Raw genomic sequence first — 72,089 nt, 5'->3', positions numbered from 1 at the left:
CCACACATCTCTCAGGGCATCAGCTTGCGACACCATCTTCCCCCCGCTGGGGGATGGATAGCTTTTGGGGACTTTGTCTGCTTGGAAAAGGTCCCCTACTCTTTGAATAGGCCTCTTTTTCTAATCCTTCTTCCTGAAAGAGCATCTGTATTCTAACTTGTACAGACACCGTAGAACCACACACTGTGAATTATGAGCATAATTTCTTGCCAAACAGGTTTCAATTTCCTTCCCCTTTCTGAACTTTCTCTCCCATTATTATCAAGTAAGAGGATGGATAGTTTGGGTGGCGGGGGCATAAAGAAGCTCCAGTCCTTGCTCTCAGAGACACAGTGCCTCTCTGCAGTATTCTTCCTATTTACAGTCTGCCATCGAGAAAATAATGGCTCCCCCAAGATGCCCGTTTCTAATTTCTGGAACCTTTGAATTTGGGATGGTACACGACAGAGGGGAATTACTGTTGCAGATGGAATTAGTGTTGCTAATTGGCTGACCTTAAAATAAAGTATCCTGAGATGTCCAGGTGAATCCCATGTAATCACAAGTTTGTTTGTTTTTTGTTTTTGTTTTTTTGGTTTTGTTTTGTTTGTTTTTAAGTGGAAGAAGGAAGCAGGAGAGGAGATCAGACTGATGTGATGTGAGAAGGACTACATGACATGCCTTTGCTGGAGGAGGGGGCCCAAGCCAAGGACTGTAGGCAGCTTCTAGAAGCTAGAAAGGATAGGCAGCTAATTCTCCCCCAGAGCCTGCCAGTACCTTGGCTGTAGCCAGTGAGACTCATCAAACTTCTTCAAAATTCATCAAAAGAATTGTAAAATAATAATTTTGTATTAAGCACAAAGACTATAGTATTTTATAACAGCAGCAGTGGAAATGAATACACCCTTTCTCTGGTCCAGAGACCCTTCTCTTTTTTTTTGCCTCTTTTTGTTTCCAGGACAGTACCCTTTCCTGGTTTTATATCTTTTATCTCTCCTTCCCAATCTTTTTTTGTTAAGTTCTCCTTATTATCTCTAAAAATTCATTCTTCTCCAAGTAACACAGTTAGCCCTCTTTTCTCACTCCACAGGACTCAGATTTGCTGAGCATGGCCCAGATTCAGCTTGCAGATATGTTTTCTTTGGTCTACACAGTGTTTTTCTCAAGCCGAATTGAAATGTATTTCGGCGACATGTGTGTCCTCTGGTTTTCCATAACTCACACTGTTCCATACTGCACTTCACCTGAACTACTTCCCTGCTTTACAGTATTTGGTTAGTCCTTAAAGGTTTTGAGTTGAAGACCCCACTTTTATTGTTTTTATTTAATTTTATTTTTTCAGTGTTCCAAGATGCATTGTTTATGCAGCACACCCAGTGCTCCATGCAATCCATGCCCTCCTTAATACCCACCACCGGGCTCACCCAACCCCCACGCCCTCCTCTCTGTTTCTCAGAGCCCACAGTCTCTCATGCTTTGTCTCCCCCTCCGATTTACCCTAATTCAGTTTCCAACCCTAAATGTGCATTAAGATGTTAAGATGTCACATTAAAAAGGATTCTTGGGTCAAATAGGTTTAGGAAATGCCAAGTTAGACAAAGTAAGGCGAGTTGTTAATATGTCAGGAATTGACAGCCTTGATTATGGTAATTACCACATATCTTTATACGTATATCTATGCCCATCAATATATATCTATATAGCCGTATACGCCAGATAGCTATCTATCATGCAGCATCTCTCAAATTTATGTCCCCATGGAACTAGTGGAGCATCTTATAGGTGAAATATTCCAGGTATACACATTGAGATTTATTGTTCAATATACTCTTCTCATCTCTTCCCATTACTGTAGCCATGGCTCATCTCTTGATGACTTGCCCAACCTATAAATATAATAAATCAAACACTTATAGAGTGTGTACTGTGTGACATGCTATTCTAAGCACTTTCACACCTACCAGATGATTCACAACACAGATATGATAATAGGCATTATTCCCAACTTTATTTTATAGGTGAAAAAACTGAGACCTAGGGAGCTTGTCATGTGTCCTGTGTCACAGCTAGAAGGTTGCAGAGCTGAAATGTGAACTCAACTTACTCTGAGTTTGTGCACTGAACCTGCACATCCAGGTCCCACTCACACTGCTCTTGAGCTGAAACTGTGGGTCCAAAGTAAGAAAACACTTTCTACCAGAGGTGGTTGAAAATACTGCAAGCCATCTCAGATCAGGTTGAATTCATTGCCTCTAGGGATATCCAGGAAGAGGCTGGAGGGAAAGTAGGGGTTTGATAATCCTTTAACTGATAGGGAGCCCTCAAAAGTACCTCATCAGGAAAGTGAAAGGTATTTTTTATATTCTAAGTGATTTGAAGGAAATGAATCAGGTGATAGTTTTGATCTACTGTGACTCAGTCAAGCCTCTATTGCATCGTCTCTTCCTCCTCCGTTCCACTAGGTGGCACCAGAACTCAAAATCAGGCCCCTGGAAAAGGCTATCTATTCTAAGCCTTTATTGTAGAATGGATGATTTGTATAAAAATATTTGATGGAAAAAAAAAAAATATTTGATGGGATGTGAACATATCAGAAACTGTTTTTTTGCCAGTTCCTAATATGCCTCTTCATTCATCCTGGGGTATTTTCCCAGTAGTTAATAATTTTCAGCTTAATTGGCTGAAATGTTCTGAGGAAGAGTTTCTGGGGACCATGCCAGTTTAGAGTACTGTTGTAGACCAACCTGGTAATGTTGTCCTGCAGAAATAGCTAACAGTCAGCTGGAAATTGAGACAGTGGAATTATTCAATTCTTGATGGCTTCAGTAAGGGTGGAACTGTTCTAATTCACAAAACAGGGAGGATTTTCAGGTGACCAGTTGAATCAGCTCGTAGACACTTAACTCTAGTTAGAATGGAAAGAGGTAAAAGCCTGCACTAACTTACTACCTAATTCTTCAGGAAAGAAATAGGAGAGCCCAGCACGTGGTCCCCTCCTCGCTTCCGGAATGCCTTTCTCAGTATAAACTGGTTTACATGGAAGTGGGTGCCTCCTTTATACATTTCTTAACTGAAACTTCTTTCTTAGTGCTAAAGTTCTGCTTTTATTTTGTCTTTTGAAAGGATGTGGGAAAGTAGACTTTCAATTTGTTGACAAGTTAGTGTTCTCACAAATTTATATAAAAAGCAGTCATTTCTGGTCACTTGTAAATATGTATATAGTGACAAAAATACCCGTAAATTGAGATTCCCATTTTACACATCTAAGACTGGTTCATATGATTCAAAGAATCAAAAAGCAAATGGTATATCTCCCACATCACAGGTAAGTGGGCACATGGCATTTTTCCCTAATCCTTCAAACTGAAATTTGAGGAGGAAACACAAATTTAGTGAACATGTCACAAAGGAGGTCTTGTTTAAAGATAAATAGGCTATTGTCTAAATACCATAGTTTCAATTTTTCCCTGATTCTAAAGAAAAGGAAAAAAGATGTATATATTCTACTTAATGTTGCTTACTTAAAATTTTTATGCTTTAATTTCCCCAAACCTGCTTCTTCCAAGATGAGCAATAGAAAAGAGAGGCTAAAATAGATGATAGAATTATGGACTTAGATAAATAATTAATGACCTGGAGTAATTAGCTGGAAGATATTTAATCATTAATCTGTCTGAGTCATCACAGGCATTTGAGCCTACCCACAAAATATTGCACTAATTATGAGTGTATATATTTTATCAAATGGAAATTAATATATGATGAGAAATAGCACTTTGAAAAATTAAAATATGGAGCAAGTCTGTTTAGTGTACTCTTTGTTAAACAGAATTTTGCTTTTCTTTATTTTACCTAATAAGAAAAGTTGTGTAAACTCCACTTGTATGGATAACCAAGAAGTTTGACTTCTTGGTTAGGGAGGCAAAGTAGTTGGCTAGTTTTGTCTTTCTTTAGGGACTTCTCCCAGGGGAAAAAAAAAAAAAAAGCAAAAACAAAAAACACCTCATTATTAAAGTATCTGGTGAACAATTAGGGTTCTTTCAGAGGACTTGAAGAAAAAAAAAATGTCCTTTAACATAATGCTAAGTTTTGCAATTTATGGCTGTGTTCTTCAATGTGGTGTTTTCCAATACAATTTTATTACAGGCTCTAAATTATACTTTCACAGGAAAGGTCTGTCTTTAAACTTTTAGGTCAGAATTGTTCAGATCTTTTCACACTGAATCAATCAGGTTTAAAGCTGGCAAAATCCTTGGCAGCCTTGTAAATCTTTCAAAAGATGTTATCCAATTACCCTTCATGGGCCGCAGGATTCTACAGCGTGACTATTTCCTTCTCTATGAGGAATTAAGTGCTCATGAGAGGTTAGAAACCAATGTAGTTGAAAAGTAAAGTTCTGCATTTTTCCTCCAGTTCACATGGTTTAGATATAACAGCAGCTACTAATACATCCTGAGATCTGCCAGACATTCTGACCTAAACAGTGGCCCTGGCATCACTGATGTTTTATATTTGTTTCAAATTAGAAAAAAATAAAAATAAAAAACCACATTATGATCATTCCAGAATGGTTCCTGTTATAAAACCTTATTCTGAACCTGTATTAAGAACTTAGCTTTGAAGATATATCCCCAGTAGAAAGCATAAGAGATCATGATTGCTTTTAGTTGTTCTTTCAGGGAAAACAAATTTTTAGGTATATTCAGTAAGTACACATGGGATTGAAAAAGAAAATAACAAAAAGATAAATGTACCCTTTCGGTTTGGGTTTTGAACTTTCAAAAAATGTGCTTATTTTCCTTTTAAAAAACACGTATTAATCTCTGTTAGTTCCTCCTCCTCTAGGTTGCCAATATAGAATACAAATAAAAAGCTAAGGAGACATTCAATTTATATAAAAGCCTATTTCATGCCACTTGGTTTCAAGGGGGAAAATAATCACGGGCAGAATCATTTTGGAATAATTTTTCAAGGAAAACTGTGAACACTGGTGTAGATTCCTTCACAGAAGTTAGGAAAGCATGGGTCTCTTTGTGATGTAAAAAGCCAGAGTGGCTGTTATGGGATTCCATTTGCCCTTTGACCTCAAAGCCTCTGGAGCCAGTCACTTGTCATGACCTTTGACCTTTGGCAAATCGCGACCCTGACACTCTGTTTTGCTTGATTTTTACTACCTATCACAAAAGGTCTTCCCCCCTCTGCAATACAGAAACAGAAGCCATGCAAATGTTTGAAAATAGTTTTATCAGCCAACAATCTGGCAAAGAAAAGACAGGTATCAAAAACCAAAAAAAAAAAAAAAGAAAGAAAGAAAGAGAAAGAAAACACAAAGCTTGAAGGCAAAAGCTCTAACATTTAAAGTGTCCTCCAGTGGAGTAGATTGATTTTCAGGGACTGTGATGCGAACAGCTGGCCACATGTTTCCTCTTTCAGAATCTTTGTTTTCTTTGATGGAAAATGTGATGTGGCAAGAGGTAGGGAGGTCAGTGTTTTTATAAATTGTGATTCTGATATTTTGCAGGACGGTCGTTAAATACCGTGGACCGCACCCCTGCAGCTGCTTGTTCATCAACACTTCCTTTTAGCCACTCTCTAGATGGCTTCCATCCTCAAAGAAATGCAATTCCTGTGATCAGGAGTGTGGAGTGTGAGTGAAAGGTGAGTATGTGTCTACATTGGGAGTATTTAGTATTGGAGCCAGTTCAGGTACAGATGAGGAAGGCAGGCTGTTGTAGTTTTCATTTTTTCCTTATTTATTGATTGATTTAAATTCAATTAGCCCGCATACAGTACATCTAGTTTCAGATGTAGTTTCAATGATTCATCAGTTGCCTATTTAGTTACTATATCGTGTATTACTCATTTCAGGGGTAGAATTTAGTGATTCATCGGTTGCACAGAACACCCAGCGCTCATCACATCACATGCCCGTCCCCCTGTCCCCCTCCTCTCTAGTAATCCTCAGTTTGTTTCCCATAGTTAAGAGTCTCTCGTGGTCTGTCTCCCTCTCTGTTTTTATCTTATTTTATTTTTCCTGCCCTTCCCCTATGTTCATCTGTTTTGTTTCTTAAATTCCACATGAGAGTGAAATCATATGGTATTTGTCTTTCTCTGACTTATTTCCCTCAGCATAATACCCTCTTGTTCCAAACATGTTGGCAGTTCAGCTTTAAAAATGTATGTAGGAGCCATCTAGATTGAATATTCAATTACTTAATATAGACAGTTCTGAATCCTAAATATACCTTAGCCTTTGTGGTATCTACTGTTAAGAATCTATTCATAGCGGCACCTGGGTGGCTCAATGGATTAAGCCTCTGCCTTCAGCTCTGTTCATTATCTCAGGGTCCTGGGATCAAAACCCACATCGGGCTCTCTGCTCAGTGGGGAGCCTGCTTCCCCCTCTCTCTCTACTGCCTCTCTGCCTACTTGTGATCTTTCTCTCTCTCAGGCAAATAAATAAATAAAATCTTAAAAAATAATAATAATCTATTTAATGCACACTCCTGATTGGTAACAAACAAATGATTTCAGTTTTCAGAAGTCTTCCTTTCTAATCCTCTATCTTCTTTGTTTGGTTGCTTTTGTTTTAAGCAAATAATAGGGTAGGAAAGCTTGAAGGCGTAAACTAATAAAAACATCAAAAGGGCTCGACACAACAAAAAGTGATGTGTATTTTTTTTCATCTAGAGGAAAACAAATGGGATCTCTTGAATTATAATATTCTAGGATTTAGCACTTAGGAAATACTTTTATGGTTATTTTATTTCCTAGGTAACATGGAGATTCTTATTTTTTCTTTTCATATTAAAATTGAAGTTTTTTCCTTTTTATTTGGGGCACAGTCTTATTTTTAGCTATTTTCACTGGCTTTTAGCTTTCATCCATAATCCATCTTTTTGCTTGTCCTGACAGTTTCTCTTTGTCTAAGGATCAAAGGAGGTGTTTGATAATTTGAAAATACAGTGAGAAATAGTACTTTAATGAAGTTAGGTCTGGGTGAACCAATATACCTAGTTCAATCAGAATTTAGAAGGAAAAGTAAGTTTGCAAAAAAAAAAAAAAAGAGTTTACCAAATACGCAAGAAAATCTAGTTAAAACCTTTACAACAAAGATTTTCAATATTCATAATTCATTTAAAAGAGAGTTGAGGGACCTGGCTGGCTCAGTTGGTAAGAGCATGTGACTCTTAGCCTCAGCGTCATGAGTTCAAGCCCCACACTGAGTCGTAGGACCGACTTAAAGTAAAAAAATAATAATAATAAATAATATTTTAAAGATTTATGGAAGTTGAAATCAAAATCTCTCCTAAAAATCTTAGCACAATGCTGTTTATAGAAGTCTATCTGCAATCTATACCTTTCATGATCTCTAGACAGAGGGATTGGACAAAAAAGGTGTCCAAATGTTAAAATATCACCCTTTCTGAGTTAAAGGTAGAGTAAATTGGAGGGGCTACAAACTGTCCATTGGTATGTTATCTGAATGTATTGTGACATAGCATGCTTTCTGAATCTACATTTTCCTAATTTTCACATCTATCGCTGCAGTACCAAGAAGTTCCTCCAGTGATCAGGATCCCTTCCCCTGGGCTCTCAGCTAAGAGTCCTATGGCTGCAAATTAGAAATCTCAGAATTTAATCTTCATTATCTTTCCACTGGACTATTTATGATTTCCTGTGCAGCTAGTCTTCGGTAACACTTAGCCATGTGGAAATGTGGGTAGTTATTGCATACTTACCTGAAAATGTTTTGGGGTCTGAAAGTTGAGTTGATAGAAAATAAGTCAACTAGTTAATTTCGCAGAAATCTGTCACACATGTTACTTGAATAAGGTAACTAAAGGAAGAGCATTATCCATGTTTTGTTTCCCCCTATGTTAAACCATTTGAATAATGCTGTCACTCACTTTCTCCTTTTTCCTGAGGAATGGGGTCCAGAATTTTTAGAGCTATGATTTAAAAATAATAATAATACTATGAAAGATTATGAACAGATGAATTTTACTTAAGGTTTGTTTAAGGCTACCAATAACAGCAGCATTTCTTAAGACCCCTTTGATCTTACATAGTAGATACAATATGTATCTACTATGGACTTTCTCCAGACCAAGACATTTTGAAATGCAAAAGATCAGCCTCGCTGGTCTTCCCTCCTAACCATCCCACTCCAGCCCCCCACCCTAGTCCTGCTTAAAAGATTTCTGTGGCTATCCATTCAGATAGAGTAGGATCTTTCAACATTTGCTACAGTTGGATTGATTGTAATTCTTTGGATAATTTTTGTTCTTCCGGGGGAACTGTTAATTCATTTTAGAAAGCTTAACCTGATCTCTACTCCCTAGATGCCAGTATCACCTTCCCCAAGTGTTGGCAACTAAAAATAGCTCCAGACATTGCTAAATGTCCCCTAAATTGCCCCCATTTGAGAATCATTGACACAGTGATTAAATCCTTAAGAGAAGTGTTCGTGTGGTGTTTTCCTGCCTACCTTGGTCAGAGTTCTCCAAAGAAATAAAACCAATAGGATCTGTGATATATATAGGAAGATATTTATTGGGGTGCCTGTGTGGCTTAGTCGGTTAAGTATCTGCCTTCAGCTCGGGTCATGATCCCAGGGTCCTGGGATCGAACCCCACATCAGGCTCCCTGCTCAGTGAGGAGTCTGCTTCTCGCTCTGCCGATTCCTCTATCATGCTCTTTCTCTCTCTCTTAAAGAAATAAAATCTTAAAAAAAAAAAAAAAAAGAAGACACTACTTATAAGGAGTTGGCTCACATAATTATGGAGGCTAGTAAGTCCAAACCTGTAGTATGTACTGATAGACTGGAGACCCAGACGGGCCAACAGTGCAGATGAAGTCAGAGGCAGTTAGCTAGAAAATGCATCTTCCTCAGTGATCACTTCCCACGATCCCTAGGCTTCAGACATGCAGATCTTTCAGTTCCTTGAATCTATGTTCTTTCCCATTGTAGGGTCTTTGCACATGATATGCCTGGCCCTGCTTCCTCCCTTCCCCATCCAAACCTTACCCTAGAGAAGTCACCGCTCCTCTTAGCTTGCCCTCAGTCGCTCTTCCGAGAATTCTGTGCAACCTTCCTGAGTGGGTATAGTCTCCCTGCAACTTACTCTCATAGCACTTAGGCATCTTCTTCACAGCACTTACTGCTGTAAATCCTTTGGAGCTTTTTAAATTCTTATCTTGCTCTGTATCCTGAGCATCTAACATATAATAAATATTTGTCAAATTTCTGTTGACTGATTGAATAAATGAATTAGCATTTACCCAAAATATGCCCTTCCTTTTCAGATGATTATTGGCTTACTGACTGTTGTCCTGATGATGCTCTAAATCACAAACTTGTATGCCATGAATATTAGAAAGTTATTATAGCAATCCGGCATGCTTACTTGACAAACTTCCCTTGTCAGCTATCCATGGGACTGCTGGAGAAATTACTAATGTCCTAGATTCCGCTGCCACCATTTCTTATCCCAGTACTTGGAGCACTGTAATATCACTTTATGCACTGTAGCATAAAAGGCACAATGAACATGTGTATAGGCACTTCATACATTTAAGGATTTAATGATTTAGGCAAAGGTCGCTATGCCAATGATCAATTTCTTGCCTCCATTCTTTAAATTCACCCTTTATTGCCCTGCTTTGTGATACTGGAGTTGGAATCAGTGCAGATTTCTCCTTTACCTGCTGGCTCCATGTTAAGCTTTGTCATTTGAGGGTGTCCAGGGAGAGACAGTACCAGAGGAAGAGACTTCTTTTGATTTGGTTGCTTCCTCTCTTCTTGCTCCTAGAGCTTAGACACCAAAGGTGATGGGAAGGGAGATGGGGGACAGACCACACATCCTCCACCGCTTGTGCTGGACACGAGTGGAAGGTTTTCTGAATGCTAGTCTGCTCGAATTTCCTACATGCCATCCCTTGCCTACTGGCTGTGACAGGAGTTGGCCTATACAGTATAGTGACCTTCTCTGCCAGCCAGTGGGTCCAGCTACACTCTCTCCAATGAAGTCTAAATCTCAGCATTGCAGAGAATGACCCACTCCAAGTGTGTTCCTTCCACAGGTACAGTTTCTCAGCCCGAGGTTTGTCTTTGAATTCTCTTTTGTCCCCTCTTAATGGCTGGCTACTCACCTCATAACCAGTTAATAATTCTTTGCATTAAGTATCCTCTCTTCAAATGACTGGTGTGGATTCTCTTTCCTTCCTAGACCTTGCCTACTACGGTAGACCAATGAATAAAAAGTTTGAATACAGACACACAAACACATAGGTGTAGTCTTAAAGCTATTCCAGGAAGAAAAATGTAGCAAGCAGAACTTTTTAAGGACCTGCTATAATGACTAGAATCCGAGAAGCAGAGTTTTATGCTGCTGGATGGAGCCCAAGAAGTCATTAATTTCCCTTGCTTTCCAGTTGAAGCATCTCAGTCACTGAGAGGTTAAGTGACTTCATTTACTGAGTAGTGAGTAGATGCCAGACCCCAGGGGCCTGAGAGGAGGCACCCCCTCCCTGAAATGCCCCTGCTCCCTGTGAGGACACTCTCCAGGAACTTCAGCAGATGACTCACTGGCTTTTTTATGAGGACCCCAGCGAGGGAGAATTTCTCTCAAATCTGAGTACCAGGAATAAGTATGTCTTTTCTGAGTGACCTCACTGGATTCAGCTCATGGACAATATGAATCATGTGATGTCTTGTTTCCCATTTAGAATGGTGGCCCAAAAGCTTGGCGACAGGTCAGTGGCCCTCTCCTAAGGGGACAGCGTCTCATAAGAGTCACACATTTTGCATTCCCACCCCTGCTCTGGCTTAATCCAGTTGTTTTCTCCTGTGCTTTTCCGTTTGCCTTCTTTGCCTCATGTGTTTATTATTGCTGCCCTATCATTCATCAGATTCTGGGATACAGCCACTTAAAAAGAGGTTGGCTGCAAACAAAATATTGGAGTACAAGTCTTCAATTTTCCTTGTGTGAACATCAGCACTCTTTTTCTAACAGTGTTTTGCCAATGTGTAAAAGAATTTAAATACTTTCTCCCAAGAACAGGCACAACCCAGGTGCCCATAAACCGTTCATTCACATATTTCAAAATCTCCCCTGCCACTTGCTTACCTACTTAATATGTTTAATAAACTTCCAGTGTTGTATCCAAAGAATAAAAATTGTTCGATTTAGCTACTTCTTAGCAAGTGTTTCAAAGCAAAGATATTCCAGTTGCTAAAACTTGACTATTGCAAAGCTAACGGTAGACTCAGAAAGGATAGACAGTTTCTTTCTTCTTATCTGTTCATTGAAACACAGTGTCCCAAGTTGTTTTGTTTCAAGGATGGTCATTTAGCAGTATTCCACAAAATGTAGGAAAAGAAAATCTCTGTCCTTCTTCTTTGCTTTTGTGCTCTTACTACTTTTCTTCTTGCCGAATAAGCACCTTCCTTTTCGTGTGTCTCCCACGGATGGTGAGAGAGGGCTAGTCAAGACCTTATTTACACCTGGATCCCCTTGTGGTTTTGTGCTTCTGTAGCCTGATTTCTACATTTAACCATTTATCATGGGCCGCAACTCAGACTCCAGAGTACAAAATAAATATTTGCTGAATAAATCCTCAGAGCTGCTACCAAAAATGGGAAATGTTGGAAACAAAGAAGCAATCACAGAAAATAAAGTAACTGCAGCTGTGGAAATAAAGAAACTGCACGATATTCCTCCTTTTCTCCCCATCATTCTTCCAGAGAGAGAGAAATTTTGTTTCTCTGTACTGAAGCTGAAAACCAATATACATTTGGCTTTGTCTGGTTTCAGAGAAATAATCTACACAGTGTTTTTCTTGTTTTCCTTTTCTTCAGAGAAACCCAGACACTTACTGCCATTGTTAAATATTCATTCTTGTAAGCATCTATGTGAAAATTTGCCAAAGCTTTGTGCAAATATACCAGGTAGTCTATTGGCTCATATCCCAGAAAACCTTCAGTGAAACAAGGTTAGTCAAATTGGCCTACAGACCAACCTAATGGGGGGAATTCTGGGAAACAGGCCACAGAAACTTCCTTATATATATAAGGAAGAAGTTAGAATGGGGCAATAGGGAACTAATGCCTCTGCTCTTCTCTTGATGTAACCGGTCTAAGACTGAGCCTTCTGCAGTCTCTTACTTAACTCTGAGTGTGGCTAACAGATAAGCAAGCCAGAGAGCCCTTTTAATTATCAGATTTCCCATTTATTTCAGAAAATATAAGATCAATTTTCCATGTGATTCAATTGACTTACTGGGTTAATGCCCTTCGTGCCTTTTAATATATTCTTGTGCCTTTTTCTGTTACTCTTGATCTTCAAAACTGAAGTTTTCGTTTCACTTAGGGCTCTTTTGGGATGAAGAGCTGATCTAAACTAGTGAGGAATGGACCTTTATTTTCCACATCCTAAGTTCTTCACCCTAACTGAGCTAACAGAAATCAAAATAGACAGAGGAATCAGGGAAAACACATTTCAAATACCCTATCCTATTGGTTGATATTTATCAGAAAAGGCTATTAGATTTTCAAGTAAATACTGGTCTTGAAAGTGAATTCTATTTGAAAATATTCATAGGAAAATGTACTTTTGGTTTTTAGTGTTATCAACCATGTAAAAATTACAGTTGAGTACTTTTAGAACATTTTAACCAAACTGTCTTTGCCGGAAGTTTATAATCCTTTGCTTCCAAAAAGCACACTCGTGTGAGTTCTTCTGGCATGATGATGTAGGATCAGGCAGTGATCTAGTAGCACAGCAGAAACAGAGCTTTCTGGATCCTGTGCACAGAGAGGAGCCAAGTGAAGCTTAACTTATGTTGAAATATGCTGCAGTTACATTTGTTCCTGCTCTGTATGGTCAGCTCACTTCTGATCAGATGTGGAATCCTTGAGGAATTAAATCAGAATCAAACTTCCCACTAGAGAACCTGTCCCAGTTAACATGGCATTGACCCTAAAGGATGCATTACCTGAGCTTCCCCTTGGCAACCACAGAAGTTCCTCAAAGGCCATTTGCAGGATAATGTGAGCGAGTAAATAGAAAAGAAGCATGGCTTGCACAGTACTTAGTAATATAAATATGACAATTCCTGTTGCTATTTTTGACTATTGCAGAAGTACAGTGGGAATAAGGAAGCATGGAAAAAGCAATGGCTTAAGTGTGCTTAGTTTTGGGGTGAAGGTAGAGATAAGGGTTGGTGCAGTTAAAAATAAATGATTCTGTTGCCATGGTTTCCTTCTTTATAAATTCTTCTCAACATGAATTGCTGTTGTTGTGTTTAATTTTAGATTCATGCAGATTTTTGACAAATAAAAATTCCTATACATTTGAGAAATGGTTTTTCAAAAGCTGTAGGAAAGGTTTTCGACAGTCTGGCTTAAACATTTCTGAGCAAAATAACCTTCAGGGTTCTGGCTTTAGACAACTACCAAAGGAAAATGAATAAAGAAATTAGAAGTTGGAGAACCCTTAAGACTGGGTTAAGGTTAAGACTGTGTTTAACCTTCTGGTTAAAACATGAGTTCATATTATTGCAACATTTAAGGGCATGTTGAGTATTAAGGACTACCTCTCAGAACCATAGGAAGACAGGTCCCTCCGTTGAGATAGCTTTTTTGACAACCAGCTCATAAAGGATTATAGGTACAGAACATTAATTCAGATAAATATGCATTCATTAATATCAAAGTCCCTAATTGTGTTTTCAAAGTATGTGATATTACTTCAAATATGATTCAGTTTTCTTGAATAGGGTACCAGGAATCCTTGTAATTTATACCTGCTTTAAAATAGCTATGTTTCACTTTTTAAAAATTCATAATAGTTATTTCAGATTTGGAAAACATAAATAAAAATGAAGAGTTGACTTTACCAAAGGAATTATTTTTTCCTTATGCACTTATTACAGGGTGGTTTAAATAGTTCAATTCCCTACCATATTTAAAATAAGAGCTTATTTTTTAGTTATAAAGAGAATTAAAATGTTATAGTGAGAAATTTTAAATACTTAACAATGGAAAAAAAAAGAACAAGAAGCTCATTAAGGTTCTAAAAGAATTTTTTTAAAGATTTTATTTATTTATTTGACTGACAGAGATCACAAGTAGGCAGAGAGGCAGGCAGCAAGAGAGGAGGAAGCAGACTCCCCACTGAGTAGAGAGCCCAATGTGGGGCTCGATCCCAGGACCCTGGGATCACAACCTGAGCCAAAGGCAGAGGCTTTAACGCACTGAGCCACCCAGATGCCCCTATAAAATTTTTTAACAATACTTTTAACACACTTGACCTAATTTACCTAATATGCAGCAAAGCAACAACTGTAGAATATGCATTCTTTTTCAAAGAAACAACAAGTGCTGTTGATTTTAGCCATTCTAATAAGTCGTGAGATAATATCTCATTGTAGTTTTGGTTTGCATTTCTCTGATGATGAGTGATGTTGAGCGTCTTTTGTGTCTGTTGACCATCTGTATGTCTTGTTTGGAGAAATGTCTATTCATGTCTTCTGCCCATTTTTTAATTGGATTTTTTGGGGTTCCTTTTTTGGTGTGAGTTGCATTAGTTATATATTTTGGATATTAATCTTTCATCAGATATATAATTTATAACTATCTTCTCCCATTCTGTAGGTTGTCTTTTGTTTCATTGATTGTTTCTTTCATTGTGCAGAAGCTTTTTCTTTTGATATAGTCCCAATGGTTTATTTTTGCTTTTATTTCCCTTGCCTCAGGAGACATATGTAGAAAAACATTGCTAGGGCCAATGTCAGAGAGATCACTGCCTGTGCTCTCTTCAAAAATCTTTATGATTTCAGGCCTCATATTTAGGTCTTTGATCCATTTTGAACTGTGTTTGTGTGTGTGTGTGTGTGTGTGTGTGTGTGTCTGTGGTATTAAAAAGTGGTCCAGTTTCATTGTTTTGCATGTAGCTGTCCAGTTTTGCCAACCCCATTTATTAAAGAGACTGTTTTTGTTTTTGTTTTTGTTTTCCCCAATTGTATATTCTTTCCTACTGGTGTAGTCAATAGGAAAAATAGTATGGAGGTTCCTCAAGGAGTTAAAAATAGAACTACCCCCAAAATGCAGAAACAGTAGTTCAAAAGGACTCATGCAACCCTGTGTTTATTGCAGCATTATTTACAATAGCCAGCTTATGGAAACAGCCCAAGTGTCCACTGATAGATGAATGGATAAAGAAAGTGGTGTGTGTGTGTGTATATATATATATATACACACTCATATATATATATATAGAGAGAGAAATATATTACTGAGAAATATTAATCAGCAATCAAAAAGAATGAAATCTTGCCATTTGCAATGACGTGGATGGAGATAGAGAGTATAATGCTAAGTGAAATAAGTCAGTTAGAGAAAGACAAATACCATATGATTTACTCTATGTGGTATTTAAGAAACAAAACAAGCAAAGGAAAAAGAGAGAGAGAAACAAGAAAACCAAGAAAGGGATTCTTTTTTTTTTAAGATTTTATTTATTTATATGACAGACAGAGATCACAAGCAGGCAGAGAGGCAGGCAGAGAGAGGAGGAAGCAGGCTCCCTGCTGAGCAGAGAGCCGGATGTGGGGCTCAATCCCAGAACCCCGGGATCCTGACCTGAGCCAAAAGCAGAGGCTTTAACCCACTGAGCCACCCAGGCACCCCAAGAAACAGATTCTTAAATAGAGAGAACAGATTGATGGTTATCAGAGGCGACATGGGTGAGAGGAGAGGTAAAATATGGGATGAGGCTTAAGGAGGGCACATGAAGTGATGAGAACTGGGTGATCTATAGCAGTGTTGAATCACTATATTGTACACCTGAAGCCAATATAACACTGTATGTTAACTATAATGGAATTAAAAGTTAATAAAAAATTACTAAATAAAAAGGTTGAGGAAAAAAAAGAAAAGTAGCAATCAGTAACAGTCAAATCACTATGAAACCACCTTATGTTTGGAAATTAAGTAATAGATCATAAAAAAAGAAACAGGAGCTTTTACAGCCTACTGGTGGGAGTCCAGATTGGTTCCATTATATTTGAGAACAGACAGGGTCTAATGAAACTAAAATATACATGTCCATTGATACAGCAGTTCCACTCCTAAGAAAGTACTCAAGAGAAATGCGTACATATGTTCATCAAAACACATGTTCAAAAATGTTTATGGCAACACGATTTGAAATAGCCCAACACTAGTTAGATCATTCCCCTCAAATGATCATCAAACCATTATAATGGATAATAGTGGCATATTCGTAATATGAATTCAGTATATTGTCATGTGAAGATGAATGAGCTATTGATATCTGTAACAACTTGGATAATTATCAGTTTTGAGTAAATAATTCAAAAGTATACATCCCTTGTGATCTTGTGAACTATATCAAGTTTTTCTATATAACTTATGTTGATGGATATCAGGATAGTAGTTCCCTTTGGGGAAGAAGGAAATCATGAATGACTATGAGAAGGGCAAAAGGGGGCCTTTGGGGTACAAATAACGTTTTATTTCTTGACCTGGGTTGTGATTAACCAATGTGTTCATTTTGTGAAAATTCATCAGGCTTTACTCAGAATTTACACGGCTTTCAGTATATATGTTGTTAACTTGAAAACATGAGGCACATTATTTAAAATATCTTTAGTAATGGCAAATGATCCCTTCTTTGAGAATTTTACTCAATTTTTTGACAAAATCAAAGGTGCTTTTTTTTTGTAGTGTGAACATTTTATCTTAATTTCTTCAAATTTTTATTTAAATTCTAGTTAACATGCAGTGTAATATTGGTTTCAGGAGTAGAATTCAGTGATTCATCACTTATATACAGCATCCAGGGCTCAGCACAACAAAGGCCCTCCTGAATGCCTATCACCCATCTAGCCCATCCCCCACACACCTTCATCATCAACCCTCAGTTTGTTCTCTATGTTTAAGAGTCTCCTGTGGGGTTTTTTTCCCCCCACTCTCTTTTTTCTTCCCCCTCCCATCAAAGGTAATTTTGAAGCTGTTTAATGAATAATGAAACCAAGGAAGGGTAGTCTGACCAAAAAGGAAATGCAGTTATAATATAACGAGATTGATTCTTTTAAGAGACTGAGCAAATGGTCATAATATCATTTCAAAACACAATTTCCAAAAATTTTAATGAGTGGAAAACTGGTAGGAATAAGTGTAACGTATGAAATTGTGCTATTTGTTCACATAGGTATGACTGCATGTACTTAATCTGGTTTTCCAAGACAGCTTCTCTTTTTGACCATTTCAACAATCTGGTGCAGGAAGGGCAACGACTTTGTGAGCGCAGGTGTATTCTCATCCCATCATCTTAAGTTTCTTCCTTCGCCTTCTTGGAGGAGAGGTGGAAGCAGAGGTAGGAGACCCCGAAGTGAATGAGGCAAGGCTACATACGCGGGATGGCGCTAGAGGCTGAACTCGGCTGGGTCTTCTTAGTTCTGCCCACTTCCCAGTCTTGTGCATTCTGAAGACTAATAATAGTATCTGTGTCTCTTTTTATATTTGAGCTGTTTGCTTATCTACACTACTCTGTTGTACAACATAGCATGTCAAGCTTCCAATCTTTTTTTTTTTTAGATTTTTTTTTATTTATTTATTTGACAGAGAGAGATTACATGTAGGCAGAGAGGCAGGCAGAGAGAGAGAGGAGGAAGCAGGCTCCCTGCTGAGCAGAGAGCCCGATGCGGGGCTCGATCCCAGGACCCGGAGATCATGACCTGAGCTGAAGGCAGCGGCTTAACCCACTGAGCCACCCAGGCGCCCCCAAGCTTCCAATCTTATATTAAACTAATACACAATTTTTAGTATTTGTAGGGCAGCAATTTTAATGTTAGAAGAACTAGCAATTTTGTATCTAGGCTTGTGCCATCCATGCACAATAAAGTTAATGAGAGCATTATAAAAATCAATATTTTCCTTGCACCATTGTTTCTGATGCCTTATAAAATCAAGCTTTTATTTCTTGGTGAATTTATCTGATGCCATTATTTTGTCATGGGGAATTGTGCAGGTATTACAAGTGCAGAGTTCCTCTTTTAAAGTTGCTAACACATTTACTAGTGCTTGGGTGATACCCCAAGCTACTTTTGTTGATTATTCTGTCCTCAGAGAATTAGCTTAAGGCATAGACCTGTAACTTGCTTCCCTGCACAATGCATTTTACATAGCGGACGATCAGCGATATTTGTAGGAATGAATGAGTGAATGAATGAATGCTGTGGGTCACTAATTAGAGGAGAGACTCAGAGCATCCCGCTGCTTCAGAATCTTACCTTGAATATGAGGTATTTTCTCTGCCTTTTCTAAAAACATAAGCAGTTATGGTAGGCAGTGCCACTGTGCTCCTGATGCCGCGCGTTCAGATATATGCAGATGATTCTCATTTTTACTGGTAGTTCAAGGTTTGTCGTTTTGTGATGCTCTTCTTTTTTAGTGTGTAGAATCCACATGACCTGTGGAAGACAATAGCTAGTAGAGATCACTAGAGCCAAAATAAGCTTTTGTAGATATATTTCAGAAAATAATGTTATCTTGGATTTCTTATGATGGGTCGGGGAAGATAATCCTTATTCTTTATCTTTCTTGTCCTATGTTTACAATTATGAGTTTGAAAGAAAAATGGTAGCATATGTTTTTATATATTTATATGTCTAAACAATTTTTATGTAACTTAGAGACGTCTTTCTCCAGCACTTCATTTTTCCCCAAATTTAGCTTATCCAAACCCCCAGTAAAGAAATGGCCAACTCAAAGGATTGTGAAGGCAGTATTTACTGAGGTAAGAGCTATGGGCGGGGTTAACATGGAGCCGTCCTACGATGTGGAGAACCCACTTAACATACAACCCAGCAGTTGTACTCTTGGGCATTTTTCCGGTAAAAAAGACTTGTGGTCACACAGAAACCTGTATACGAATATACGAATGTATATGAAGGTGTATTCCTAGAGGGCAGAGCAAGGCAGAAAAAGGCAGAGAACTGACCTGGGACCAAGGAGCAAGGGGCAAATAGAGAAACCTGCCCATCTCTGCCATATGCGGATACTTTCTTTTAGTATTTCCCAGAGCCAGATTTTTCTTTATTTCTCTGAAATTTTCACTACATTTTTTTTCAGTTGTGTATGTATACTTCCGCTTGGCTAGGTCTGTGATCGGTATTTTTCTGTTCAACATAAACCTCTGTTTATAGTTTGTGTTCAGTAAACAAACGCCATGTAAACTGCATACATTTTGTTTCTTAAGTTTTAATTAAAAGTATTTATCAATCCTTCATGATAAGCAAAGTATTGTGGTTAAGTCTTGCCAGAGATACGGTTAATAGTGCAGCGGGGTAGGGTTCCCTGACCTCAAAGTTATTCATAATCCTGTACAGAAGTTAGAAATAATTACCAAAAAATGCAGGCACGTGGAACAAACTGCAAGGGAAGGAGCGCTGTGTCTTCAGTCAGATTAAAATTCTAAATTGCAGTTTTGACTACAGACTCCACATATAACGCTAAATTTCCATCACAGTTGTGCAAATGTCTGCATTGCAATTGCAGTGAAAGAGGTGCTCCTTCCTGATCTTCCACGGAATGTAGTTAATAGAGTCTTGTACCAGCTTTGCGTTTCTGAGGCAATTTAGTTTTCTTCCACTTTCTATCCTTTTCTTAGGGACATGCAGGGTGGCTCGGGCTGCGCAGTCCCCTTGTCCCTTTCACATGCTGCAGCGGTTTCTGAGCTACATCAGCCCTTCACCCTTCATCCCTGACCAAGCCTTCTACTATTTTTCTGCCTCTTCCCAACATTTGCAAAGAAACTCACTTAAAATTTGATTATTCCTGTCAGAAAAATAGAAAAGATTATGTATATCATCTATCAATTTTAGAAATGTAGGCCACATAGGACATCAGTGTGACATGAAAGCGTACCTTTCCATTTAAATTGTGATTTTTTTGTGTAGCAGGAAGGATTCAACTGGGATTGTACTGAATGAAATAAATATAACCAACTTTGCAGTATTTCCATCTGTGAAAATGAAAACAGATCTGCATATCCTCTAAAATATTTATTTAGGCTTTTCCCCAAAAATGGTGTTTTCTTGCACTTGATTGTCGCCAGCGAATATAAAAAGTGATAGCTTTTTCTAAAGGCTGGAACTAAACAAGAATTCCTATTAAGCAGCAAGAATCCAATAGTCATTGTTCTTTGTACTCAGTTGCCTTGCACAATGACTTTTAATTTGCTTGATTGCTACTTTTAAAAAGAGGAAGAATCTGACTTACAATCAACATGATTTACTCAGTCTTACCAAAAACATTAATGAATAATAAAGTTTGGTTTCAATAATTTATACAGTATGAAGATGTCAAAAACAGTTCAAATTCTACTTGAAAATAGATTTACTTGACAACCCAGTCTAAATAGTACATATATTTTGAGTCTCTTCGTTTTTAATAAAAGATAGTAGATATTTTGATCACATGCCTCCGCAGAATAATACCACTATTTTGCATTTTAAAAGAATCTTTATCTTGAAAAAGTTTGCATATCTTCCATCTCATTTTATCCTAATCCAGGGCAGTAGAAATCCGTCCTGCAGATGAAGAATTGAGACAGAGACAAATGATTTGTTGTCCGAAGTGACATCTGCACAAGGGGCTGGCTGTGTGTGAACTCAAGACCCTAACATCCAGCGCAGCTCACTCAGGGTGGTCACAGCGCTGAAGGAGGCAACACGCCATGAGTAACAGAAAAGCTCACGTCTGCCTCTGCTCTGGGCAGCTGGTGGTCACTACCAATCTAAAGAAGGCTGCCACAGGCTGGCTTTAAAATTAGAAAGTCAGGAAGTAGCTAGAAAGGGCTTGGGCTTGTTTTCTGGGGTAGGCGGAAGTAGCGAGGATTCCTCCTAGCAGTATACTAAATTTTTCATTCCAAAATGACAGCTTTCTAAAGGAAATAAATAACCCCTCCATGCTGCACGTTTCCAGAGAGCCCAGTGGGAAAGGAACTCCAGCCCAGGGCGGGATGCGGCATACAGGACAGGCTAGGGCAGGGGGTGGAAAAGAAAGGGACAGTGAGAGACACAGAGCCTGATGGTCGATGAGGGACAGTGAGAGAGACAGAGCCTGATGGTCGATGGTGAGGACACAGGGCTGGGTAAGAAAAGAGTGCCGTTTAAAGAGGGGGATCTTAAAAAGATTGCGAGGAAAGCTAGAACAAAGCCCTTACATTAACACTCCTTGAAGATGAAGATACTGCAGCAAAAGCCTGTAAGCCTTCGAACAAGAAAGGTACGGTTGAGACAAGACCGGTTTGTGATTAACTCACAAAGGAGGAAAAATAGAAAGATTTACGTCCGCTAGCAAGCAGCAGATCTGTAAACACGCGAGCTAAAATGTTAAATCACTTCTTCAATGCCCATTGTACCCAGTAGTTCCCTTTTTGTTACAAATCCCAAAGAGGTAACTTCAATCTGTTAGCCTTTGCCAAGCTGCGGGTGCTGGGTGGCCTCGGAAACAAAGCCGCAGCCAACTCATTTCAAGGAAGAGAAATGAAAAGTCACATCAAGTCCAGTGTTTGTGGAGCTGGACAGCTTTGGAGATGACTCAGTTGCCAGCTCCAGGCTCCTTTATCTCTTTCGTCTCAAATGAGGAAGAAAAACCTGTTCTCCCTGACTGCATTCCTTCTAAAAAAATTCCTTTCTCATACCCAGATGGTGCCCTTTGAACTTAAAAGCTAGAGAACTTTGTTCCCCACTGTAAATCGTCCCCACGGCCATGTTGCTTTTCCATTTAGCTGCCAAGCTGGGGCGAATTGGCAGTTATACCGGACAATTAGCACTTTGAAATACTACACCACCACATATGTAACAGGTTAGCACAGTGCCTGGACAGGAGAGCACGCCACAAATGTTAGTGCCTTCCTTCCCTCTGGGCGCTCAACGAGGCAAGGTCTGTTTGCACTTCGACCGCTGAGACGCAGGGAGAGGAGAATGGGGAAGTTGGTGTCTGATGTCCTAACAGGGATAGATGCAGAAAAAAAGAAAAATATCAGAGAATGTGACTGGACCCTTCTTTCAAAACTCAGTTTTAGATTTATGGGTCATTAAGCAAATCCTGAAAAAAATCAAAGGGAGAAAAAGGACAACAGGAAATGGAGATACTAATATTGAAACCCCTGAAAACAGTCAATCACGTTTATCTCTGGTTGTAAAACAATCCACACTCTAAAATCTCACAGCCCAAAGTATCATAGACACTAACCAAAGACCTGTTAGTGGACTCTTTATTAATCATTAGGGATGGTTATAATTTTTCCCTAGCATTTTATTTAATACAAGTCAAAATGTTGCCACCTAGAAGAAATAAGTAAAAGCAGGACTGTTATTTATATAATCTGTGAAAATAAGCACTAACCCACTCCTCTAGTCCCTGAATAAAACCAGACATATGGTGGGTATTAAAAAGCAAATGTAGTCTATCGCAACTTCATAAATTTTCTTTTTTTTTTTTTCATGGAAACTCTCACTTAAAAAGAATTTCTCTGCTTCAGTCTTTCTTTAAGAAATGAATTCTCTAAAACACTGCACACCCCTTCAAAAGTCCTTAATCCAGAGTAAAATGACTTCTAAAAGTATTCAGATTAACTTGGGAGTAATATGGCAGTTTACTAAGAAGTTAGTTAGTGGACCTTTCCATAATGGTTTCCTGACCAAAGGAGACAATTACCTCTAGCTTTACCCTGAGCTAATAAGTCAGGAGAAATTTGAGCCAGTGTTTACAGAGGACATACATAATCCAGATTGTTATACAAAAAAAAAAAAAAAAAAAAAAATTGCATTGGGCTTGATTGAGCTTTCAGTTTAATGAAAAGAAGACTAGACAGGAGTCAAAAGTTGTGTTAGTCTTAGTTCTGTGAATGTGGACAGTACCTCTCTGAATCTCACTTCCCTCATCTACAAAACAGATAAAAGAATCTATTGTGCCTGTCTCTATATGGGAAGATTTCACAGCTATCATCAGATAGGCGTTATTATTCACAGTCACGTGGTATTCATTTAACAAACATATTTTGAGAGTTTCTCCTTCCAGAGGGATTTATTCCATGTGAATATTTATTATCATTAGGTGTAGCCAAAATCTCTGATGTTTCTGGAAAAAATAAGAAGGATTAAATCTCAGGTATTACAAAGCTCTCTTTATTCCTCTGACCTCGAAGCCCTTAGTTCTGGAAGTCCTGCCTATCCTCTCCATGCAGACTGCTTGATCTCACTTGGGGTAGGGAAAAAGATGCTTCTAAATTTAGTCTAAGTGGATTTAACATATGGCATCATACCTTCCCCGGGTCAAGAGGTCCAGTGTTTCTGGAAAACTAGAAAACAGATTTTGCTGGGCAGTAGAAATTGGAGAAGGCAGACCATTCAACTATTTGGAGAAAAACAGTGACTTGAAGATTTGTTTTTTTTAAGCTAAATTTCTAAAAGAAAGCTATGCCCTAATGCTAAAAGGCATCTTGATTTAGGCCTTTGAGAGATTTCCCTGATGGCATCTAAGACATATTAAATTATTTGGCATCTGGTCCCTGTGTCAAATGGACTCTGCTCCAAGAGAGTTAATCAGGCTTGGACCTGGCAAATTATCCTTATTGGATTTGAGGATAAAAATAAATAGAAGCACAAGGAGTGTTAGAATAGGGGTTTTATTTTCCAAAGCTAAAGGGTCAAAGTCAACAAAAAGGCAAACAAGAAAGGAATAAGAAAGAAGACAGTGAAATTGAATAAGACTTTTAAGTTAGGAATAATTTTTAATGAAGAATGTGGTTCAAACCTTATAAATTTCTTAATAACAAAGACGTATCCTTACTTTTAAGTGAGCGTGGTGGCCTTTGTAGTAGCAAATGACAGTGGTGTGTATTTCCGTGAATTTTAAATACCCAGGAGTAAGAGACGGGTATGATCTACCATATTTCCTTCTTGCTTAAGTAAGACATAAGGATTGAAAAAGACCCAGCACATGCTTTTATATCTGTCATGGGATATCCACAATTACTAGCATTCCTACAAGGGTTTTTTTTTTTTTTTTTTTTTTTTTTTTTTTTTCTGAATTGAACCAGAGGTATAAAGGGAATCCGGAAAATAGCAGCTTTAGAGACTAGAGTAGTATAAAATCCAAAATAAAGGTGTATATTTGGGTCTGTGCAATGAAATGACTGCGGTAGGTGCCACTGTAAACTATGTGAATACTGCCATCTAATGCGTTGCTTAGAATCAGCAAGTGCATGAGAGATTATGCTGGAAAGCAGGGGAAACAGAAAATATCCACCTAATTAGAAATGCTGTTCTCAGGATTTTACTTTACATTAAATTGAATCCTGTATTTAAATAACTCATAGCTCATGTACTTTATTTTTCAGCACACTAAAAAGAGTACTGATTTTTCCAAAAACCAGCTAGCCCTATCTCTTTTCATTTCCAAAAAATAGATTTTGTTGTTTATTTGTTTTACCAGTATTGTGTAGCAAAGAGTATTTAAATTAAGACATTTTCTATCTAAGGACTGTTTCTGTCTAAGGACTATTTTGTGGCTTGGAGAAAATAATCAAAACCTATCAATTTAAAAAATTAAAAAAGCTAGAAAAGAGCCAACAATGTGTCTTTACTCAATGTGAGATGTGATTAAAATGTCAGATGTTATATTGGAAGCTATCAATCCTGTATCCACCATGGCCATTTACCTTGTTTCAAGACCACTTAGAAAAATTTTTTTTGAAAAACTGTTTACCATGAAGAAGGTAAAAGAAGCATCTCTCTCTCTTTCTCTCTCTCTCTCTCACACACACACATACACATACACACACACTAGCAAAACTATCATAACTCCTCGTCTTTGGATAAAGAATATTTGGGTATTAAGTAAAGGTGTATGAACTTCTTATATTGACATTTTGTTGAATGGGTTTACTAAAACTTCAAATGATTCTCACAAAATCGTTTATATACAATCTATAGGCAAGTAAATTGGAGGACTCCTGTATTCATTGGTTTTGCTGCCAGGAAATAGTTGATGGTTATCTGACTGCAACAGTTCCCACCCCGGAGAAACTGAAGATCAAATTTACAAAGAAAAGATGAGTAGGGGGCCATGGGCTAAAATAGAGACAATGTGGTAAATTTGATAAGTTTGGGGAAAGTGGGCTTTCTCTAAACTTCCCACCTCAGCTGGGGTCAGTCCTTTATGTTAGTGGAAGATGTGTGGGGGTCTAGAATTTAAAGGCAGGTGTTTACATCGACAGTGGCAGACTGTTTAGAAAATAATTGCATTTGTACATTTGTTAATTCACCCAGTTTGCTGAGCTGAGACCCGTGAGGGATGGAGAGATCAAGTGAGAGGATGTTCCAGTGTTTTAAAACTTAACACCAGTAAGAGAAAATACAAATACATAATGTCCGACTGGCTTTGAAAAGGCTTTAGTAGTTCACAGAGTAGGTGCTCGGTAATTATTTATTTTGATGTTTGCATGTGTGGATAATCATTTGGATTAATAAATAAGTGAATTGTGAATCTGTTCCATAGAGGGGTTATGGAAGTTCAGAGAAAAGACAAGTTCTGTTAATTTGGGTAAGCTAAGGGACACCTGGCTGGTTCAGTCCTTAAGCATCTGCCTTGGGCTCAGGCCCAGGGTCGTGGAATGGAGCCTGCTTCTCCCTCTCTCAGTCCCCCTGCTTGTGCTTCCTCTCTCTCTCTCTCTCTCTGTGTCAAATAAATATTTAAATAAATAAACTTAAAAAAAAATTGGGGTGAGCTAAGAAGTGAAGAAAAGATACAGGGGGTTAAGAAAAAAAAATAGCATCATTATGCTTAATAGCCAGAGGAACCCAAAGGTCCATCAACAGGTAAATGGATAAATAAGACGTAGCCTATCTATATAATAGAATATTAATTGGACATGAAAAGAAACCAAGGAGTAATACATGCTGTCACACCGATGAAACTCCAAACCATTGTGCTAAGTGAGAGAAACTAGATGTAAAAGGTCACTTACTCTATGATTCCATGTATATGAAATGTCTAAATCCATAGAGACGAGAAACAGATCGATGGTTGCCAGCGGCTAGGAGGAGTGGGGGTTATGAAGTAACTGCTTAATTGGTATGGAGTTTCCTTTTGGAGTAATAAAAATGTTGTGGAACTAAAGGAGAGGCACATGCACACCATCGTGAGTGTACCAGATGCCGCCACATTGTTCACTTTAAAATCATTAATGTTCTGTCCTGTGAATTTCACCTCAGTGAAAAATGTATTAGGAAGAGGGCAAGATAAGGAAAATGTCAAGTAAGTCAGATCATTTTATTCACTGCCATTAGGATGGGCATGTGGGGAAGAGAGACATGATCACATCTGGGCCCAAAGTCTGAAGTAGCTACAGTGTGTACTAGAGATTGGATGAAGTAACAGGAAGGAGGAATCCATAAAATTCCAGACTATGCTGGCGGCCACAACAATGCCAGACTAGATGTCAGATATTGAGGAAGTGGTACCGTATCTTCAAACCAGTTTGTCTGATCCATGGACAGTGGACTATAATTTGCAAAAAAATTGTTCCAGTTATTTTTTTTTGTAATTGAATGCTGTTGCCTAAATTGACTAAGAATACAAGTGGCATAGCCCTCACTGAGAAGCAGCATAAAAGGTTATTGCATTCATTCACATGCACAAGTTCTCGAAAAAGCAGTCATGACTGTAGGCACATTTTAGTATACGTCTCTGAAAGTTTCATGTATTTATACCCAATTTCTTTTCGAGAAGAACAAAAGCATTCCCTTAGCAAATATTTACTGAGTATTCACGGTGTATAGATGCGGACTTCATAAAGGTAAACAAGTTGAGTTTATAATCTAGTGAACCATAAGTCAACAGGGAATAATAATGTAATTAAAGGGTCAAGATGAGGGTAAGTTCAGTCAAAACCAGATAGGGGAGAAGTCACCTAAAATGTATGGGGATGATGGCCCGTGGGGTTGGGGGGGAGATGGGAGTGTGAATGATGTTGGACTTGAGAAATGCATCCTCAGAAAAAGTCAGGGAACAAGAAGTCAGAGGGACAAGACCTACTGAGAAGGGCAGGGTTGTGAGAAGAAACACCTACGTTTGTTTTCAAGACACCTGAGAAATAGTGAGAGGAATGTTTCTACATCCGTGAGCTTGCTACCAAGGGGGAAGGAAATGACTGTTTTTATTGCTTTTACCTGAAACCAACAGGTTTTGTCCTACAAGTGACAGAAGTTATATTTATGTCAACTAGAAAGATGGTCCTCCATTTTCAGGCCTCACAGCTGCCTACTCTTGGGCTCTCAGCAGGGGTGCTGAGCTGGACACCAGGTTGGGGAGCCCTCACCTCTAACCATCCCATAAACGTCTTCCCTTAAAGGGGATATTATTCAGCCATTAAAAAGTGGCGGGTGAGGGGATCCTCTGCCATTTGCAACATCCTGGATGAACCTGGAGGACATTGTACCAAGTGAACTAAGCCGGGGCAGAAAGACAAATACCGTATGATCTCACTTATACATGGAATGTAACAGTGTCGGAACCAGAGAGTAGCCCAGTGGTTACCAGAGACTGGGCCTGGAGGAAATGGGGAAATGTTGGTCACAGCATACGGACTTTCAGCTATAAGGGGATTAAGTTCTGGGGATCTAATGTACAGCATAGTGACTGTAGTTAATACTGGGATTTATAATTGAAATTGCTAAGAAAGTAGATCTTAAATGTTTCTACCACGCAAACAAAACATGGTAACTGTGTGAGATGATGGATGTGTTCCCTTGATCATAGTCATCTCACAGTGTCTGTGTAAGTTCAGTCATCCCACAAATAGATACAACATTCACTTGTCAGATGTATTTCAATAAAGCTGAGATTTTTTTTTAAGTCCTAATCCATTCTCTGATTCACATTTGCTTCCCATATTGTTTAATAATGTTGAATGTACAAAAGGATTTTTATGTGGTCCATTTTGGTGGTTGTATCCAATTAGATTTCTATCTTTTCACTATATTGACTTGCTTTTAATGTTCTAACTAATGAGAACTGTTTTTGTGTGTTTCTTATATTTTACATTTAAATGAGGAATGAGGAGCAAAATGTCATTGAATATGATGAACAGCTTTCAGTTCATACAAATTAATCATTTTATGTGTAAGGGTTTTTTTTTTTTTTTTCTTTCACCAAGCCTCCTTAGCATGGCAATATATTAGGGGGGAAAGGTTAGGTTGAAAATTTCTAAATGCCTTCTTTTAGAAAGATACCTCTAAGTGACTCCTTCTGAGGAAGTTTATCCAAACCTCTGACATCTTTTTCATTCAGCCTCTAAAACCTCACTTTGCCATTGGCTATGGCCATGGTATTTATGGTGTTAACTCTTGTTTATTTACTTCCTGACTTATGTGAAATTGAAGCTAGGTATTAGCACAGTCCCCTTCATATGCTGTAAATGTGGATTGTGGATGGTTTATTTGCTGTCATTTTTTTTAATGTATGGTTTTTCAGAGAAGGTGTAGGGAGATCTGGATTTAAATAGCCACCATTCGCCTATAGAAAACTGCATGTTCTTAAAAACATGATAAAATTCTGCATTCTAAGTTTTACCCCTGAACTGAGTGAGGAATACTTTATTCTGAATTGCTTTATAAACTTACAATATTCAAACATAGCAACTTTAAACCAAAATATTTATTCCAAAACTACTGTGAGCTACCTGTTGCTGACTTTTTGGGATACACAATTACTACAGCATAGCTGTTTATAATTGAGATCAGTTGCAACATAATGTAATGAGTAGGCTTAGAATTAAATAGCCATTCCTAGTTCCCAAGTAGAAAATGTATTTATAGAAACCTCCTAAAGGTGAGAATTATCTCAACCAAGACAGAAGCTGCAAATCATATATTATTCCAAGTGCTTTAAAAAGTAATTCTTAATTTGGTTGGGTTTTTTTTTTTTTTCAGTTCTTTTTCCTTCACCCCCACCCCCACCTTCTTCTACAATTTCCTTTATTCTGAATATCTATCCTAATTCTCCAAGAGACCCTTAAAACTCTTCCCTCCCAACCATTATATCTCTTTAGTCAGATATTAGAAATCCCAGTTGGGGAATTGTTCATTTCCATGGGGTTTAATGACATTTTTTTTTTAATTTGGAAGTTGTTCTAAGTTATAAAGAGATGAAGAAGATCTGTTATATTAGGAATGAATGGCTGCAGTCTTGTAAGCCATATATATGGAAGCATTAACATGAATGTAAAATACCAGATTACAGCCTCTCCATCCATCATCTATAAGGAAATAATTTCTGTTTCACAAACATACCCACTAAGAAATTTACGTTCCAAAAATACTTAGTTACATTTCTGTGAAATGTTTGAATATTCTGTTGTATTTCCTACTTTTGACTAACGCTCTTAGAGAAAAATACCTTGAGCCTGCCTACTTCATTTTAGATGGTGCTAAACAGAGTTAATGCCACTTAGCTACTCACAGAAGATCTATGCTTACTGAGGAGTCCTAGACCCAGCCACATGTCAGCATTACAAAAGACAGGGAGTTCCCTGTCTAGGAGAAGCTCCAGTTCTTCTTTCTGCTTTTATTCATCAGGCCGATCTGCTCTTTGCCATTGCTGATCTGGTGTCTCGATTTCTGCTTCCTCAGTTGCCCAACTTCTTTCTCAAATGTTGACTATATACTAACAGTTACAACCCAAATGCTTCCAAGCCTGCTTCTCCTTCAGAATTATTTTCCCTCTGGTCTATTTGGGGAAAGTAAAGCTGTTTCACATCAATTACTGAGTCATTTCCCCTTGGCACCTGTTTCCTTACTATATCTGAGACCTCTACTCTCTCAGTTGGCCTTACCCACCCATTCATACCCAGAAAGTCCTTAAATCAAGGGAACATGTACTGTTCTGTACTGGAGGTTTTGAACAAACCACTTAAAATTAAACATTCCACCCTTCAAGCCCCTCAGTGATCCCCCTTTCTAGAGAAAGTTTACCCTTCGACTCGGGCAACCTTCTACCGTATTACAAGGCCTCATCTGTTTCTCACTTCTGGCAGCTTCCACCATTCGATTTCTCTTCATTTTATTTGCAGACAGTCTTCTGTTTTGCTGTCTCCTTCCAAATCATGGAAACATTAGATCCCGAGGTCAGACTGTTAAATATTTTCTTAAACAAAAGTCTCCAGAGAAAAATTATGTCACTTTCTTAGGGGCAAAAGCAGTTATGTTATTTGTAACTTTAACTAGCGTATGTTTTCCTCTCTGTTACTTTGTTTTATTCAAAAACAGCTAATGCAGTCCTTCATGTCAGGGTCATAATAACCAAAGATAGTCTGTGAATACCGGCAAGCTTTAGAAGTGCTGTTGCAAGAAAAAAAGATTTATAATAACCTAACTCGAGGTCATAGAAGATACAACAGTGATGAAAGAATTAAGATACTTGTTTTCTGTTTTGATATAAGCCAGTTCAGAGATGGGGCGAAAAAAAAAAAAAGCTTCTCTTTTCCTATTTCCAAGCTGGAGCATTGCAGAAACTTTACACTGACTGTGACTAAGTCATTAATTGAACAGTACGCTAAATAAATTAAATAAGCGAGTGCCTTGTAAAAGTACAAGGCAATCATGGTTATGATTAGGGAAGCTGAGGTGTGGAACACCCAGAGAGAAATCTGACGGAAGTATTAAAGACTCCATATGTGGCCCACCTGGCGGGGAAAGAAATCTGGAGAAGCAGTCAAGTGAATAAATCAGAAAAGTAGATCAAAAAGAAAGTCTGTGAGATCAATGTAAGTGAATTAGAAGAAAAGAATAAAAAATGTTTTCTATAATATGACCAAAATCCTGAATGACCTAGAATGTAAGATAACAACATCTAAGGAGAAACAGCCAAATGGACCCAAGAGTCTATTTCCTGGATGTAATTAGTCTTTTGATAAGTTGTGCTAAAGTATAGCTGTCAATCTTAATATGGGTCCTTGGTAGCAAGCAAGAGAAATCAACTCAAATTTAACCAAAAAAAAAAAAAAAAAAAAAACAACAACAACAAAAAAGAAAAACAAAAAAGAAAGAAAAGGAAGAAGAAGGAAAGAAAGAAATTACTGATGGATAGCCAGCATTTCAAAGACTTAAGTGGAGGCTGCTTCTTTGGAAGAAGGAGGCAGCTGGAGAATGAATCTTAGGAATGGATAGCAGCTCAGAAAGGGAAAGTAACCCAAGTCCCACCAATGAAGACTCTGATGAGCTATTCCCTTGTTAACAGCAGTCCCAATAGGCGTCCAAGATGAACTTCTCTAATGCTTCCACTGCTACTGTGGAAAATTTCTTACCAGTTGCTTTTCCCCTTAAGTTTCAACAGTTCAAAAACCCAGGCACAAGCATTTACTTACTGACGGGGCCCCCACATGATCACTTCTAGGGAGAGGGAGAGAGAGTAATTTACCAGGTCGCTTAGCACAGCTCACAGACGTAGGCAGGAGTGGTTTTCTTCAAAAACAGAAGCCTCTTCTCCAACCTCCCACCAAATCAGACACACCAAATGGCCTCCACAAATACTGACAGTGCTATCAATTTTAATTGAATTAATAAATGGTAATAGCTAGAATTCAGTTTTCCTGATTGATATTTCTCACACACACACACACACACACACACACACAAAAGAAAGAAGTGGGGAGATGGGAGCCCCAGAGGCAGTGGAGGAAGGGGGCAGTCGTGTTCAAGGCAAAACATGATGGCTCTTAAATCCAGGATTTAAGTCCCATTATAACATTTACTATCTTTGAACTTGGGTAAACTTATAACATACAGCTTCATATTGGTGGTAGTTAAAATGGAAATGAGAATGCTATTCATCTCATCAAGTTTCTCTGAGGATGAAATTGTGAAATGCATACTAGTTGCTGACTGCATTGCCCAAGAGGAGAACAAGTGCTCATCAAATGCGAGCAACCCCTCCCGCTTAGACCGAGGAGTTCCACGGCCCTCCCCACACAGTGGGGCAACGTCGGCATTGCAGGCACAGCCATTCTCAACAAATTCTTGATATTTCGATTTCTCTTCCTCCTAATACTGAGGAGAACCCTGATGTAAGCCTTCTGCAGCCAGTGCTTTTGACTGCTTTTCTGAGTGGTCTCCTCATCTCCCTTTATCATAAGCCTCCGTCTCAGGCTGCTGCCCTGTAAGAAAAGGAATTCTGTGTTTTTCTGTATTCTTGAGTTCCATATTGGGTTGAAAAAGAAAAGTACCTCCAGAGCCCTTTATAGGACAAGAGCCTCCTCGCCACAAATCTTTAGTTCTCCTGTGGCTGGATCTCACAGCTATGAACATAAGCTTAAAAGCCTGATGATCTTGACTTTCATTCAAGCTCTATCACTCATAAGGTGTGTGATCTTGGGCAAGTTACTTACATTCCCTGGGCCTCATTGGCATTACCTGTTTAATGAGGGGGTGATGAATATGCACATAAAAATGCTTTTGATTATTACCTTGGTGACTATTCTCAAACTGTGAGTAGGTAGAAGCTTCTAGCAGGACACTGTAATAAAAAAGGCTCTACACCTGGCCCTGATTTTCTCAGAAGTTGCAGAAAGAAAGTAAGGGAATATATAACAGAGACTCTTTAAGAAACTAAGATTAAGATCACTCTATTTAGGTACTTTATAAAATCATCGTAAGACCGATGGGGAGAGAGCTTTCCTCCAGTCATGTCAACCAGGACTCTCTGGGTCATAATGGTAGGTGCAACCACAAGGCGGCAGTAAACAGGGCATTACTGTATTGAATCTCACAGCAGGATTGTGATTCCATCACAGGATAGCAGGATCTCAGTCTCTGCGCAAACTCTTCTATCCAAGCAGCTGGTCCCAACCCTATGGTTGATGGTGGAATGATTTGCAAGGTATTTCAAAAACACTAGTCTCCAAACCTCATCCCCAAAAGTCTAACGTGTAACTGGATGAAAGGGGGAAGAGAGATAATTTAAAATATAATTTTGTTTCAGAGAGAAAGGAGAGAAAGGAATCACTGTCCTGGGAAGTTACTGTTCAAAGACATTCAAGTCATTCCTCTGCTTCCTAGAAGTGCCCTGAAATCTGTGCAGGAAAAATGAAACTCCTAGGTAAGTTCTTGTTAGTTCTGGTGTTCATGTGCTTGAATAGTTCAAGACCTTTCCAATGAAGAAACTTTTCCTAGAGTTTAATCTAAAGCCCTCCTGTTGAAAGCTAAGCTCTATTCTAGTGTTCAGCTCAAAGGAAACAAGAACGGCTCACAAGACTCAAATTTTACCCTTTTCTATCCTTGAAGTGTCACCTCAGTTTACGTAAGTGAGTTTCTTTTGTGCTTCATGCAACAGATTTGCCATTTCTACTGATGTTTATTGTGAATGAGCTCACAAGCCACTCAGGGCAGTACCTTCTTGTTTCCTAAGCCAAATTTTGTTGTCGGAGCAAGCTTCCCTGTCCCGAGGGCCATTATGGGAATGGAATGGCAGCCCCTAACATTTGGCCTCCACTCAGAGCAACCATTACACTGGCTTGGGGCCACAGGAACCTGGTAGTAGCCTGACTTCATCACACCTTTCTGCCAGTCCTGGGAAATGAAAAATGAGTGTTTGGCAATCTTCAGTCTGACTCAGTATACATTTAAGCCAGGGTATAAAACATAATAGTCACTGTTACTGAGCATCTAGTATATGCCAAAGATGTTGTAACAATTACAGGAGAAATTTATGGGCAGAGCACACTGTCAGGAACATAGTAACCTCAATAAATGGTGACTAGTATAGGCATTATTGCTGATCCCAAAAGCGGCTGTGAAAGGGTGATGTGATTATTCTCTTTTTACAAGGATGAAATCAAGGTTCAGAAAGGTTCCATAACTTGCCCAAGGTTACACTGTGCATAAATGGAAGAGCAGCCATTTAAACACAGGGCGATGTTTTAACAGTAGAGCCTTGCCCAGGATTGAGAGGGCCGAATATTTGCAATGGTTTGTGGTAGTTTCCCATGATTAGAAGGAGGCTGATGGAAATTACAATAAATTAATTTTGCATAGAATCAAAAACCACTTTATTTTTTTTTCAAAGATTTTATTTATTTATTTGAAAGACAGTAGTAGGCAAGTAGGCAGAGAGGCAAGCAGAGAGAGAGAGGAGGAAGCAGGCTCCCTGCTGATCAAAAAGCCCGATGTGGGGCTCAATCCCAGGACTCTGGGATCATGACCTGAGCTGAAGGCAGAGGTTTTAACCCACTGAGCCACTCAGGCGCCCCCACAAACCACTTTAAATTAATATTCCAGTAGACTACTGGTTCTGTGTTGTGTGTGTGTATGTGTGCAGACATATACATGGGCATGTGTATGCAGACAGATGTGATTTATTGGTTTAGTCGTAATAGTAGAGAGAGGCAAGTGATGAACTGAATTACAGCAGTAACACAAACTGATCACATTCAAAGAGATTAATCAATATCATTCATTTCAGTTCCCTAAGTAGTTATTATCAAGGGTATATTATGTGCTTGATAGTTAAGTGCTAAGATCCTTAGCAAATATGAAAGAAGAATATGGCAGGATCCCAGCATTCAGATTTGGTGTAGTTAAAACTCACTGTGAAATAGAGAATCAAAGAATATAAGGATCAGTTCATTAAAGTGTTAAACTAAACATAAAAGCAAGTACCAAAATACGTAATAAATTCCTTCAGGATGAATTGAGGGCCAGGGAAGAGTTGGGTCATTATCAGGAAGGCTCCAGGAGGGAAGAGGAGCAGGACATGAGCGCTGAGGACGTGAAGCTAAATAGAGAAAAGAGAGTGAATGTCTTTTCCGTTCGATACCCGTCTCTTGGGAATCAGCCTGAGCAAAGCACTGAAATCAGGAATTCATTTAATTATTCATTCACTAACTGAGTAAACCCAATATGTGTCCGATATCTGGTAGGAAAAGAAATCAGCATGATGTGTACAGGGAAGAAGGAAGAAGCTTATTACTTAATGGAACAGAGTTTGAGGGCGTTGTCAGGAAATAGGATGGGAGGAAATTCTGGATGCCCTGAGAGAGAGAAATGGAATGCCCTGTGAGGACTGTTGTAAACTCTTGAAGAAAAGAAAGGAAGGTACAGTGAAAATGGCGTTAGAGAACAATTCACTTGGGGACCCATGCTCTGGTTCCCTGGTGCCAACCGAGGAGACATACGTATGCACCCATGCCCACACCCATACATTCATATATATTCAGAGGGACACAGAGACAGATTGTTTGCTTACTTACAAAACCCATAAGGCCAGGATAAGTCTTCAAGAAAAATAATACTGAATGTGACAATGGATACAGTCAAAGGCAGAAACAAATCAGTAACACTCAACTCTGGTTTCCAGTTGAGATTTAGATGGCCCTGGTCTAGCCCCTTCTGGAGAACATACTCTAACCTCATCATTCATAACTAGGTATGATTTTTCCATTAGCAGCAAACAGAGATGATCAAGAAGTGTTTTGTCCACACACAGCAATCCATGTGGTTAGTTATAGAGGAGACTTTAGGCCCCAGAGACATAAGGCATTGGGATGTGAAAGCAAAATCCTTTTGATGAAACAAAAGAATTTCAGAGAGTTTCGTGTGCTTCACAGCTACTAAAAAGGCACAGAGACCAAATCTTATTTTTCCTGCTGTCAAACCTAAAGTCTCGTTCTTTAAGGAATCCATGGCACCCCACTTAATTAGAATAAATCTGCCCTAAATTGTAATTGATATATATCTCAGAATGACTCTGTGGTGGGGGGAGATGTGAAAATTGACAAAGAATGGTTTTAATTTTAGAATACCAAGAAGAATGTCACACAGCAGCAAACATAATTTCACTAAAGTTGCATGAAAACATTACAAACCTAAATAGATATAAATCTTTGCTTGTAAAAATAAAAGTAAATGCAGGACTCCTAATGAATAAATATGAAGTTTAAATCTATATTCAGTATTGGTTTGGCTGCTAACAGTTTTGGTCTAAACCTTAGTTAATGACCTTCTCAGTCAGCTCCAAATGGTATAGGTTTGCTCTTCCTATTTTGGCTTTACCAAATATGAAAGCAGCCATTCCAACCACCAGTAACTTAAACAAAAGGAGATGTATTCATCTGAACTTCACCATGCCTTGGGGTAAACTGGGAGCTTCTGTGGACAGGAGTGACCTGAAACTTCACAAGGTAGTTGATGCCCTTGAGATCACTGCCTTTTCCTGCCGCTGCACAAGGATCAGTAGGATCCACAGCAGACAGGGGATTTCAGCCAAGAAATAGAGCTCAGAAATGCTAGACAAATCCCTTGTGGTCAATGCAATGCCTCCAATGGTTTAACTCCTTCAGTTTGACAGTTTCTGAGAAATAGAAGCTATCACTTTAAATAACCGTTGTCCAATTTTACTGGTCATCCCAAGCTTCTTATGCAGTTGCTTCTCCAATTGTTCATACAAGAAAGGATCAGAAAAGTCAGCTGTGGATTGGAGAAGTAAGGGATTGGCTTTGGCTCTTTGCAATGTTGGTAGGAATCATGGGAAGCAGGGAGCTTAGATTATCAGACAGTAGAATGCTTTAGAGCAAGGCTATATCCTTATGCTGGTTCTTATGCTCCTTACGCTGGTTCTAGTGTGGACATGTTGGCTACTATCTCTTCATTCTGAAATACACAGCATCCCTGTCCTTTCAGAGGCAGAAAGGGTGTGCCAACCTAGTCATGTATGATGACGGATGCCCAATTTGTCTGCTTATTTGCTTCGCTGTGTTAATGGATTGGACTTAATCTGATGGAACAAATAACACTACATCTACAAAGGAAAAGATACACATCAAGTGTCTTGCACCAAGTCATTTTACCTGGATCACACTAATTACTATGTCATTTTACCTGGATCACACACTTACTAGTACTTAGTAAGTTTTACATTCCATTGTCCTCGGTTAAAGGGGGTTTGGGCTAAAGGTGAGGCTCTCAGTTCTCTCTACTGAGAAAACAGTTGGACAAGAAGTAGAAGACATATAATACACAGCCCTAAACTGGGCTTTATCAGGAATAATAAGGAAAAATATAACCTAAATTTAAGGGATTTTTTTTCCCTAATTGAAGAAAATCAAATAGATCTATGCAAAATGCAAACCAAATGCAACAGCAAGATCACCAATGGACTCCACTTACCTCTATTCAAGTCATGTTGTATTTACAAAATATAGTTTGTGCTACAAGACAATACATACACTCCTAAAACATGAAACTCACATCCTGTAAATCATACATGAAAAATAACTAGAGATTATGCCAAAAAATGGGATTATGGGCAGTCCACTCAAAATCTATGCGATTCATAACAAGAATGCTAACAAAAGAAAAACAATTTTGCTAAAAATGCTAGCTCAGCTAAAAAGACATTGACATTCCTAATAAAGAAAAAAATACTATGTGAAATAGATTGATGGAAGAGATGTGAGAAGGAGTTGAGGCTGCTGCGTTGTAGAAACAAGATCAAAATGTACAAATGTTGGGGAAAATTGCAAAATAGTAACTTCTAGGACCAAGCATGTGGCCAGGCTGAATCCTGAGGAAGAATATAGGGTAATAAACTTCATGTATAGGACTTTATTCTCTAAAGCAGCTGTATTCATGTACTTTCCATTCAGCTGCTATCATTAGATGTGTAAAACATACCTTATGTGAGTCAGTGTTAGTGTAAAACATTAACATGCTGAGGCAAATCACGCATGGAACAACGCATGTGGTTGATGCATCGTAATGGCTTCTTTCCTCTTGCCTATCCACCTTGTATAAGCTAGTTCTCAATACAAAAACAAAAGTTGTAGTAGAGCAGACCAAACATTACGGTTTATTATATTTTCTTATCCAAACCCTCACTTAACTTCCTACCAGTTTCTCCCATCATTTCTAGTTGTGTTACCAATATCTGATTATCCCAAGCTCGAACTGCAGTTTTTTTTTTCTCCATCTTACTTTTAAATAGCAACTTGCAGAATATTACGTTTATTATCATAAAATAATGCATCAGGGAGTGCCTGGGAGACACAGTCCTTTGGCATCCAATTTTTTATCTTGGAGCTGTGAGTTTGAGCCTCCTGTCGGGCTCCACACTCAGCAAGGAGTCTGCTTAGAACTCTCTCTCCCTCTCTCTGTTCTCTCTCTCTCTCTCTCTCTGTCTCTTTCTCTCAAATAAATAAATCTTAACTAATAATAATAGTAATATATTAGCATTCAGGCCCCTTTCTCCTGTCAAGGTATTGTTGGAGAAAGATAAACTAGTCAGAGGGGTGACAAGATCTAGGTGAAGGGTAATTCTTGCCTCCTCCCATGAAAGTGAAACCAGAGTTAGACCTGGGAGTCATGACTAATAAGGTGGGCAGTGGGGGAGGAGGCACAGAGCTCTTTAAGAATAACAAGTGCAGATCTTGGCAGACTAAGGAGCTACATAGAGAGTGGTAGCCACCATATAAGGACAATACAAGGCAAAGGCAAAGTACCAGGAAAACAAAACTGGCAAAGGGGATACAAGTCTAGTCAGAACTCATCCATGATTTATGTGAAATCCAAGAACAGGTTTGTGTGGGAAGATGGGTTTTATTTTAGAAAGTTCAAATGGGATGAATAAAAGGCTACACCAGCCTCTTCCTGAACTGACTACAAGCTGACCATCAAAATCTGACCATTCCCTTCACAGTATGGAGAGTTATCCTGAGCTTGTCCTCACCTAATTACAGACTCTGTACACTAGGTTTACTTCCACTTAGGTGTGGATTATGACTACCCTGTGGCAAAGGACTATAGGCAGAAGTGATGGATACCTTTTCAGCCTCACAGTGAAACAAGGCTGTGCCTTAAAACCAAGAACCTGGCTGTTCCACAGCCTCTCTCCCCTACTTTTTTTGCTGCAACCCAGACAGGGCAGCAGTCCAACTTCTTGATTGCTCTGCAAGGTGCTGGAACATGGAATTAGCAGAAACCTGGGTAGCAAATAACTTCAAGAAGTAAAGTTTCCCTATTGACCTACAAATATTTCCTGAGAAAGAAATCATAAACCTGAGAAAGAAACCTTTAAACCTTCATCCCTTGGAGTTTAGCTTTCTCTCACCTAATACCCCTTCGATCACATTCAAAAGTCTATACAGTCATAACTGTCAGTTAATTAATGTTAAACAAATGTATTATTTAAGAGGTAGCTTTGAATATTCAATATCTTCTTATTTCTAACCCAAAGAAAGCAAATCCCTGTGTACCTGTTATAAACAAGCTTACACGAGCTGCGTTACATGAGCTATGTTTTGGTGAGAGGTTCTTAAACACCTTCAGCTATTCTAAATCGTTATAATTACAGTTTTTAAAATGGAGGAGGATATGACAAAGCAAATCCTTATTTCATTTGGGAGAATAAATCAGCTAGAATACACAGATTTTTTTTTTTTAATAAGGAGCTCTCTGAAATACTAAAATGCTGTTTATAAACTACAGTAATTTTCAAAAGGGAAGTACTGACCTGGGAAGAGAGACATGGATACATGAGACAGATGCATATACACTTCAGTATAATTATAGGTAGAGATGGCACCTCTAATCAACAAGTTATTAATAAAAATTGCATGAGGACTAGCTCTCCATTTGGAAAAAGCAGCTAAAATAGTCCTTTTCTCAACTCGTAGAGCAAAATTATTTCCAGACCAATGAGAGACTTTAAGTGAAAAATAAATACATAAATTTCATAGTGAATATTTATCCAAATTTTCTATAAGATAGGAAAGGAATTTCTGAAAATGACAAACAGAATCTCCAAAAGGAAAAAAAAATACATTTGATTGCCTAAAAATTTTAAATTTCTATACCAAAATTTATTTAATTCAAAGAAAAATGACAAAAATAGGAAAATGTATACAAAGAATATTGATGTCCTTAAAACACATAAAATTCTTACATGCTATTAAGAAAAACATGCCAACAGAAAAATGAATACATGATTTGAATAATCAAGTCATAGGATGATCTATTAAAATTGGCCGTCAGCATATTAATACATTCAGGTTCTCTAGCAATTCAAAATTTCAAGTCAAAACAAAAATGAGAGGCTGCATTTCAACTGTCAGATTGGTGGAGAGCACATCCCCCCAACAGGAGAATTTGCAAACTGGGAGCTGCGTCCGATTAAGGCTTATGAAACCTTCCCCCTACTTGAAGCATTTGTGCCCTGCCAGGGGCATCTATTCCACAGACTTACACGCTCTCTGACTGTCCCATGTGTCTGATCCTAAGGGAGTTCATAGATGTGCCTTTACTTACATGTAGAGTTACCGATGGCTTTTCTGTTTTATGTCTGAGATTCTAGAAGATCCTTTCTGGTGCTCATATCTTTAAATATGATCCTGCACATAAAAATATCACCAATCATCAAATAATGATTTCCTTCTTTATTAGAATGAAAAGGCAACTCTGTCAAGAAGGGGTCTTGCTTATTGGGGAAAAGAAGCCTGAAGGAGTAGCAGCATAGGCAGGATGAGTTTCATGTCCCCATGAAAACGTCATTGTGAATGAGCTCACCTCCACTTGAATGTCCTTCCCCCTGCTCTATCCTGTCTCTGGATCATCTGCCCACAAGACAGACTCTCCCGTTTTCCAGAGTATCCCCCCATATGAGAGTACATCTGAGCCATTTCCTGCTTTGTCAGGATAAGCAAATCAATCAAACTGATTCCTACTAATGAAGCAATAGATGCATCTTGTAACTTTTTGGGGGGGGAAAAATGTCTTCATTTGAACAGGTGGTGCTAATGGAGGTACTTGTCAGCACTGTGACATGGGTTTCCACCTTGGCAGCAAATGGGAATAACCTGAGAACGGCACCAGAACAGATTTTAAAACACATCCAGATGACTAGTTTTCATGCGAAACCAGTTTACTCAGAATACTTGTCAGTGGGGCTGGGGCGCATTGTTGTTGTTTTCTTTGTCTTTTAAAGCTCCAGAGGTGATTTGGATGCTGATGTTTAGAGAGCACGGAGAACCACTCCTAAGACAGTGGTTCTCAAAGCTGTGGTGCTCAGAGCAGAAAGATCACCTGGGAACCTGTTAGAAAATGCAGATTTGCAGGCTTCACCCTAAACGTACAATCAAACATCAAGGGTGAGACACAAGACTCTGTTAGCAATACCTCCCGGTGATGGGCGTGCACATCAAATTTGAGAACCACTGAATCAGGACATGTAGCAATGTGACTGTGTCCAGATGCTGGGCATTAAAAAAATGAAGGTTAAAAAAAATTAATTTGGTGTGATAAGCATCATTAAGAAAGATTAACAATATACTATGAAAGACTATTGAAAAAAAGGAAGTCTTTTTGTGGCAAGGCTTTCGCATACCCTTTTCAGCAGCTTCTAAAATCATAAGTGGCCCTAAGATTTGACCTTGACCATAACTAAGGCTGTGTTAGATGAGCCATCAGACCATAGACTGGCCATTTTAAACCCAAATACTCTGTTTACTTTCCATCTTCTGATGAGAGATCAGCTACCGAAGTTACATAGACTGCCCCCAAGATGAAGAGGAATAGTGGCAAGTTGCGTTTTCTTCTGTTCTGAAGCCGTTGATCTCATCCCGCTCAACCCCGATTCCCAGCATCTTTCCCAGGAGTTGACCGGTCAAGTTTTGCGAAATTTAAAAGTGCTGGTTCAGCACTGAGCAAGTCATCAGAGTCCAACCGAAACGAGATTCCGACAGAACACACACACCACACACCACACCACACACTCGCCGTGTGTGTGTGTGTGTGTGTGTGTGTGTGTCTGTGTGTGTGTGTGTGTGTGTGTGTGTGCGCGCGCGCACGCGCGTGCGTGCTCCGATGAACTCCTCTGCACAGCCCAGCTCCTCCCGTGCAGACCAGAAGGAAGGAAAGCAGCAAGCGAGAAACAAGCAAAGGGGCGGGTCTGCTGGTGCTTTCCGTGGAAGAAGCTTCCAGGACCGCGCCACTTCCCTCGTCCCCCCGCTGGGTGGGGGTGTGTCGCTGCCTCCCCGTGCGTCCTCAGGGAGGGCTCAAGGGCTCGGGCCAGGGAGGGCTCAAGGGCTCCGGCCAGGGAGGGCTCAAGGGCTCGGGCCAGGGAGGGCTCAAGGGCTCAGGCCGGAGCAGGGAACGCGGGCACCGGCCCCCGCCCAGAAAGACGCAGCGTTCAGAGCTGGGCCTGGAGTGTGGACTGCCCAGCCTCCCGGGGGCGCAGCAGCAGCCGCCGGCGAAAGTCCGTGCGTTCCAGCTCCACTCAGCGGCCGCCGGGACCGCTGCGGGGAGCTCGGGGAAGCAGGGCGGAGGCGCAGGACTGTGGGCCCCTCTCTGCGCGTCCTGGCTCTCCTCCCTGTGTTGCCTCACGTCCCGCCCCCTTTGTCCAGATTCTCCACTTCGCTTGTTCCTTTTCCGCACCTTTCTGCAGCTCTCCAACTAGACTCTGAGTTTTAATAGTGGGAGGCAGCAGCTGCCCTGCTGGATTCTTGACCTTGTGCATTCCAGAAAGCACCTTCCAAGTAGGGTTGAAAAAGAAAAAGCAAAGGCTCATGTTGCTGGAAAGGATCAACGGAAGTTATTTCAGCAATCTGCCGCCTCCGCCACACACAGATTGCTACACTCACGCCTAAAAACAGTCTAAGAGCATCCAGCGCTGGGCAAAATTATCAACTGGATGAAGTGAATATCCTTGTTCAGAGAACGCACACACACACCCTCTCGTACCCCTAACAGGCACAGGCACAAAGACCTCTGTGTTCTGACCCCCTTGTGCCGCTCGGTTGCTGCCACAAGTGGCATCCTGTGCCTTGTAGCTTTCTCCCTCAAGTGGTGACTGTCCTATCCTCAATTTGCCCAGGTTCCACGAGGCTGCTGGAATATTATCACTTTATCTCTTTGGACTAAACCAATACCTGATGTCTTACTGTGTGTTGAAGGGGATAAGGATAAACTTTGGGGTAGTGAAGGGAAAACGTATTTTCTGTAACATGAAAGTATGTCTTCGCTCATCAGGCGTGTTCTGGCGCACAGCACTGGTTTGCTGGGGAAAGCATACTTGGCCTGTCTTTTGGAAGAGGAAGGGGATCCACCAGGGCCGGGACAGTCGCATTTAGTCATGACTGTATGTAATAATTACCTAGGAGACAAGGAAGTGTGATGGAAGGGTGTGTGTGTGTGTGTGTGTGTGTGTACACAAAGTACCAGGACTGGGGCTTGGATTTACATCAGTCATTTTAAAAACCATTTTTAAACACTGGGACAAGCCTGGACGTAATTTAGGGTTTGTTTATTTGTTTTGATACTTTGTAATTTCTTAGCTGATTCTGAGATGCTGTCATGAATCAGAACCACGATATTAAAGCAGTTCTCAAAGTGTGGCTTCCAGCAATATCACCATCACATTGGAACTTGTTAAAAATGCCAGTTCTCAGGTCCCCCCCAGATCCACTGAATCAGAAACTCTGGGGATGAGGCAAGGCTGTCTGTGTTTCAGCAAACACTCCAGATTATTTGGATGCATGCCAAAGGCTGTGAACCATTAGGGGATGACTCGTCTCTACTGCCCTGGAAGCTAAGAATGATTTAAATATTTTAAAAGGGCCATAAAGCAAAGAAACAGAGAAGGCTATGCAACAGACCTAGATGGCCCACCAAGCCAGAAATATTTAATATAGTGCCCCTTACAGAAAAACACCCCATTCTAGATTGGAGAGTCACATGATGAGGAACTCTGTAAGCCCACTGGGCACTGGCAGCGTGAGGGCCCTGGCAAATTTTGTGGAAGAGTGAGGTATTGGAGATTACAGGGAAGAGACAGAACAGGAAGCTATCAAGAGTAGAATGAAGGAAATGCATCTTATTTTTATTCATGTGAAAGACCAGCCTTTGCTTAAGAGATGTGCCAGAAGGTCAAAGTAGGATTTCCTCCCTTTTTTGTAGATGTGTGTTATCATTGGCGTCAAGCAAAGAGATATGTAGGCTAGGTCTTCTACATGGCATATGTGAGCTACAGCAGCCTTCCAAGTGGAATATTAAGTGAGCTCATTCCAGATTCAGCCCCCCGCCCCCAGCTTCCCTGGGTCTACACAAGGGTGTCTGTGTGTATGTTTGCTTTCCCTAAGCTCTTTGAGAACAGAAAATAGAGGCAGTATTTATCTTTGTTTTTATCACCTGAGCACTGTGGTAGGCACACAAAAGATACTTAAATGTGTATCTACTTAATAAATGCTTGTTTATCTAATTCCTACTTGTGGTGTTCCAAGTTATAGCGACAACTGGCTACATACGTGCTAGGTTAAGTGTTTGGAGAGACTGTACCAACTGTTTTAAAGGGAGTAGTCTAAATAAAATGAAGGCTCCAAGGCTTCCAAAATAGCGAACATTAAATATATATGTATTTTATTATAATATATACAATATGCTATTATATATAATATACAGTATATTGTATTTTATTATATTTAATAATATATTGTGTATATTATATATTGTCTTTTATATAATGGTACATCCTTGCATAAAATGGGTGTATCATTAACCATTCAAAATAAATATTTCATTGGAGAGATTTATTGTTGGTTTCTGTTGTCAGTGTTTTGTTCTTTTTTTTTTTTTTAACCTAATAAGGGTCACATCCCTGTTCACCATTCTTCATTACGTTAGCAAAATAAATGTATATGCTTAGATTTCAGTTTTAAAGATAAGCATTACAGCGCCCATTTCTATTGAATGATGCTATTTCTAGGTCCTGGCGGACAGCCATTACTAATACTACTTGGCTGTGGTGAGGCTAAAATGAATTCTATTAAAAGAAAAAATCCTAAATAACAGATATGTTCACGAGTTGTTCTCCATTTAGCATTCAATCTGTTCTGAAATACTGGATTTTTTTAATCCAGAATTAATATAAAATTATTGCATTTCAGCATTGTATTCTGTATTTTTAAATTAATTTATTTACTTTTAATGGAACTATAGTTGACGCACAATACTATATTAGATTCAGATGTATAACATAGTGAATCATAGCAAAATCGCTATATTATTTGACATTTACATACATTACAAAATGCTCAGCATGGTAAGTGGAGTTACCATCTGTCACCATACAACGTTATTACAATATTGTTGACTATATTCCCTGTGCTGTACTCCCTGTGATTTATTTATAACCGAAGTTTGTACCTCTTAATAAGCTAATTTTTTTTGGCCAAAAAACCATATTGAAATTTGGGGGAAAAGCAGTCACTTTGAGAGTGGGTAGCCTTTTTTTGAAAAAGAGAGGAAAAAATGCCATTGATTCACAAGCAAATGTTTGTTTCCTCAAGCTTAATCCTATTGGAATTAATGCTCATGTTTCAAGGTCACTTCCTGCCATCCGGACATCTTACTTGCCATTAAATTAAAAACAGGTGTAGCAACACCAGCATAGTCTACTACAGTTACACCTTGGTATTTTAAATCTAGAAATTCAGCATTGTCAAGTGTAGAGGACCTGGGTAAATCCAGTTGGAGGCAGCTATCATAAAAATTCTCATTTATGCATGTAGTTTTAAAAACACAACAATAATTTGTATCTTCAGCAGAAGTAAATTTTTAAAATCTACTGAATGACAGTATCCCTTCATGAAAATGGAATGTATTATGAAAGTGTAGGTTGAGGGTGACTAGGAAGTTGAGGTGCACATAGATGCTGAAAATACCATATTTTGAACATTGCTAAACAGCAGAATTCACCAATAAAGACAGAGAAGACCACAATTTTATCAGAGGTATGCAAATACCATTTAAAATTTTTGCCTCAAACTTTGATTAAATACTTTTGTCTGTGAAAACCATGTTGCCTTGAAGCATGTATGGCACCCCATTTTCCCAAGCAAGAGGTAAATTTTAAAAAGACATGGCAGAAGGAAAGCCGTACATAAGAAAAAGAAAAAAAAAAAAACCACAGAACAGAATATGTCCCTGGGCCAATTCTCTGTATCTCAAGATCCATACATGAATATAGATATTCACATATGAACATAGAAATAGACAAATTATATGCATATTTTGTGAGGGAAGTCACTCAGCTTTTATCCATGATATCTTTGTATAGAAGACAACCTTGAAAGAGCGATGGTATATCCCCTTAGGAGAGGAGGGTTGGTTTTTGGTTGGTTGGTTTTTTTGTTGTTTTTTTTGCTATTTATTGTTGTTTTTGAATGTCCAGTATGATAGAAATAAAGTCTTACTCTGGGACAAAGGTCAGGTAGCTTTGCTTATAGACCACCATAAAGGATCTGGATTCTTTAAGCTTGGGATTCTTGAGCTGTGTTGCAAAACCACTTGGTAGACAGCATCCACTTGGGCTGCTTGCATCACTGAGCAGACTTGAGGAGCAAGAGGGGCTAACAAGGAATGTAAAACAGGCTTCTTGATACACCATAAGTAATGATGAAGTCCTTAGTCTTTGACCCAGGAATCTTGTGTCTCCTACCAACATCCTCGAAACTCCAGCAGGCTAACTTGTTAGCTTGCAAGTGGAAAAAAAATCTCAGACCCTTCCCATTTCTTGACACTAGGGATGGAACTAGGACAAGTTAAAAGAGATGCCTTGGACATGAAATTTAAGGAGGCATTCACTCAGGATCTCCAAATGGGCCTTATATCTGCAGGTACCTTCCTTAACTCATTCTAGTCCTGGCCTTGCTGGACATCTTGTGTAATAACTATTTAAATAGGCATCTTATACATCTTACAGATAAAATTTATAGATATTTTTAGCCCCAATTTTGTCTCCATCCAAATCACATTTTCCAGTATATATTCATGCATGAAGTGTTTGCATGTTTAGAGGGCCTGAAGTATCAATGATACCAAGAACTGTTGAAGAGAACTAGAATTACGTGATAGAAAAAAAATAAAACAAGCTTTTGAACTATTTAGAAAAGAGCAGACATTTTTATCTCTGATACCATTTTGACTTTGGAATTCAGAAGGCACAGCTCCCCTTGTCCCACGAACAAATCACCATCTACTGGGCTCTGCCGCTGAGCGATACAAATGTATTACGTGGCCTTCACACAGAAGACACCAGAACTCCCTTCGGAGTTTTCTCAGTCAAAGAGATATCCACACCGTAGAAGATTGGTTGCTATGAAAGAATAAGTCAGTCCGAACTAAAATGCTTTGCAGACCATGAAGGAAAGTGGCAGAGCCGTAAACACTAATGGACCTTGTAAACAATGGTTTCAGACATTATATCTACCACTGTGGCAGATGAGTCACACTCTTTTTTTTTTTCCTTTGGTGTCAGATACAAGTGCGTGTGTCAGATATCACTGGCAGCTTCATTTTATGCTAATGATAAATTTTATGAAATATAAGAGGAAAAGGGATGTCAGGGAGACTTAAAATGATACTTTCATCCAGACTACTTAAAGTTTAAAAATCTCTCCTAAATGAGGTGCTTAACTCTCTATTAGAAAGGTTAATTTGGGGGACGCCTGGGTGGCTCAATAGGTTAAGCAGCTGCTTTCGTCATGACCCCAGCATCCTGGGATCGAGTCCCACATTGGGCTCCTTGCTCGGCAGGGAGCTTGCTTCTCCCTCTGCCTCTGCCTGCCAGTCTGCCTGTGCTCGCTCTCTCCCCCTCTCTCTCTCTGATAAATAAATAAAATCTTTTTTTTTTAAGATTTTATTTATTTAATTTGACAGACAGAGATCACAAGTAGGCAGACAGGCAGGCAGAGAGAGAGAGAGGAGGAAGCAGGCTCCCTGCTGAGCAGAGAGCCCGATGTGGGACTCGATCCCAGAACCCTGAGATCATGACCCGAGCCGAACATAGCGGCTTAACCCACTAAGCCACCCAGGCACCCAAATAAAATCTTTAAAAAAATAAAAAAAAAAAAGTACTCTTAAATTTATAAAAAAAAAAGAAAGAAAGAAAGAAAGGTTAATTTGGGAATGTTTGAGTGAAAAACCTGATATGCATTAATAGATTACTAACATTAGAATTGGATGTTGTTCCATTTGGTAATGTAAAAGGATGAGAGTAAGGAGGGCAGAAAAGGTCAAATTTAAACATTGAAGTGAACGGTTTATCTTAGAAAATTAAAAGCTATAAAATACTAAGTCATAACTAGGGGTCCTGAAATCCCAGCCTTGGAATGATGAAAATTATCCTATATTTAATTGTGATTAGATGACATAGCAAGCATTAATTAGAAGGCAAGACCCATATCCATGAATGTAGATATTTACATACAAACACATAAATACAAATTGTATACATATACATCTGTGCATCTGTTTGTGCGTGTGTGTGTGTGTGTATACACAGACATACACTCAGACTGACAGTATGCGCTGGTAAGGCGATATTCAACAAGAAGGCTACTTACTCTGTTTGCCTATCATGGAATCCAGTACCCTTACTGAGATCATTTGGTAAAATCCTTTCACTCCAGCTGTATCTGTATCAGTCCAAAGGTATTTTAAAAATTACCTAGAAGGCTTCTTTAACTTAGAACTTTATGAAATAATAAAAGACTTAATGAAGAATAATCGAACTGATGTGGTAAAAGACTTGTTTTCCGTTTTACTGATCAGTTAACTTTCGCACTGACACTATATTACCTGAGGCAAGTTATTTAACATTTCTTAGCTTCAGTTTTCACCCAAGGAACAGTAATAGGAAGGAATACTTTACTATCCTTGTGGATTAGATGTGGACAAAGTGCTTGGCACGTCCTAGCTTTTAAAAATGTTAGCTATTTTTTTTTTGTCATGCATATCGTGGAAAATACTCTTCTTCCTCACTGAGAATCGGTGGACCATTAGCTATATATGATGCTAAGCATCCGATCTACAGTTCTTCTCTTCTGATCTCTAGGCTCTGCTTACCGTCCTCAGAGCCTCTCACAATGTTCTTACTCTGCCCTTCATGGAGGTGGGGGGGGCGCGGGGGGTGGGGGAGTACATGCCTCCCAGCCCCAGGAAAGAGAACTCACAGATGTTATCTGCAATATCTCAAAAGTTCACATTTCAATATCCACGTCTTTGTCTACCCTGGTAAATGATCTTCAAACTCTCCTCCAAAGTGCCCCCTCGGAGTGCCTGCCAAGGATTACTCATGTCTCTGAAAATGGTTTCTCTCTCGCTATATGCATCCAGCAGCTGCCTGTTCCTCTCGGAGGGCTGCGTGCCTGACACCTCCCTGCACTGCCAGATCTGTGTCCCCTGCTCTGTTCTGCCGCAGGGATGGGGGAACCTGATTCCATGACATTTCCAGGAGGAGAATCGACTCTAGTGTGGTCATTGCTGAAAAGAATTCCCCATTGTGTTGCATATAAACCACGATGACTCTTGTTTGGCTCAATTGAACATCAACCTGCCTGGCAACAGCAGCAGAGAAAGCTCGCTTTTTACGAATTTCATTCCTGAAATTTTGTGTACTGTAAAATATTCGAGATGGGGGGGGACCAGTTTTATAGAAACATACCCCAGGGGAGTTATGATTACAGACACAGAAGCATCTCCCAAGTCCCTCACCAGCAAACGCATAGTTCTTTCTATACACCACGTATTACTCTCAGTATTGTACATATAAGCATCCACTTAATCCTCAACAAGACTATGAGATAGAAACTAGTGTTCTAGAATTTAAGGCACGGAAGTGTTAATAGGTACCCATGGAGACAGCTAGTTAAGTAGCTGAGCAAGGATTCTGATCAGAGACAGCACCCTATTCCCTTTCAGATAGTATCTTTTAAGTGAGATTATACACGATGGTTACAAATCAAACTTACTATTGGCCATTCAATAATTCTGAAATTTTAATCATTGACATTTATGCAGTTTTATCCGCAAGAAGAGAAAAATTATTTCAAATTCCCAAGAGAAGCATTTTGGATACTTAACATTAGAAATAAACTAACTGGAAATAAAGTCACTTGTCTTCTAGCAGCTTCCTGCAAACAGAAGTAAATACAAGAGGCGAGAGAGATTACAAAACCAGACCTGCACTACATTTTATGCATTCCCTTTGCTGAAGAAAAAATGCAGAATAAATAACTATTTCATGAAACGTTCTTAGGAGAATTATGTGTACCTTTAGAAGTAGCTGCAACATAAGTCAACTCTGAATGCCTTGATTAATACTGCCATCTAATGCCCGATGGAGAAATCCAAATTTAGTTTAGACTGAATATATCCTAGTGCTGTCCTCCAAAATTACTAACAGAAATGTCAGCACAAATTGTATTATCAACTAGGACCCATTAACTTTATCAATCATTTTGAGATACATTCTAGAAAGCAAGGAGGGTTCCGTCTCTTTATAATCACAGTCCAGCTTAAGGCACCTTTGGTGTTCAGACTCATTATAAAACTGATTTCATTATAGCTTCCCACAGCGGATAAGACAAAACACGGCAAAGTAGCAACAGTAAAACCATGTTGATATATTCAGTATCTGTTCTGGTTTCAATTTAAATCTTTTTAGTTTTTCAGGTTTTTCCCCACTTTTTCTTGAGAAGCATATCAGTAAAACATTTCTTCCCTTGGATAAAACATTTCTTTAGACATATACCAAAAGAAAATGCAGAAGTTAAGGAAAACCAAAAGTATGAAGGGTAAAAACAAGGTGCTGAATGCATAAAGAGAGGCACAGCCTGTTTGCACATCCACAGATATATATTAATGTAAGTGTGGGGGTTTTTTTTGTTTTTTGGAGTTGTTTTTGTTTTTGTTTTTTTGCCATTTTTAACTCCCTGAGATGATTTCCCAATACTTGATTGAAAATTATTTCTGGATGTAAGTATTGGGTGATCCAGGATGAACAAATGTTAGTTAGAATGTTCGAGATAAAAAGGAAAAATTATTCATTGTAATTTCTATATTTGTAGTTTAAAGAAATTTGACCCATCCTTAAAAGCACCTCTACCTTTTATGTGTTCATTTCTTTACCCAAATTTCAAATAGTCTAAGTATTATTGCATTTTTATCATCAAAATCTTTGTTAATGATATTCTGTTAATAAGACTGGTTGATCATTTATTTTTTATTTTTTAAGGTTTTCTTTATTTATTTGAGATAGAGAGAGCACAAGTAGGGGAATAGTAGAGGGAAAGAGAGAAGCAGGTTTCCTGCTGAGCAGGGAGCCAATGTGGGACTCAGTTCTAACAGTTTGGATCATGACCTTGGATCATAACCGACTGAGCCAGGCAGGCACCCTGGTTGATCAATTTCATATGGACCATCCCCCACTGAGTGGCTTGAAACATGGCTCCACCAAGAGCCCATGGGCATATGGAAGGACAGTTTAAGCAGCACACTGGGCAGAATTTTTAGGCTAGAAGAAAGGATACATAGGTGGGCTGTGAGCTTGCCATGGTTTATCACCTAGCATTCTCCCTTTGCCTTTGCCTTTGCCTTAAACTCTACTAAGGTTACTAAGAAAAGTATGGTCATTGTTTACAAAAGACAGAAAATCTTCCAGGGCTAGAATGTTCTCTGGATGCAGACCAGTTCCACCTTACAACATTTACACAAGTATCTAGGAAAAATAAGAAAATATGGTATCTGTGCAATTCCAACTGGTTTTTTCTTTCCTAACAAAGAGGTAATTTGCTGTTAAAAGTGATTCTAAAAAGTAATAAAATATTGTCCAATCTGTAACCAAGTAGCTATTTTCAGAATAGCAAGTGGTTTGAGTACAGTCAACCTCTACTGGTCACATCAGTTTGTGGTTTGGTCGGCCAAAATCACTTACTGGGGTACTTGGAATTGAGCACAAAGGAAAGGAAATAGTCTGACCTGACATTAATTAATATAATGTTGCTAGGAGCAATTTAGCTTGCTAGATGCAAGACCAAAATTCTTTGAGATTTAACCTTCTGGTATGAAGTACTTCTAAGCAATTTTTAGCAACTCCATGTGGAATTCTTAAAATGCAGAACTAACATTATTAGAATAATGCCTATGAACCAAGAATAGGAGAGAAGCAGACATTCATCCTGACAGAGATAAATAACAGGCAAAGTAAATTATTAGCTGGATACTTGTTATACATGAACTAAAGCATCTCACTTATATTTATACACAAAGCATAATGCAAAAGGAAAAACAACTGCACTGGAATCCACTCAAATGAGCACAATAGTAGTTACTAGGGAAAAATTATTTTGATTGTATCATTAAATTTAAAGCATTCATTTTAGGCACTGAGCACAGCCCTCCAGTGGGCCTTTTATCATAGGCTTAATGTGAAGAGTGCAAAAAACCCAAAAACCAAAAAAGAAACCAACAAAAGACTTGCAAGCTAATGTTTTTAGCATCTCAGGCTCTCCTCACTTTGTGGTTGAAATATTGAAAATAGATACTCAAAATACATATATATATATACTTATATACACATATATATGTATACACACACACACTCATATTATGTGTGTGTGTGTGTATATGTGTGTGTGTATATATATATATATATACACACATTGTATTCCTCAAAGCAACTTCAAAAATAATGTGGAAATATCAGAAAGACTTAAGGGAGGGGGAACCCACTTCTGCTGATTTTCTACCTGTTCAGGTTAGTGAATTTTATTGGCATTAGGGACTGTGAAGACCCATTCTCTCTCTAGATTTCATGAAAGACAAAAACCAAAATATAGGTCACTTGAAAAGTATAGGTCATCTATCGCAAACTGAAACGAACATTAAAGTTTTTTTTTTTGTTTTTTTTTTATTAATTTTTTTTTTCCAGCATAACAGTATTCATTATTTTTGCACCACACCCCGTGCTCCATGCAATCCGTGCCCTCTATAATACCCACCACCTGGTACCCCAACCTCCCACCCCCCGTCCCTTCAAAACCCTCAGATTGTTTTTCAGAGTCCATAGTCTCTCATGGTTCACCTCCCCTTCCAATTTCCCCCAACTCCCTTCTCCACTCTAAGTCCCCATGTCCTCCATGCTATTTGTTATGCTCCACAAATAAGTGAAACCATATGATAATTGACTCTCTCTGCTTGACTTATTTCACTCAGCATAATCTCTTCCAGTCCCGTCCATGTTGCTACAAAAGTTGGGTATTCATCCTTTCTGATGGAGGCATAATACTCTATCCCCAGGGGTACAGGTCTGTGAATCACCAGGTTTACACACTTCACAGCACTCACCAAAGCACATACCCTCCCCAATGTCCATAATCCCACCCCCTTCTCCCAAACCCCCTCCCCCCCGAACATTAAAGTTTTAAGAGAGCAATAAATGTCCATGTTTTGGGAAAATTTCCGCTTGTTGCCCTGATTTTGCATCCCTGAAAAACAGAAATATCCATCCAATAATTAAAGTTGACCATTTGAGTAACAGTCCCTAATCTTAATTCTTGTTGTTGTTGTTACATATCCCTTTGATAATCTGATGTACACCCCCAAAAATCTACATACTCATCCCTTTAGTTCTATATATTTCAATGATTCATGGTGGCTTTCTTCAGTTTATAAGGTGATGATATATAACATAATGACTAAGCAATTCTGGAACAAGGCTTGGATGGTTTGAGACCACTGTGCACAGCCCCATATAGATTATGAGGTGAATGGTGTCCTGGTTCTGAGGGTGTTCAAATCCTGACACCATGTTTCATAAGCTCCATGACTGGTTAATTTGTTAGCCTTAGTTTGCTCATCTTAAACCCTGTATCACTTTTGAGTATTAGCAGGATTAACACCTATAAAATGCTTTTTTTAAAAAAGGAGCCTGATACATAGTGAGCATATAATATATTTAAGCTGTTATCATTATGTTCAAGTTGGAACTAGGAAAATCTTAGAGAAGGACATTTCAAGCCATTTCAAGCCAACCTCTTGGATATTTTTTCTACCTTGTTGTACTTTGCACATATTATTTCCTGTTCCCTCTCCCTGGAATGCTCTATTTTCCCACAGCCCTCTTTATCCTCATAAGCTCCTACTCAGTATTTCATACCCAACTCAAATATCTCTTCAACTGAAATGGTTTCCCCAATTCCCTTAGTTAGCTATTCCTTTTCTGCCCTTAGAGCATTTTTAATCTCAATTATGTAATTCATTACATTATATTGAGATTTTAAATCCACCTCTTTATTTAGATTGTGACTTATTTATGTCTGTTCCCAGGAAAAGACTGGCAAAAATCAAATGTTTGACAACAGATGGATATAGATAAATGAAAAGGAGGAAGGGAAAAAAAAAGGAAAGGAGAGAATAAAAGAGAGAGGGAGCAAAGAAGGCAGGCTAGTTGCATAGGCTACTTCAGATCACACCTAGATAAAAGTGAACCCAATATCTTCTCCCACCTCCCAATCCCCTTTGTAGTACTCTGTATTTTTTCAGTGCTATCACTGTCTCCTACTCCCAGGCTCAAAGCTAAGACTAAGCCTACTCCTAGACTTAGTCTTGTTTTACACTTTCTTCCTCAACCCCTTTATAAAATTTACCAATTAGGAACCCAACCCATCTTTCTCCACAGAATGTCTAAATCCGTCTACCGCTTATTATTCTTTTTGCACTAGTAATTTAGAATTTGCACCTAAACTATTTTCAAACCTTACTAATTAGTCTCCCATATTTAGTCTCTTCTATTCTCTCCCTACTGAAAAATTAATTTCCCTAGAGAAAAGCTAATCATGTCATTTTCTTGTTAGAAAACCTCCAGTGGTTCCCCACTGCTTGACATTCCAAGGTAGGCCCCAGCTAACTTTTTCAGCATTCTCAACATTTTTTGTATTCATCATATACTCTTGTCACATTTCTTTTATTCCATACCTTTGTCTTCCTAATGCCCACGACATCTTTGTTCAGGGTCATTCTCTTCTCCAGTGCCTCTCCCTTTTTTAGCTCATCTAAGTCTTGATTTATCTGAGACTGATGACCAATAATTCTTAGCCTGTTGAGTACTAGAAATCATTTTAACGTTTAAACAACTAAAAATGTTGAGGATCTCTAATTCTGTCAGAACTGGTGAAGGATCTAAGATTTTCACTTACTTACAAGCTAATAAGGTAGCCTGTGAGTGCTTCTGGATTATGTTGGAAGTCAAGAGACTCCTAGACCAAAGACAAAAGGTGTTTTAATCCTGGTAGCACAAGAAAAAACATGAGCACCGCATATGTGTTTTCTTAGCCCTTGTCTCTAGTCTCACCAAGGCAACACTGCAGGCACAGATAGATGTTACCCACGCATTGGGTTTGCTTCACAAGTGAGAATCCTAGGGACAAGGTCCAGCAATATTTCTGAGGGAGCAACAAACATTGTAGCAAGTAGCAAACAGCTAGTCCTCCTTCATTCAGGGAGCATGAAATTACAAGGAAGTCAGAGTGTGATTCTCCTGACCTACTAGTCACCTGTATAATTAGCTGCAGAAATAGCTCAGCACTAGGTGATGGATAAGTCGCAGTTTGACACACTCAGCAGTACGCAGGAATATTCAGGACCTGTAATGGACTGTCCTTAATGATACTGAGTGACAAACCTCAGGACAAACAAGTATACCTTCATGAACTTTTATTTTTCATTTTGTTAGTCATAAGCATTATCTCACTACATTTTTAAAAAATTATACATTTAATTTGCAAAATGTGTTATTCAATCTACAGATAATGCAACTCGTATTTCTCTGGTTGGGGTCTATAATATAAGTAAGTTGGAAACCATTAATTTTTATTGTAAAGCTCTTTGAGGCCTCAGACTGCATTTTGATGTCTTTTTGGTTCCCATGGCCTACCATAATGTTTTGTTTATCTTAGCTATCTAATAAATTTTTTTTAAAGATTTTATTTATTTATTTGACAGACAGAGATCACAAGTAGGCAGACAGGCAGGCAGAGAGAGAGGAGGAAGCAGGCTCCCGGCTGAGCAGAGAGCCAGATGCTGAGCAGAGAGCCAGATGCGATGCGGGGCTCCATCCCAGAACCCTGAGATCATGATCTGAGCCGAAGGCAGAGGCTTAACCCACTGAGCCACCCGGGTGCCCCTCTAATAAATATTTTTTAAAAAAGAAAATGAAGTAGAATTTTCCAGGAAATTGGAGTAGAAAACTGCAGAGATAAGTTGTCCTGAACAATATCAATGAAGCTGTTGACTTTGAAAATAATATGAGACAAAGACTATCTGTGTACAGATCCAGGATGTTGGCAGGTAGGTTCATGTATGAGGTCCTGAGCTAGTGAGAAAAATCTAAAGAGAGGAGAGGAAGGGTTAGAGCTTTATGCCGATTGCCAGGAATTAGTACAATAGTCAAAATTTCTATTCCCTTGTTACTGAACTATAGAGAAGTGTCAGTTTCATGATCCCCAATTGTATTTACCTCTAATTGAGGTCAATTGTAAGCTCTTAGAGAAGAGTAGGAACATGCCTTACTTAACCTTTGTATCCCCAATGTACTCAAGCCTAGGGCATTAACATACTTTATCCCCCTGACTTGTCCCAACAGCTCCTAGAAGCAGGTTCCATTATTGCCATCATTCAGTAATGGAACTGTGACTCAGGGAATTTATGGGACTAACCAGAATCACAGAACTGATAAGCAGTGTTGTTGGAACAGAACTTTTACTCAATACTTAAAGGTACAGGTAATGGATTTCAGCTGCCCAGACTCATATCCTGCCTGTGTGTGTGTGACTCTCTGTATCCCAATTTCATCATCTATAAAATGGACATAATAATAGCACTTACTAACTGTAAACACTAACTGGGTAGTATAGTAAATGCTCAACTAACCTATGAATTATTGTGATTCTATAAATGCCATGCTCCATGTCCTAGAGTAGCAGTTTCAGTCATAAAATGTTTTAAAGATAATGTTCAGGAATTATGCAGGATATGACATACTTTAATTTTCATATATTTGTCTGAATGACATTTCCTAGTAAGGTTGATAGTAAGTAGTTGGTCTGACAATAAAGTCCTTCAGTGTTTAATTTTTCATTTTTATGTTTTTAGTTTGTCTACTAAGGAGTCTTTCATCAGACCGTGCTCTTTTTTTTTTGTCATAGCACTAAATATAACATATAAGAAGTAAGCTTTCAACTTGGTATTTTTCTATTATGATTGCTTTAAAATGGAAAAGTCAGAATTTGAGTGGATAGTTAAAATTTGACTATAACTTTCCTTGGTATATAATAGAATTCATACCAAACATGTTAAAAGTCCTGAGGATTTCCATTTAATAGCCAATGAAAGTTCCTTCCAGTAGTAACTATCTAGTAAAAGCACCATGGCAGAGCTCAAATGGTAGTAGATTATTAACCAGAAGATCTAGATTCATTAACCAGAAGATCTAGATTCTGGTTTAAGGTTTTTCTCCTAACAAATTGTGTGTTATTTGACATACACTGTCCGCCTGGGTCTCAGTCTCCTCATCTGCAAAAATAGGGATAGGGCTGACCTCTATAGTGGACACTACTGGGGCCTCACTATTGGAGATAGCAAAACTATGGTCACAATTTTTTTTTCCAGTTCCTTCCATCAAGAGGTGGAATCTATTCCCTCAATTCCTTGAGTATGGACTGGCCTTGTGATTTCCTTTGACTAATAGTATTTGTCAGAATTTCTTTGTGCATGTCCCAAACCCAGGTCTCAAGAGGCCATCAGCTTCCACTCTTAAACTCAGACCTCTTTCCTCCACTACACAAGCCATCCTATGCTAGCTTGATAAATCAGGGTCAGCAAACTTTTTCCTGTTGAGAGTCAAATGGTAAATATTTTAGACTTCGGGGATCATACAGTGTCTGTCAAAACCACTCAACTCTGCCATTTTAGTAAGAAGGGAGACATGGATGATACAGAAACAAATGAGCATAGCTGCAATAAAGCTTTATTTACAAAAACAGGCAGCAAACTAGATTTGCGGTCAATGTGGTAGATAATAAGAAATTCTGTGAAGAGAGGCCAAAGTCACCCCAACTATCCTAGCCATCCAAGCTGAGGCCCCAGACGAGTGAGAACAGCTGGGACCTCCTAAGACCTAAAGGATCATCTACTGAGCCCCCATCAAATGGTCAACCTAAAGAAATGTGAAATGCCACAGATGTCTGCAGTGTCGGGCCAGCAAGTGGTTTGTCACATCCCAATAACTTAATGATGCATATATTTTAATCTTTACCAGTCTTGAGTGCCCATTCTCCAGCTGCTTTGAGGTTGCCGAGGGCTCAGAGCTGCCCCCGATTCCCAAGAACTGCCTTCCTGGGGAGATTCCATCCACGCCTGGGGCAGTCCATAATAAAGAACTGACTGGAAGGACAGCCAACCTCCTGCTTCACGGTGGGGCCAACTCCGTGCTCCAATTCTGGTTCCACAGGCTCCTTCTGGGAACAGGATGAAGCTAGTTTCCACCTGAAATCTTGCTTAGCTTGCTGAAGGCCTATGTTGCTTCCCCTACTCCCCTTCTCCTGCAAGAAACCGTTTACACAAGAATCACCACCTCACGTTCTGCTTTTAGGAAGCCTGGCTAAGGTAACTCCCAAGAATCACTTTGTTATCAGGCATAATCAAAAGGCAACCTGAGACAAAAGACTGAAATGCAAATGGTTAGGGTAATGGAATAAACCGAAAAGACAAACTTGAACCCACTTTAAGAAGTAGCAAAAAGACCCCTTCCTCTACCTTGCAAGCCAGACTGAGCCACCCTGATAGATCAGGGTCAGCAAATATTTTCTGTAAAGAACCAATGGGAAATATTTTAGGCTTTGGAGATCATACAGTCTTTGTCACAACTATTCAACACTGCCAAGTTACTAACAAAGCAGACATGGACTGCGTACAAACAAGCAAGCAGATCACAGGCAGTGATCTACTAGCCCCCAGACACCTTGTATGAATCTAGAAGTGCAAGTAAGGGAAGGGAAACCCAAAGTAGAATTTCTTGAAACAAAATTAATTCTGGTAATTTTACTCCACTTGATATTAATATTAATATTAGTGAAGTCAAATAAATTTTTAATATAGGTATATTGTTCCCCCAAGACCTGTCCTATTCCACATCGTCCCCAGCTTCTAGATAACAGCAGTCCCAAATTCTGTCTTCTCTATTCACTTCCCTTTCACTCACACAGGGGAAAAACAAACCGATCCGCTACATCATGGGAAAATGAAGACTATTAATGAATTTATGCACATAAATTCCATTGAGATTACCAGATGAAGGGTACTTTATAAATACAATATACCTACTATCATTATTATGCAGAAAACATTCTGAGTATTTTGAGTAAAACAAAAAAGAGCAAGAGAGTAAAGGAAAGAAATATTGCCAGCAGCAGTTTCCCTCCAAACTGGGAACTGGGTAGCTGGCGAAAAGAGAGATCTGAAGGAAATCTAAAGAAAAAGTCATGATGGCAGCAGGGTTTCCCTTTCAAGAGGAGAGAAATACGGAATTGTCAAGGAGGAAACATTAATAACTAGCGGAGTGAAGTTTGTGGAAAGAATCTGTAAGAGATGTGAGATAGAAACAGAAAGAAAAGCCTAAATCTAGAGGCTAGAAAGGGAATATATGACAAAAGAAACCGCATTTAGTGGAAGAGATGAAGATGATTCTCCTATGTTGTTATGTCTCCTGGAGATTGAAATACTCAGAAAAAGAGTGTAGTGGAGAATAAAATCAGGGACAACCTGACAGGCATATAGTGGAATTGATACATTCTTGGACATTGCACCATTTAAAAATTAAAATTTAAAGTAATATTTTCATATTAAAATGCCATCACTGCAATTGCTTGATTTTTTTTCTTAGTCATAATTACTACCCAGACAAAGGAGTTCTGTCACACTTGCTTTCTTAAAGGAAAGAAGAAAGAAAGAACTTGGAGAGTATCTCAAAATACAGACTTCTTTTTGAAACCCTGAGTACATCATCCAAATTTTCTACATTTCAGTTTCCTCATCTGTAAATGAGAAGATCAGGTAATGTTTTGAAATTTAAGAATTCTTGGGGAAAAAACGGAGTTTCTGTTACATGAATACTAACTAGAGGAAACATTCTAAATGGCATTTTAAAGTCAAATTGCTGTTTTTAACCTTAGAATACAACTTAGAAAAGCAATACTTTCTGCATTCCCTAAAATCATAAACTAAAGTACTCAAGTAAGCTAATTTTGTACAGCTGGAAAGAGATCTAAGGATGTGTGTTAATTTAATGACTGTTTAGTATAGGAAATTATAGCTTAAATAATTTATATGAATTTAGATATTCATTAAGGTTTTACAGCATTTCAAAATGAGTTATTTTAAGATCAGGAACTAAAAATAATGGCATTTTCCTTCACGGAAACCAGAGATAAGTATATGGCAAAGCATAATTAATCTAAAGATTACTTCATTTTAGTGTTTATGCAAACCAAGACTTACAAAAAAATAATAACTTTGAGTTAAACGTGTGTGAATATTTACAGAGAATGAAAAAAGTATGCAAGATTGAAAAAAGAAACAACTAGATTCTCTTTAAAATTAGCAGAAAGACTTAGGGAATTGTTGTTATGGATAGAATTGACTTAGTTATAATCAAGAGGAAGGAGATAAAAAGGAAAATGAGGAAAAAGATGGCAAAAGAGAAAAGATATTTAGGAAGTAAAGTCCCAGAAGTAGAAACAGCAGGAATCCTGTACTCACATGGAGAGGAATCCTGCTGGAAATGCAGAGAAACCAGGTTCCCCAGAGATAAGCGGGAAGGGAGAAGACGAAGGTAAATGTAATTATTTGCCAAGGCATTCGCTTTTTCTTGAACTCCAACTCTGATCTTTTTATCTGATTCTAAACCACTCCTTCTTGGCCACCCGCAGGGAAAAGGAAGTACTTCTTGACCTGATGTAGTTCAGCTGCTTTTCCCTGTGCTCTGTGTCCATTTTGATAACTGCCCTCTGGGTACTGGTACTTCACAGATTGGATTGGGTTCTGTAATGGATTTCTGACTTGCATTCCTCAAATTACTATGGGTATTCCCATCTGAAATGTCCTCTGGTTTTCCGTCTCCTAAAACTATCCATCTGTATCCCCACAGTTGTGAGTATTTGGTCATGACGAAATGAATTGTCTAATCAAGATATTTGATCCCCTTCACGTTCAGCAGGAACTATTTGCACTTCTATTTGGTATCAATACATTATTTATATATATATTAGATATGCTTAATTATGTATGATTATATAATAGAAATATATGGATAATTGTATTAATAACAGTATTAGGGATTTAAAATAAATTAGCATGTTATTAATACCAAAACTAAGTATTTTTAAAATTACTTTATTTCCTGGTTGAGTATCTTGCTCATAGCTACTCAAAATCTTTCTATTAATTGCAAAATAATGGGGCGCGTGGGTGGCTTAGTGGGTTAAGCCTCAGTGGGTTAAGCCTCAGTGGGTTAAGACTCAGTGGGTTAAGCCTTCAGCTCAGGTCATGATCTCAGGGTCCTGGGATTGAGCCCCGAATGACTCTCTTCTCAGCGGGGAGCCTGCTTCCCCCCCCCCCCCCCCCCCCCCCCCCGCCCTGTCTCTCTGCCTGCTTGTGATCTCTAGCTGTCAAATAAATAAATAAAATCTTTAAAAAAATTTTTTAAATAAAAAAATAAATGCAAGATAATAGGGCACATGGGTGGCCTAGTTAGGGATCAGACTCTTGATTTCCGATTCAGGTCCTGATCTCAGGGTCGTGAGGTCAAGGCCGGTGTCAGGCTATGCACTCAGCAGGGAGTCAGCTTGCAGTTCTCTCCCTTTCCCTCTGCCACTACCTCTGCCGCTTCCTATACCCGTGCTCCTGCTCTCTCTCTCTCTCTCTCTCTCAAATAAATGAATAAATCTTTAAAACAATGCAAGAAAACATTCTCAATTTCCTATGATTATTTTGTTGCCAAATATTGACCTTTGTCATTTAAATAAAAGAATGAGAACTACTTTTCTCATTAACAAAGGAATCACTATCATTTGGGAGTCTTTGTCAAAACTTGTATAAAAGATTTGGAAGGAGGTGGTTATTTGAAGAATTTGTTTCTTGTTTAATTATCCTCTGGACCAGTTTAGTTATAACTGATGTCCTTATGAAATTGCAGTTTCAGTGGCTCCACAGTCTCCCTTGGAACATCTAGTAATCACTCAAAAATGGAATAATATGGACTGAAGCTTAATTAATGAACAAGGTTGCACTATTCAGAAGTTTGTGTTTAAATATTAGTGGACACTTTTCAAATGAAAAGAGCATGGTTTAATTGGATTCTGTTATCTCTCTAATTTTATTGACAATTTTTAAAAGAAAATGAAACACCTTAACTGAAAAACAAAGGTCATTTAATTTCCTTTGCATTGTTCAGTAATCTTTTTAATATTTTAATGAGAACATTCATGTCAACATTTATATTTCCTGCACTTTAATCTCTTTACTTTATTAAATATACTCATTACTTATGTTAAATATAAAAATAAACCACAAATGACCTACAAATCACATTTTAAAATAATATATAATTAAAACTTCGAATGTTATAAATGCAGAAGAAATATGTTAGAATCTTTGATTTCTGTGGCAAAAAGTAACATCTAAACGCTATTTTTATAAAGGAAAAAATGCCGATTCCTATACGTATACATGTCCAGAGTATTGTAATATATATGTGAAATGCATTAAGTGTAATATTATATACCTATATCCCACTATTTTAATTAAACAACAATAATCATTCATTTATTTAATTATCATATATTAAATGCCTGTAATATACCAGGCACTATCCTGGAGAAATCATTTGACATATAAGATAACTAAATTTCCAGCATGACAAAGTCTGCGTTTACTTGAACTTCATCACCTTTGAATGCCTTCTGATGAAGAAAATTAATCTTAAAACTTTAAGTTAACATATGCATGGTATAGTAGACCCAGTATGGGTTTTGACTACAGATTGACCTCATGGTTTCAAATACTTACACCACTCACTGGATATGTGATTTATGTCAGTTACTTAAACTTTCCAAGCCTCGGTTTTCTTATGCGTAAAATAGAAAAAAATAGCATAATGGGTTTTTTTGGTTTTTTTTTTAAGGTCATTGTTGCATGATGATTAGACCCCCCCCACACACACACACACCCCTTAGCATGATACCTAATACATCCTAAATACAACTCAAAAGACAGTAATGAAATATCAGTACACTGCGACTTAGGAAAGATCATGTACGGTGATACTGTATCAGTGTCCTATCGCCACAGTAACAAATCACCCAAATTTAGCAATTTAACACAAATCTATATCTTACAGTTTTGTAGATCATAAATCCAACACAGGTCTCAGCAGGCTAAAATCAAAGGGACTGCATTCCTTTCTGGAGACTCCAGGAAAGATTCTGTTTTCTTGCCTTTTCCAACCTGTAGAGGCCACCTGCCTTCTTTGGCTTGTGGCGAAGAAAGTAATGGTGAGTTGAGTCCTCACATTCTTCTCTCCATCTACAGTCAGAAAAGGTTCTCTACTGCTAAGACTCACGTGATTGAATTGGACCCACACAGATAATCCAGGATAATTTTCCCCCATCTCAAGGTCAGTAATCCTAATTACATCGGCAGAGTCCTTTTTGCCACATAACGTAGCATGATCAATGGTTCTGGTTAGAGCAAGATCTTTAGGGAACCCTTATTCTGCCTACTGCCGGCACCATGGGGCCACCTGGAAGGTGCCTATATTGTGGCACAAAGGGCAGGGACTCAAAGGTAACTACTGCTTGCTCTGAACATTGCTAGCAGTATGTCACCCAATCCTGAAGAAGGTTTCAATTCTTGTCTTATCTATGTGAAAGTGTGCTTAGAGAAAATTCCATTAATTTAGAAGCAATCATAGCACTGACTACCTAAAAGGGAATGCTGTTTAAGAGGAATCAGAATTTAAAATAAGTCCATTTATGCTGAAATCCTTGGGCTTTCTGAAACTACCTACATATCATAATCATTATATCTTCTGGCTGCAACTCTCTTGGACCTTTAATATTTAACCATTTTGTGCTTTCTGGGAATATCATACTGTATGTTCTTCTGAGCAGTCTTAGCAAGGTGACTGGTTCAGGTAGCTTCAGGTGCATGAAGTGAACAGATGACTCTTAAATGGACCTACCAGTAGTTCCATCATGCCTCTAGCTCACATTTGCTGCCTCGTGAACAAAGATAAAATAAACAATTCAAGTAAAGCATTTGTTAACTATATTTCCTTCATCTTATAAAGGATTTCCTTCATCTTATAAAAGGAATAATATACTTGCCATTTTCATAAGCATTGAAATCATGTGGAAAATCCATTTGGTCTAGTCTCAAAGTCAAAGAATTTAACACAACTTCTTTAAAAGTTCGCAAATAGTTTTGGTATACCTACAAAGTTTTAGACACCAGGTTAGGCACCAGTACCTCAGTAGATGAAATCAGTATGTTCACTGCACTCAAAGGGGCTACACTATAATGAAGGCTGAAAATCTAGAAACTCTACCATCCCAACCCCTCATTTAAGCATTAAGGGACCAAATTCCAAAAAAGATTGGAATGCGACCGGTTTCACCTTTGATGCATAATCCACCTTCATATCCACTAAAGTAGAATTCATTAGCAAGATTGGATTTTTTGAGATTAGAGAGGTCAGGGCAATCAGCAGAACACTGACTCCAATTATCCTGGTAATCCAATAAAGAAAGGTGGTACCAAAGATACCAAGCACATTAATATTATTAGAGAAGCAGTAACAGAAATAGCTAGGGCTCCCTCGTCAAACACGCCGGGTTTTCATTGCAGTCTGGCATGTTAGCTTGTGATCTTCAGTGAAATGCTTGACCTTTCTAAGCTTCACATACCTCATTTGCAAAGCATGGAAGCAAGGTGCCATAGAGGGTGAGAACCGGGCCTTCTGGCTTCAGAATGACATGGGTTTCATTCTTGATTCTACCACCTTCAAACTGGGACATCTTGGGCACATGAGATCATATAATATTAATCCCATTAATATGGGAATAATAATAATACCTGCTTCAAAGTTTTGTTACAGAAAGTACATGAAAACCGTAGAGCACCAGGGACAATGTCTGAATCAATCAGGCAGTCAATAGATATGGTAACCAGTGTTACGACATTTAGAGTTTGCAAGTGTGAAGATTAAAAATAAATGCAAATCACTTTCCCCACAAATGGCAGTGTTACGAATTTCTGCATTCTAATAATTCCAGATTTTAAAAGTTTCTGTAACCAGGGACCCTGGCCTCATCTCCCAACGACTATATGGTTAATTTTTTGCCATTTTGCGAGGCGGGAATTTGACTTTGGAAAGCTCCAAATGGTTCAGGATCATATATTAGAGTGGGAATGGAGAAAGAATTCAAACTCAGTGACCCCTGGCTCTCTATTCACTGTTTTACCTGTTAAATTATATCACCTTGGCAGTTTAACAGTACACTGGAAACATTTTCAAGGAAGAATATTTATATACACAACTCTTGGCACCATAAATATTTGTCTGAATTTATCCTGCTCCAGGCCAATGAACACCTTACAAAACTTGTGATTTAAAAGGCTTGGATTTTTATTCATGCAATATTAATATAATGGAAAACAACTCCGTATCTCCAGCAGAAATGATTTTATAGGCATTAAGCAGGTGGCAGACTACATAAACTTTACCTTTCTTGACATTTTAAAACAACTCATATAGTTTTAAAGCATGTGTATTTTTGTATCATTTAAATAGTGAAACTATTAATACTAAACAAGGTTTGTAAGAAGCGGGAATTTGAGGCATTTTGTTTACATTGAGTTAGGTACATATAAACTTTGATAAATGCTAATGGGAGTTACCAACATGCATTCCTTTCATAGCAGTGGAAGAACATTCTGTACAATTCCAAATAACACTTTTAACCTTGTGAAAAATGAATAAAGAACTGGAGTGTGTAAAGCACTAACGCATAATAAGAGCAGAAATCAGTGAGCTTATTCCAGTTCATTTTCAGGCTAAATAGTAAGAAATAATTCCAAACAAGTACATTTCATGACGTTTATACTTTCATGGTACTTTCCTCCTGAACTAGTCAATAAAGAACACCCTTATTTTTTTTTTTTACTACTTATTTCCCCATAACAATTTTCTGGATTCTTTATCTTATGTACTTTATATTGAACTAGAAATATAGTTAGGAAGTGTCTACTAATATATTCCGCAAGTATGTATTTAATACCAGGTGCCATTTACAATAATAGACAGTCTTGTCTCCCTGCTCTCTAAGAACACAGAGTCTGATAGGGAAACCAGAAAATTAAGTAAGAGATGTCAATAGAGTGTGATCAAAGCAAAGTTATACAATGTCATAGCTAAGACATGGGTAAGTGGGGTGTTCTGGAAATACACAGAAGTAACCTATAAATAGGATTCCAATGCTAGACAGAGAGAACATACTGAGCAAGTCACTGAATTAGGACATTATCAAATACATACTCAGTTGCTAGTGCCCAGGAACTTCACTGTTATTTGGAAGATATAACCCAACATTCTCTCTCCTTTTCTCTAGAACCAGACATCTCCACTTGGATGTCCCACCATGGCTAACACAATGTGCAATACTGAATTTGTGTTTTCTTTCTTTCTGTCCCCAGTCCTGTCCTCACCTCATACATTCTCTATCTCAGCAACTAGCCCTAATCCATTCAATTACTAAATTAAAATCAGGGAAGGCATGCTTAGCTTAGCAGCTCTTCATGACTCCTCTCTCACTGCAAAAGCATAGAACAATGTTTGGGAAAGGGGCTGTTAAGGAGTGGGACTAGTTCATGAAAGCTTTGAGTAATAGACTAAAAATCACAGAGATTATGCTGCAGATAACTGTAAGTCATTAAGGCATAGCCGGCATTGCCACGAAAGAACGTACTTCTAATGTATAGAATAAATTATCGTTAAAATTAAAATGTACCGATTGACTTTTAACATCTTTCTAGAAAACATTATTAGGGAGAACATTTTTTTTAAATCATCAAATGTATTAAAAAAATATTAATGGGAAGAGATCATCATTAAGAAAACACACATGTACACGTAGGCATACATATACATGTATAGCGTTTCTAAGGCCAAATATAAAAAGGCTTTCTATTTTGAAAAATAATCAGCAGATAATACACGTCAAATAATGTTGTCTCTTGAAAGCAATTATTTTGGTGGACAATATAGATAAGTGTTTAAGAGGAAGGACCCTTGCATCAAGTAGGCTTTCACTTACCATTTGCCTGCTGTGTGACCTTAGTTTCAGTTATGTCCCCTACAAAATGTATATAAACCCAACCTTTCAGTTTTGTTGTGAGGGTTGCATAAAATAATATAACTGAAGCACTGACTGTGAATAGTAAGAATTCAATAAATTGTTACTACAACTATACTTGCTTTCAAGGAGAATCCAAGGAGGAAAGTGACATTTTTCCCAAAAAGAGGTCATTCTAAAGCTTCGTTTGGCTTTTGGAGCATTTAAGGAAACAGCCATTAATAACCCTATGACATCAGATGATGAGATAGTAGACTATCATGAGCTAAAAATTATCCAGAATGAGACACCTAGAAATGCTAGATAAAATTCACCTGAATGCATGGTTGAAAGCCTGAGAAAGGAGAGTTTACAGGAGTCTAAAACAAAAGAGAGTTGAAAACGAATGCAGTAAATGAACCAGACGGGTAGCTACTGTTGTCCATGAGTGATTGATGTGAAAGAGTAAATCCTGGGACTTTGGTTTAAGTGTCTGTGAGGGGCAAGACATCAGGTCCTGGGCCTAAGCAAAGTAAAAAATTAGAACTAGAACTCCCATTTTTGTAAATCTGAGACCTCGAAATGTCTCATTCTCAGTGAAAAGCAGAGTAGGAAAGAAAGTACTCACAAATTCAACATGCTAGCAAGGAAACTCTGTCTCTGCCATGGGTTTTGGTAGGAAACAAATCTAAAAACGTGGGCCAGGAAACTAGATGGGTATTAGTCTACAGTGCACCTTCTCCAAAGCCTGCGTTCTTTTGATGTGTTTCAGTCTGTTTCTTTACCCATAAAACAAGGGACTGGGGAAATTCATATTTTCTCTCTACATTTAAAATAACATGGCTGTCATGAAATGTCTTCAATGTTAATTCTTCAAACTAAAAGTCTCAAACTGACAGACATAACATATTGTGTAAATGCATACCTGAAATATTAATGCTACCTACTACATAGGACACTTATATTTCTAAGAGTAAAAGTAGTAAGAAAAGTAACTACCAAAAGCTGGATTTATTTTTACACCATTATCATTTTAAGGTAAAAATGTATGATTTCCAAGTCACAGTAAAATAGAATAAGAAAAATATATCAGTGATAATAATATTCAGATTTGTGCCATGAAGACCCGCTCCAATTGTCTTTACTATGCTAGTTAATCAACCACATCACTGAAAAATGTTACTTTACAGTTTTATTAAACTGCAGTAGAAAAAATAAAAACTCATGTCCAGAATTTTAGAATCATGGAATTTCCTAGATTTAGACTTTAGTGATCTACCTTATCTAAACCTACCTTGAAGATGAAGCAGACAAACTTGGGAAAATTGACTTTTCCATGGTTCTTCTATTTTAACATACTATATGTTCTCAGTGGGGTGATGGGGGTGTCATCCAGATTCTTAGGTCTCAAAACAAACAACAGCAACAACAAGAAAAACTATAACAACCAGTACAGAATCTCTCCTAGGGATGAATATCATAATTTGTCCTTAAAATATTACATGAGTAAAACCAGCAGTAATGCAGTAGACATCATCAGGTCTTTTAGGGCATAATTTTAATTGGTTTGAAAATCAGTAGCAACTAGATTTTGCTCTATTTATAACTTTAAAAGGTTGGATTTCATGCATTTCTTATATTCGGTCACCAAAAGATATGTCAGCTCTTGAGTTGTTACAAAGTGTTGCCCTATTTTAAATATGAAAGCTGAAGAGCCAATTAAAAAATCTTATTATTAAAAAATTTGAAGTTCTTGATGCTAAAAGATATTTTTATATTCCAGCTTGATGAAATATTCCTAGAGGAACTTAACATGAAGTGGATGGCTAGCTGAGAAAAAGGGAGTATTTGAAGTGTGTCTTTGTGGGGTCCTTGATGTCAAGGAGGAAAATGTCATTGTTTGTGGCCTTGTATGAAGTGTATTTTTTAAATGTTTCATGGACACTTGATTAGTTGTTTTCTGTTGGTAAGCTCTGACCCAGTCAATTAAATTACTTTCTGATTCCACTGTAATTTCCACTTTGAAAATGCGATTAGAGAAATCAAAAACATTTTTTTTTTCCAAATCAGCCAGTTGGGTAAATTTCATGAACATTATAGAATATTTTCAGTTTATAATGTCTAAGTGTTTTAAACATTCTATATACTTTTAAAAGATGCTTGAACTGCCTGAGAAATAGTTATCAATTTCAATAAGTGCAGTTAAATGGTTTTTTTTTAAAAGAACAGAGAGATAACATTAATTTATTTACATTGAATAAATATTTACAGATTACCTAACTATATTCAAAATATACTATATAACCAATAAGATCTATAGATTAAGAAGCTAGGTAAGTTTATATCTTTTATAAACTACAGTGATATATTGAATTTTATTTTTTCTTAACTCTTACCACAACAAAGAAAATGAAGTCTTTTTGAAAGAATACAAATGGACTGGGCATTACAGTCTAGGAAAAATATACTCCTTTGTTTGGAACTATAAACAAATATATAAAATAGCCAAAAATTACCATCCTCACAAGCACCTTCAGGCTGTTACAAGAATCAAAAGGTAGCCAAAGATGTGTTGTTTTCTGAAAACTACTAAACCAACAGGAAGTAGAATGACAGTTACCCTATCAGTAGGAAGACTTTCACTTCAAAAACTACTTTAAACACAAAATTATAAAATGTGTGAAACTTGGTTTTTTAATAATGGCATTAAAGTCACAGAAGCTAAATAAGCAAATAGTTGGAGAAAAATAATAGTTGTCCAGTTGTAGTTTCATATCTCTTAACATGGCAGAGAAGTAGAAATTAGGACTGAATTGGTTAAAATCAGTGAGTCTACAGCCAAGATTTCAGGGGAGAACTGAAGACTTTTGGTTATAATATTGTGTTTAACCTCTGGGTGAGTACATGCCTTCCCTATAGACCTGTGTTCTCATTCCTATCACAGGATAGTGATACATTTATATGGCACACAAAGAAAAATAGTAATACCTAATGGTGACTAGGAACTGGCAAAATATTTAAAGCATTTTACATGCACTAACTTATTCAGTCCTCGTAAAGGCCTTTTGAGGTATGTAATTGTATCTCTCCATTTGACTGATGAGAAGACAAAGGCAAAGCAAGGTTAATTTCCTTGCCTGTGGTTCTTTTGTTAGAAAAGATAGACAATTTGAATATGGGCCATCCATCTTTCGAGCCTATTGTGTCTGTGTGTGTTTGTTTCAAAATATATATAGCAAAATTTGTCATTTTGACTATTTTCAAGCATGCACATTAGTGTTATTAGGTATGTTCACAATATTGTGCAGCCATTATCACCATCCACTTCCACAACTTCTTTCTCATCCTGAAGAGAACCTCTATACTCTTTAGATTTAAAAAAAAATCCTCATTCCTCCTCCTTTCTAGCCCTATAAGTTCTCTTTTGAATGATTACCGACTTCTTTTTGAGTAAATAAAAGTGAAACTCTTTAATAAAGAAGAGGCACAAAACAGAGAAAGACATAGACAAAACACCAAAAATCACCAGAAAGTGTATCTCCGAAAATCCTTTCTATTGGAAAGTCTAAGTGTATTTTAGGCAGAGTGAAAATAATCCTGGAGGGCGGATGTGAAACAAGAAGGGGGAGCTATAAGTAAAGATATTGTTAGATTTGTGATTAAATCTAAGCAAGTATTGAATGTATAAAATAATAATAATATTAATTTCTGGCATTAAAAATATAAAAAGGGGCGCCTGGGTGGTTTAGTGGGTTAAGCCTCTGCCTTCGGCTCAGGTCATGATCTCTGGGTCCTGAGATCGAGCCACGCATCGGGCTCTCTGCTTGGCAGGGAGCCTGCTTCCTCCCCCTTCTCTCCCTCTGCCTGTTTCTCTGCCTACTTGTGATCTCTGTGTGTCAAATAAATAAGTAAAATTTAAAAAAAAAAAGTTTATTAGCCATACCAAAAAAAATATATATAGAGAGAGAAATAAAATACAGCCAACAATGCTATGTAAATTGGAAAGGAGATATGATCAGAATTAAAGCATTCTAAGATTCTTTTTATTTTTTTTTATTTTCCAAGGGGAAGTAAATATTTTGACAATTCAAAACTTTGTTAAATATGCAGGTTAAAATAATTAGAATAACTTCTAGAAGAATAGGCACAAAAAGCATAACCCACTAAAGAAGTTGAGAAGAAAAAGTAACATGATTTTTAAAAAGACTAAATTCAGGGGCACCTGGGTGGCTCAGTGGGTTAAGCCTCTACCTCCAGCTCAGATGATGGGTCCTGGGATCTCAGGGTCCTGGGATCGAGCCCCGCATTGGGCTCTCTGCTCAGCTTCTCTCCCTCTCTGCCTGCCTCTCTGTCCACTTGTGATCTCTGTCTGTCAAATAAATAAGTAAAATCTTTAAAAAAAAAAAAAAAAGGCTGAATTCAGTCTAAAAGAAGATAAAAAAGACAAAGCAGACACAAAACAAAAACAAAAAAATGGTTGATACAGTTACAGTGGAATTTTGAGCTTAGTACACACCATGAAGCATTTACATTAGAAAAGTAAAAACACCAATATTAGTGAGTTCAGCTCAAACATTTAGAAAAAGAATAGAAAAACAAACACAAAGGAAATCAAAGGAAAGAAATATCAAAGATAAAATCATAACAATGAAAATTTTAAAAAACAACAAAAAGAATCAACAAAGCCAAAAGTTGAAAAGGTCTGAGAAAATCGATAATACATAAAAACCTATACCTTGGTTA

The 72,089-nt window shown here is 38.2% G+C and overlaps 1 long non-coding RNA gene across 1 annotated transcript; it reads right to left on the bottom strand.

Moving 5' to 3' along the window:
• Window positions 1-16,938: 16,938 nt before the first annotated feature.
• Window positions 16,939-60,914, bottom strand: LOC116574388. Its single transcript, XR_004279258.1, has 3 exons — window positions 60,715-60,914; window positions 18,301-18,480; window positions 16,939-17,492 (listed from the first exon to the last, which is right to left on the bottom strand). It is a non-coding gene; the product is annotated as an uncharacterized LOC116574388 (long non-coding RNA).
• Between the last annotated feature and the right edge of the window lie 11,175 nt (window positions 60,915-72,089).

The sequence above is a fragment of the Mustela erminea genome, chromosome 15 (assembly GCF_009829155.1).
Source record: "Mustela erminea isolate mMusErm1 chromosome 15, mMusErm1.Pri, whole genome shotgun sequence".
NCBI classification, from domain to species: Eukaryota; Metazoa; Chordata; class Mammalia; order Carnivora; family Mustelidae; genus Mustela; species Mustela erminea.
Note: the sequence above shows the minus strand (reverse complement) of the source record. Positions and strands in the feature narration are given on the sequence as shown.